The sequence below is a fragment of the Ostrinia nubilalis genome, chromosome 7, assembly GCF_963855985.1.
Source record: "Ostrinia nubilalis chromosome 7, ilOstNubi1.1, whole genome shotgun sequence".
Taxonomy (NCBI): Eukaryota; Metazoa; Arthropoda; class Insecta; order Lepidoptera; family Crambidae; genus Ostrinia; species Ostrinia nubilalis.
The window spans coordinates 17,751,921-17,824,009 of NC_087094.1; the positions used below are offsets into that span (position 1 = coordinate 17,751,921).

General features: G+C 45.4%; 1 protein-coding gene and 1 long non-coding RNA gene across 2 annotated transcripts; both read left to right on the forward strand.

Annotated features, from left to right (window-relative positions):
• The first annotated feature begins 5,426 nt into the window (after window positions 1–5,426).
• LOC135073676 (uncharacterized) lies at window positions 5,427–22,106 on the forward strand. Its single transcript, XR_010257692.1, has 3 exons — window positions 5,427–5,777; window positions 18,941–19,039; window positions 22,027–22,106. It is a non-coding gene; the product is annotated as an uncharacterized LOC135073676 (long non-coding RNA).
• A 34-nt stretch (window positions 22,107–22,140) lies between these two features.
• Window positions 22,141–54,759, forward strand: LOC135073518 (fat-like cadherin-related tumor suppressor homolog; the record flags this gene model as incomplete). The annotated part of the gene is made up of 36 exons (XM_063967703.1): window positions 22,141–25,077; window positions 25,158–25,437; window positions 25,516–25,622; window positions 26,211–26,421; window positions 26,612–26,826; window positions 27,059–27,196; window positions 27,308–27,469; window positions 27,562–27,769; window positions 27,941–28,080; window positions 28,163–28,398; window positions 28,508–28,939; window positions 29,509–29,731; window positions 30,410–30,742; window positions 31,815–32,339; window positions 32,622–32,885; window positions 33,494–33,872; window positions 34,089–34,112; window positions 34,738–34,974; window positions 35,559–35,762; window positions 37,476–37,614; window positions 38,881–39,160; window positions 40,330–40,786; window positions 40,931–41,290; window positions 41,684–41,842; window positions 42,083–42,194; window positions 43,086–43,269; window positions 46,608–46,866; window positions 47,217–47,386; window positions 47,660–47,881; window positions 48,019–50,481; window positions 50,775–51,071; window positions 51,398–51,722; window positions 52,074–52,559; window positions 52,730–53,038; window positions 53,129–53,266; window positions 53,392–54,759. Coding segments are annotated over 36 exons (13,746 nt in total), but the record flags the coding sequence as incomplete, so codon positions are not given.
• Between the last annotated feature and the right edge of the window lie 17,330 nt (window positions 54,760–72,089).

The window sequence follows — 72,089 nt, forward strand, 5'->3', positions numbered from 1 at the left end:
AAGCCCCTACTGGCGATACTCGTAGGGAAGGACCACGCAACATGGGATGCACATCTTGCTGCCATCAGGTTCGCGATGAACTCCGCTGTAACGGCGAGTACTGGACATTCACCAGCTTACCTCACCTTCGGGAGAGAGCTGCGAGCCCCGTCTGACGCGGTGGCTGATATGAAGGCCATCGCGGAGAGCGACAACTTCGTGGCGAGCATCACACCCTACCTGCGGAAGCTGTCCACCGCGCTGCTGGAGGCCCGCGACGTGCACGAGCGCGCGCAGGCCACCCAGAAGGCGTGCGCAGACGAAGGTAGGCGCGCACCCCCGGATTATAAGGTGAGTGACCTTGTTTTGTTAAAGACCCAAGGGCCCAACGACGCCGCACCTGGCCAGACCGCCAAGTTCATACCCCGCAGGGATGGACCCTATCGCATTCGCGAGGTTGTTAGTCCTACGACTTACCTGCTGGAGGGGATTAGGAACAGCAAACTTATAGGTCGCTATCACGCATCCAACCTAAGCCCATTCATCGGTGACGTAGAGGCCCCTGTTAGGGAGAAGCGTAGGCGCGGACGCCCACGCAGGTATAGTCCTAGTCCGAACGCGAGGACGCTGTGTTCGAACTAGAGGGGGAGTATGTAACGACCCTCCAAACACTATTGTATTATCTGTGCTCTGACGCTCGGATTCGCATTTGGCGGGCTTGAGTTTCGCGGGTTCGCGCGCTCACCCGGCGCGCTCTTTTCAACGGCCGCCGCGCTTTGTGGTCCGCAGAACTCGACCTTATGGCTTATTGACCAGTCGCGCCCATCGCCTCGACGCGTGCGAACGAGCTATCGTTTTAATGGTTATTAATGTAAATCCGCCATTACATTATTAATTATTCATATTCTAAGTAAAGAGATGGAACATGAATCACTTGCCTAACTAAGAACTACGCTGATTCGTCGAAATCCACTGAGTTTCTAAGCTTGAGATATATTCCGCACCCGATCTCCGCTTATAATAATTCAGGGAAAGTGACACCGCCTAGCTGCTAAACCTGAAATAAGCGGAATATTGGAATTCTATTCACACATACATCACTCGTAAGCGCTGAACATTGACGCTAATGTTCGACAGCGTGTAAGCGCGGAGACGGCGCGGAGCACACACGATGCGTGGGGTTACCTACGCCATATCGAATGACAAATGATCGAAAATCAAAATATCGAATACGTTTCATCGAACGATCAAAATATCGAACGATCAAAATATCGAATGCTCAAAATATTGAACGTTCAGAATATCGAACCATCAAAATATCGAACGATCAAAATATCGAACGATCAAAATATCGAAAGTCGATATAGACGTTTTTATTAAATTTCATCACGCATCATTTCTGAACTTTCCTTTTTGGGACAGGCTAGGCTTATAATAGGTCCCCACGGACATTATTCTCAAAATTTATAAACTTGAAGAAATGATGCATGATGAAATTTAATAAAAACGTCTATATCGACTTTCGATATTTTGACCGTTCGATATTTTGATGGTTCGATATTCTGAACGTTCGATATTTTGAGCATTCGATATTTTGATGGTTCGATATTTTGATCGTTCGATGAAACGTATTCGATATTTTGATTTTCGATCATTTGTCATTCGATATGGCGTAGGTAACCCCGATGCGAGGGTATGCGTGCGCGAGTCCATTACCGCTCCCGGACAAGTCCCAGCTGTAAGCCGATCTGTTTGATCACTCGCCCGCCCCGCCCGCCGACGCCGCCACTTGACTCCCGGCAATCTTTTTATCTCGAATACGTGAGAGAAAAATATTACTTCATCCCGACTTTGAAATGTAAGACTAACATTAAACCGAAATGTCATGACCGAGCCCGGCCAAAATACGATTTTATGAAAAAAAAAAAGCCAACCGAATTGAGAACCTCCTCCTTTTTTAAATCGGTTAGAATTCTTACATCCCATACAATCAGTTTAGTAGACTATGCATCTTCAATTAGACAAACGCGAATAAGGCAACGTTCACATCCGTTTACGCACCGGAATTCTGAAAGCATTGAACTTTACATAATGCTTAGCTCCATTTGACTCGTACTCAATCAGGTCGAATGACTCGACAAAGTGCTACCTAATATTTAGCCTAAAATATCGCTACAACTTGGCCATTTAGATTCGTGACATTCAGTCGACAAGGCTGTCACTGCGAAATTAGGTTTAGTAACGGCAGTAAAAAATGGTGCTCCAAATTTTGTAACTACCCCCCGAGTGACACGCACGGTGCTCGTCGGCTATAAATCTCGTTCTATTTACCCCGTAAGCGATCGCGGAAAATCTACTTTTTCGTGATTTCTATTTGTAAGAAAAGAGGGGGCGGTGAAATAAAACGTGTCCGTTTGTGCCGAGAGGCCGCGTCCTAGTCAGTCAGCGTCAGCGCCTTCAGGGACAGTCAGCACTCACGGCTTTATGGGCTTACGGCTACTCAGATTGAGCTGAACTCTCGCACCGGTCGACACTATATTTATGCTAATTTTCGTGTTAATATTTTCGTACCTATGCGTGTAATGATTACCTACCCACCGATTGCATGAACGGCCAGGAATAGTACCTGACTGAAATGTAGAGCTCCCAACCTCAGGTGCACTCAAGAAATACATAATTATCTTTAAGCACTTCCTCCCATAACCCCACACGCGCAGAGCTCTCCAGTCGACCAAGTCTGTAAGCGCACTGGTATCTAGCCGAGACTAAATTATCTGATAACGACACCTTGGCGCCCGACTTACACTAATTTAACGCTAACCATGTTTGCGTTTCACTCGAAATCGATATCTAATCGACGCCGGCGCAGCCCCGATCGTCGTTTGATTACCTGGATGCGCACGCCTGTTTGCTTTCCTTAACTTACAATTTATTACGAGTAGTGTTTACATAACGATAATAATAAGGTGTGATCAATAATTTTATTCCTAATGTCTCCGCTCTTCACACATTGCCGCTTTCCTTAGATTAATAAAGCCTAAATGGATAGTCTTTAAACAAACGCTTCGTCAAAAGTGAGGCAAAAATCTTCTTTTTCGAGAGTGAGAGATTTGTATGCTCATTTAATTTTATCGTAATGAAATGTTATTATTTATTTAATAAGACATTTGAAAAACAATTAAGTTTCAAGTTTCAAAAAAGTTGCCTTACTTTTCGTGCGCTTACTATCTATCTAGGCTTTATTAATCTATGCATTTGACCAAAACATTCGTAACAATAATTTGTAATAGAGCAAGAGCCATTTCTTCGTTTCGTTAGTTAATAAAAGCCGAAAATTTGTCAGCGCATCTGCGCCCAAGTATCCCAACACAGAAGAACGGATTATCATGAAGTTTGGGTCATCGTGGCTTTGGCAGCTATCTCAAAATGCTTGTCTAGCAACTTACTAGCAAGTCATACAAAATGTACAAAATCAAAACTGACCTTGACCTGAACGAACAATATAAAAATAGAAATCGTATCGTGTGACATAGATAGATATTCGTATTTCCTCTTAGAATGCTATCTGTAAATGACAATGTAGAGATATTGCTGTGATACAGTATCACTGTAGATTTATCGTATGTTTTAGTATGTGTAAAAAAAGTGTTTGTCAACACTAAAATGCATGAGTCATAATTGAATAGCTGGTGTACCGTTTTGATCAGTACGAGTAGGTACAAAGAGAATAAGTTCGTAGTAGTGGCGTTTGTAAGAGAGCCGTCGGCCATCTGTCTAATTGCCGCGCTCGTGGGCTACAGCCGCGCCCGCACCGCGACACGCCGCTCTCGGACCATTCCAATTCGCTGCCGTCGCCGAGCAGCAGCCGCGGGCACGGCCGCTCCAGCGACTCCCCGCCGGCGCTCTATGGGAAACAATACTGATCGAGTGCCTTTCGTTTAAGCTGCACTAATGGGGCGGAGCATGCGAGCCAATAAACATCAAACTTTAGGAGCTGAAGTTCAATGTGCGGCCACGCCGACAAACGTAGAGCCATAATGCTCTACGCGTTTTCTATTTATTAACAGTCGCTTGGAAATTAAACCGTGGAACAAACTTTCTTATTTGATCGTAGTCGTTTCACAGTCCTATAACAAACTCTACTGTAAGCCGTAGAATCTAGTCTGTTCTTAGGCTCGGTTTGCACCATATTACTTTAACTTTAACAAACGTCAAAAACCTGTCAAACTCCATATAAAAAGCACCGGTTATCGTTATAGTTACGGTCAAAGTTATCACGTTAGGTGAACTAACTCGGCCTTAGTGTGTGAATAATTTGTGTACATGAACGGATAGATATAATGGTATCGCCTATTTCCAAGATTTAATACAATATCGGTCATCAACGATCTCCTCATACAAATTCCAGTTTAAACGCATGTTTAATTCGATTCCTTTTAGGCCAGCAGTTGTTATCGTCGCTCTGATCGCAATTAAGAGTGACGCGAGTGAGCTAGTAATTATAATTAATCCGCTGACGCGAGAGCCGCAGACCAGACCTTTGTCTAGTCATCGACGCCTCACTTCGCTCTCTTCACAATAAAGACCATTTTGTGCCGCACCTCTAAATATTTGTCAAATCCAGAAGCCGAGTTCGTTCAATTAGACAAAGCCACTGATCCACGACAAAACGTTTTTTTCGAGCGAGCGGTTTCAAAATAGTTTTAACCCTATCGTTGTTCACAAATCCCTTTTTATTGTTCCTTTGTGGGTGATAGATGGAATTGCTACTCGAACCTCACTCAATATAAGGAGGGAACTGAGAATAAATACGTGAGATGATTTCTATTAGCTGAATTGATTTGCGCAACCTACCCTAAGTAAATTGAAGCAAACTTCAAACAACTTTCGCTAAGTCACGGCGGTGGAGTAACCTAACTAAATACGCCATGAGCTGCTGGCCGGTGTCGTCACCCGGCCCACGCCGGGCGCTGGTCAGCTAACAGAACTACACCTACGCTGAAGGGCATTGAGCTTTTTTGAGCTTAAATTGAGGTCCAATCGAGTGGGCATTGCGGCGACCATTCACCGCTCGCCCACCTCTCGCATCACAGGCATGTGCATTGCAAGTTGTCAATGTGTATTGTTGTTACGACATCCAGGTACTTTAACCATAGCTTGTGTTAAGAACCTGTAAGTAACTAAGTAGGTATATGTGTCATGGCGATTTCTTAATGCTACAGATTACCACTGCACAATCATGTATGACACGCAGACAGGTCGTAAAGTTGTGGTAATGCGAATGCAAATAATTTGCCTTTCACAAAAGTGCACGAAGCCAGCCAGCCAGCCTACTCACGATATGAGAGCAGGCAGAAAGCAAGTTTATAGGGCAAGCTGCGGAGAGCGCCCCCCGCGCCCTGCGGCTCGCGACCGGTCCGCCGCGGCCGCACGCCAGTCAGCCGGCGGCCGCGGGGCGCAGCGTTCGTGCCACTCGTCCGCGCAACTCTCTCCGCACACCGCAACTTACGTTCGCCAGACGGGCACGCGTGGATCACCAGTGACGATTGGATTTCCAACTTGTGAATAAATAATAGTTCCACATTATGATAAGTGACATGTGCAATTAGTTAAGTGCAAACAAATATTCAGTGCATTGTTGTTGAAGCCGGTTCACCTCGTGAGCGAGGCCGGTTCCGAGTGCCGGTCGCAGTGCCTGTGCCCCTCCGACTTGTGCTTTCTAAACGAATCCCAAGCGAGCGTTAACTGTTCGCTTGCTACGTGATCCTTAACACTTATTTGGATTTTAAAACGAACAGGTGAGTTACAATGATTGATTGACTGCATGTTTAAGGTGGAGGAATATGAGTTGAATATCTCTAAAATAGCTTTCTGTAATGATCTAGATACTATTTCGAAATAAACCAGCAAATTATTATTTTTACATAGTAGATAGTTAACATTGTATGCTTTTAATATTTCTATTTTGTACTAATATGATGGATTAAATCTTATATTTCATATCTAATTTAGGAAATACTCGTATGATCCAGAAAATCAAGAACATGAGAAAGAAATCAAGTAGAAGATAATGACACTGGATATTGATCCCTGAAACTCAAGCACCTCGTGATTTTAACATGAGTAACTAGTGTAACAAGCCTCTCTTTACTATTCTCCGACAAAAAATAAATAACCCCGAGAAAAAAAATCGGAGCAATATTATGAGCGTTCAAGTTTTTTATTATAAACTTCGAGTATAGATGAAGTTCCTACACAAGAACAAACAGCCCGCATTATTAGACTCTGATCACTATTCCAACTTAGCTCCCCAAAACCCAGTGTTCTTAAGTTAGGAACATTTGTATTAAAAAGAACTGTATAAGCCCCTTAAAACACCCTTATCACCTAGCTAGGTTATGAAAAATAGTTTTCGTCCTATTCTCAGACCTATACCTACTTATTTATATTGAATATACACACAAAATTCATAATAATCGCTCAAGCCGTTTCGGAGGAGTTTTGTTACAAACACTGTAATACGAGAATTTCATATTTCTTAGAATATTTTCAAAAATTACGTAAATTAAAGTCATTCTATGTTATCCTACTACATAAGTAAACCAAGGCTGTAGTGTACCTACTTTATTAGAAACTTTTCACTATACAAAAGTTCTAAAATAATAGTTTCCAACTTGCCAAGATTTTCAACATAATACCTACCTAGTAGGATTACAATACATACAATATAACTCTATGTGTTGTAGACCCATTAGTTCTAATGTATTGAAATACCTATTATCAATCTTGTTTCATGTCTATTCCTACTCGTGATTTATTGAAATTATTTAAGTTGTGAAAAAGCACCTCTCAAAAAGTACCTACCTACTTACAATAACAGTTAGATGATGAGATCAATAGCGCTCATCGCAACTGCCGCAACAATGCCCTCGTTAATGACTTCCAAGAGCTTAGAAATGCAAGTGAAATCAGTATAATATCTGCGTATGTAAACATCCACGAGCAATTGAGGAATGTACATATCAATGTTCTTTGATGATTCGGAGTGCACTTGTAATGTTACTGATTTACGGTAAAACAATACAGGGGTGGGCGTGCGAGCGCGAACTAGGTTAGGTGGAGCAATCACGCGGGTACACCGCCTGCTCGCTGCTTTATCGCCTATCATCAAGCCTTTGCAATCACCATAACCTCTAGTCGTCGATATTTCCTCAAAATTAGTTCAAGGGATTGTATCCGAAATTGTTAAACCTTACTGTAATCATACAGGTTATTATCTATCTGTGGATAATGGTGCTGGTTACATTGTTACTCAATTTTTAAGTTATTAAGATTTAGTACATTAACCCTCAATGTAAACTGTTTGTTGTCCCGAAAAAGGAGAAAAAAATATATAATTACAGATAATCATACAGGTTATTATAATTATAGTAACAGTACTGAATATAACCAATATAACTGTAAATGAAATTTAAATAACACTTTTCAAATCATTTGAGTAAAATGAATTTTCAGTAGGTATCTACTTTAACTTTTTGGTGAGTTTCACGGAAAAATAAGGTCACAATGGAACTTATTAAGAGATAATATTGTACGTTAGACGTTTGAGAATAGCTAAAGAACAACATTTCGTGATCTAAATCCAAAATGTTAGTAAAAAAATAATGCCAAATACACAGATAACTCCACGCTCTGCGACGATGCAAATGTTTAGCCTCGAATAGAAACCCCAAACTTTGGTAAAACTAAGTACAATGCAGGTACAATGGCTTGCCCATACAATTACTTACTAAAGCTAAATACATAATTGGTAATCAGAAATCGCAAAGTTATTGTATTTTTGCTCAAGAAAAATATTTTTAACAAAATAATTAACTTAAAGATGAAGTAATATCGGAAATCCTTCTAAGAATATTTAAAGAAAGTTACATGTAACTAGCAGGTAGGGGATTCAGAGAAAAGATAAAGCTTCGTGTTTCGAGAACGTGTTCCCGCAACCTATCCTATCCTGCAATAAATTAATCCTACGAACATTACGCCATCTGTTGTTTATTACAACGCTGCCCCTTGCTCGAAACTATGCTCAGATCTAACAAGTTTGAGCATAATGGAGTCCTGCTGAGTTTCAATACTGTAAAATCACAATCATGTTAGTGGCTTTACCATTGTTATTCTGTACAATATGTAATGGCCGCTATGGCTAAATTTTATAAATCTGTATTCATTTTACCTTTTTAATTTCTGAAAGAATTTAGGTTGTGATCATAATTTATCTTCCGACTTGACTGATATTAAATTACTTTGCAGTCATACTAATACGCGTATAATTATTATAACGACAGAGATCTACGTTTAGCTCCTCAATAAAATAACATTAGTTTTGGGCCAATCTCTTAAAAGTTTAGGGACAGGAATGTACGAAGTGGAGCGTGTACCCGGCGGCAGCTGCCTTCACATTGTTGGAGAACCTTCACTACAGCAAAGGGCAGCTGTCGAGGTGGGCTCGCTTGGAATCCATCTGCAACAAAGTTTTCGGGCTTTGATGCTGATAGTCTGGAATTTGTCTTATAAACTCAATTCGATTTCAAAGGAATCTGAAACTTAGTAATTTCTCTTCTTACTAATTTAGAAAATGAATGTTGCACAATTAGCAACGCAAACTCCGCATTTTAATCAGTTGTCCACGGAATTACAAGTTTTGTTGAACAAGTAGCCAATCTAGTGCACACTCGTTCGCGTTTTTTTTTAATGGAAAAAGGATCTGTGGGCTGAGTGTAAGTATAAATCAAACGCGCTCACTAAAAAATGTAGGAACATTTTAGTTCTTGAACGTTTCCGCTAGGGGCGCTGTAGAATCCATCATACATTTAATGTCATTGTTTGACGCGCGTTTGATGTAAATTCACACTAGGCCCTCTGTTAAAAGATCGACGTGTCGGCATCGGAGCTTCCAATGGATACAACTATAATAATTATAGTATTTGTTAAACCAGTTCTTTCTATTATAATAAGAATGTAAACATATTATACATAAAATATTACGCTTAATGATACTGTATCGTTAGAAAAATCTACATTCTGTAAAAGAAAAGTGTTTAGTTTTTTTACGTTTCATGATGAGCTTGATAAACTACCTACACTGGACCGCGAAGAAAAAGGTCGGTTAGAAAATCTTCTACAGGGTGACAGAGAAACTCGATCTATTCCTTGAAAGGGCTATAGTAGAAGTCAAGGGAGAACCCCATATAACCCATTAGTTGCCCCCCAAATTGGACTAGAAGATTCTGCAGCCATAGCCAAAATTTTATTGTCGAATCGAAAATTTAATGTCAAATTGAAGTCAAACACAGTTTTTATTATTATTAGTATTATATTTACTTATTGCAAACAATGTTCTGTGAGTACAATAAGAAGTTATAAGTGTTGTTTACAGCAAATTGTCAATTTTCAAATGTATTTACCTATTGTTAATAAGTTCTAAGCTTACAATTGTCAGTAGTTTACAATCGACAAGATAGAAGAAAAAGTAATGTGATATTCACGTAATAAATGAGCAGTGACATGATGAACCCTAAACAATGTTCTGACAGTAAACTGTTAAAACAGCGCAGGTAAACAGCCCTGATTGCTGAAGCCTGCCGCCACCTGCCGCCACAGCTGCGCCGGCACTCCTAAGGCTTCGCATAATTAGACCGATCCTCTACACTGCTACACATCTGGCGCGCCGGTGATCATGCTCCATCACTCGATGTGTGTTGCCCTTGTTTTTGGAGACCACAAGTGAATGAATGAGCGGCACATTAATTGGTGACCTTTTCTAAAACAACGCGGTAGTAACCTTATTTATTTGTTTTCTCTATTTACGCCATTTACACGTTGGCTGAAATCTGGGTCTTAGATCAGCCCGCAAATGGCATCTTTTAAAACTCATAAAAAATCTAATAGTTACAAGGAGTATAGCGATATTTTATATGAAACCGAAGTGGGAGTGACTGATAATATATGATATGTAGGTAGTCTTTCTCAACATAAGCTGAGCCACTTCCAATAAAATTGCTTTACCTGTATCGTTTTTATTTTGTAATTTTTATTATTGTTGTTGTAAGTGCCTACACATTTAGATGTCCAGCCATTTATGATGATGATGACAATAAAAAGTTCTGTCGAATGTTTTATCATGATTAAAATTTAAAATGAATCTGATCCCATAGTAAAGGATAATTCTAAAGTGGTTCCCAAGCTCTACAAGTGCAGTGATGTATTAGCAGCCACACCCCTCCCCCTGCGCGCCGCGGTGCGGTAATAATAAACAAATGCCGCCCGCGCCCGTTGCCCGCCAGTCAGCTACCGACCATTTCAACATAAGTAATTATGAACTACCGCGTTGTGGTCACTGTGTTGCGCCTTCGATGAAAGTATTATTGTAGTAAATAATGGCGACTACAATCACTATTAAAACTAAAATAAAAAGGACAGCGACGTAACAATCTGTGCTTACAGACAGAACCACCGAAAATAGCATTCATCATAATACTATTATATTCATTTAATCTCCGCATTTTATTGATTAGGTACACTATTACTAGATGTATGACAGTTACACGACTGAGCGAAAGCAATTTAGTCACTCGTTCCAAAAGGATCCCAATATGGAAACTTCACCAAACATGACTGTTAGACGAGTCAGTCGGCTTAACGAGCGAGCGCGAACACAAGGCTGTGTGGCGGGCCCGTCTGGTGAATGTAAACAAACACGCGCCTGTGTGCGTACACGCAGCTGCCGGCCGCCGCCGCGCCCCCCGCGCCCCGCCTGTGCCCTGCGCCGGGTTATTTGCCCGTTGCCATCATCCGACCCTATGGAATGTTTACTACATTACATACCTGCCGTCTGTTGCCTCTACTGCTTTAGCTAAAGACATTTTTACATCATCCCATAGTGCATTATGCATTATTACTACGTTGTTATTATAATAATTTTAATATGTATTTACAAAATTGAATACAATGCCCTTTCCAGTCATGGCGGCATGATGACCTGAATCAAGTAGAGTATCTTTATTGCCTCTAACGATATATGGCGTCGAGTGCTCCAAAAGGTTAGGCCGATGACCTGACACCGGCTCAAGTGCTGACATCATTCCTTGTTGCATGTTTGATCTACAATCTAGGCGCCTCGTGACAGGCTCGTGATTAATGAAGAGACTAACCGCTAAAATGACGTGTTGTTATCAATTTACTATCCCTTTGAGTATCGCTCGTGGATCGATTCGCTCTATCAGCGACGACACCTATTATGAAGCGCCTAATGCCTTTTCAATGGCTGTTAACACCTGGCATTGTCAAACGTGAGAAAAGTAGTGAATGTGGTAACAAAGCGATAGGGTCACAGGCGATATCTCACGGCGTGCTTATCGCGACGCGTGTCCCAAGAACAAAGCAGAGGTGTGCGCTGGCGCAGCCTCGCCGTGAGTCACGAGCGCTGACGTCACTGCTGCGCCCGCTCGCGGCGCCTGCGCGCTCGCCCGGAACCGAACGTGTCGCGACTCGCTCAGTGCTGACATCATTAGCATAGATCCACTTATTCTTACGTTATCTTATATCATAATTCATCAATTGACTTCCCTGTTCATGAAAGTCACCTAGATTCAGAAGAACATCTATATCCATGGCAGTAAAACCATTCTTTTTCACAAAAAGTTTCAAAAAAGTAGGAAAAATTGAAATTTCGGATAGATCAGTTTATTTTGTAACTTATTATTGACACCGTTTAATAGAGCTCATGAAGCACTTTCAGGATCATTAACCAGTTTTTATCTATGTAATTCCATCCTGTATATTCGTTGGAAAAATCGCCTTATCATTCCCATATCCCAAACTATTCCCATATATACATAGATACTTAGTAAAAATTTACAGAAACACAGGTAAATACAAACAAAAATATCTTTATGCACACAAAATTAAATGTGTTCGTATTGTGCGAGGATCAAACCGCGACCTCAGGCATAGTAGTCCGGTAAGTGAAGCCTATCTCCACCAAAAGGTCGTCTATGTTGTAATAACGATCTACGAGTAAGTAAGTAAGTAGGTAGTATTCATAATAATATTATTATCTGGCGCTACCTATTCCCTATTTATCATTGTGTTTATCATACTATGCAAATCTGTGTCGGTTCCCTGACGCGAAGTGGTGCCGTGTCGGTCGTTGTTAATGTGTCCAGCACGGTGGCATGCGTGATCCAGCCCCATTGACAAAGGCATCACCTTTGACTGCTGATTTGTAAAATTTTAATAAATGACATTATTTGGTTCATATTTACTTCTACTAAATACCTACTATACTATACGTCAAAAAATCTGTTACTTCTCGTCTATACTCGTATGTAGATACTAGATATATTTTACAAATTACCAGCGAAGTTTTGAGAAGCATAACGAGAGCTTTGTGTACCTACACACAATAATTATGGCTTTTATCTCGAGGGGATAAGGGCGTTTGCCCACGTGGTCTTGCGGAGTCGTCGACCGCGCGCCCTGCTTTGATAAGTTGCTGATAACGCATATCGCAAGACGTCTTAGCCAGTCGATTCCTTAGACCTGCTCAATTTTAGGTCCATTATTTTATCAGCATATCGAAAGTATTATAATAATAATACATAGCACGTCTATGTCTCATAGCAGCATAACTGCAGCTGTCGTTTACCTAGTCCGTGTCAATTTAGAATTTTTTTATGTACTTATTAAGATAATTATAGTAACAGGGACTGGACTGATTATTTAAAATCACAATACTAATTATTTTTCTTTGAAAACAAATATAGCTTTACTCAAATTTCTAGGTACACATACAAAGTTTGTGTACAAAATAAAATAATAACTAAAACTAATCAACAGGGAACATGCACAAAGATGGCAAATTTGAAGTTATGAACAATATTAAATAAATAAATAAAAACGATACACGAGCGATAGCGAAGCGCAGGAAAAGTCTAGTATTATAATAATGTGTGCTTCGTCATCTTTTAGGCCATAAATAAAAGTTCCCAAAAAGCGGTACCCTCTATGTACTTTTCAGAACATGCTTCTATGAGATACATCATTCTAAGGTTTCTTTTGAAGAGGGCACTTAAAGGTGAATAAAAGGTATAGTCAAAGTCAAAGTCAAAATTTCTTTATTTGTTTAGACTAATAAATAGTTCTTACAAATCGTCATAAAATATGCTCTTAAGGAGCCTCTACATGTCTCATAATCTTTTTACCCTACCAGCGCTTCGAGACCAACATTTGGCAAGTGCTGAGAAGAAGCGCCGCAACAAACTCAGTCACCACTGTCTATAACAAAGCTACTCTTTGTACTGAACTGTTGAATGCTCTACCTGTGTTCCTGAAGGCAAACACAAAAGGAATTATAAGTGAATGTACGATTGTTTATTTTAACCACCATCTTTGAAGGGTTTTAGCCGTTATTTTATCTTGACTACCCCTAACGTAATAATAATTATACATAATTTGATTTTAATCCCTAAAATAAAAATGGCCTAATTGGGAAATAATTTCCTGACAATCAATTTATTTAACAGTCAGTCCATATCGTAATATATTTCCAAAATTGCCGAAATGACCTTGAATTCAATTTGCAATTATTACCTACTTTGTTTGACATTCATTTACCCTACGTTTGTTTACTCTACTATCTACTGCTATCTATCTATCTAAATCTACACTAATATTATAAAAAGAAAGGTTTAATCGTTTATTTGTATTGAATAGGCTCTGAAACTACTGAACCGATTTGAAAAAATATTTCACCATTAGAATCCTACGTTGTCCCTGATAAACATAGGCTATAGAATATTTTCAAAAAGGGCGGTACGAAATTTGCTTGAGCAAGTAACTTATGCTCGTTATAATATATTATAAATAAAGCCATTAATCGTCACTCGTTTATGAGTCTGTTTCCAAACGACTCCAACAGAGAGCTGGTTGGCGTTTGCAATAGACTCGGCGCGCGTTCCTTTCGGGAATGTTGCTGCCGCAATAAGTAATTGTGTGTCTTGAGTTACGTCGCCGTGCCTGCCCACGTACCTGCCGGATAAGCGCGCAATTAGGGCTGTCCCGATGAATGGGCGGCCTCGCCGGCGAGCACTAACTGCCGGGACGTCGGTTTCTGCCGATTACTGACAAAATTACTGGTTTACGGCAAACACAAGACCCTTCGCTTGATATTGAACCGACTGTGTTCCGAACATCAACATCGTTTACTGATTAATATAAAAAAAAGAAAGTTTTCTTTTATGGTAACTGAATGGTTTCCTACTGCAGGTAAATATAAAACTAGTTTTTTTATGCTGCCATTAACCTAGTCAACGGCGTATTGAGGAGCCTTGCCAATGCTTTTAAAAGAAAATTGTTAGAAGAACATTAAAAGGTTGTTACTATTTGGTCGTATAGTTTAGTGAACAAATATACACTGTAAAAGGTTTACTAGGTTTTCAAAAACATTGCCAACTATCGCAATTGCGCCCGCAGCCATTTTTGTTTGCGCCAAGTTTTTTTTATCTTCCCCGACATAACGGCCGTCCACTAACGATTCAGGTGCAATCCGCACTCCATCGCTGTCAGGCTTACGTGAATGCCAACATATTCATATTATGATATCATTCTGAAAAACTTTACAATATTTGAAATACTTATAAAGTAATAAATTTAAGTTGTTTTTCTTTTTTAGGTATAGAAAATTATTCGCATTTAGGGTGGATTCAACCAAACAAGAGTAAATATTAATCTAAGAATAAAACGTCAGTTTTGACATATTTCCCATACTGCAACTCTGTCAATGTGCCAGTTATACCAGGAGTTATTCTCGGATAAAAGTTTGGTCGATTTTCGAACAGTTAAATAGAACGGTTGGTTGTTTTTTCCAAGCAAGCAGGTACCTTGTTTATCCTGAACGAACCTAAATTTTCCTCGTTTGAAAAGCTTTCTTTAGATTAACTAGTAATGAAGGTTCAGGGCCGCTCCTGCCTGACGGCTTGACCGCGGGCACGGCGCCCACGCGCTGACGTCACGCGGATGCTGTGACGAGACGCTGCTAATTAATATTTAGTGGCGCTTGCTCCCGAGCGAGTGCCCCGCTTTTACTATTCACAAGGGTCGACGAGACTCGCTGTCGTTGAAACGGACTGAAAGGCGGCCGATGTATTTACACAGATGTAGTAGCCGTCCAAATCATTTCGCCAATTAGGATTTTAGACACTGATCACGCTAAATAACTATATTATTTACTTTTAAACTGTTTTATGTTGTGGCTCCCATTTGTGTACCTATATTTTTATGATCCTTTGAGAGATTTTGTTTCTCCAAGATGCTTAACAATATTATCAATAAAATTACAACTAGATTTTTCAAAACTTGTTTTTTAAACTGTTCTTGACAATTATGTGATCTATGTATGTAGAGATTGAATATCGAATATTACCAAGCTATGAATTTAATGTAATTATTCATGAAATCATGGCATAGCATAGCATACTCCAATATTAATGTAGATTATTCATGATCGTGTTAGGACATTACAATTATCGTGTTTATGAGTTAAATTGTCTTTAAAAATATTATTATTACCGTTTAGTATCTAAACTTTAGATTATTAAAATTACAGAAATTGGCACAACTTGATTATAAAATTATGAAACCGCCAACGCCATCTATGATACCGCTGGCGCACTAAACGTATGGAACATCCTTATGCTTAACACCTTTCGTTAAGTTTATAGGACCGATCTGATTTTTGTGGTTAAAATGAACATTATTCATGGACCTAATAATTATAATAATATTTTAAAAAGTATACCTTTTTTAATAGACGTCAAAAAAGGAGGAGGTTCTCAAATCGAATGAAGTTTTTTGTATGTTTTATACGTTTGAATTTGGTTTGAATTACGGTATGGACTATTGATATGGGGCAATAGCCCTCATATCAATGGAGCATTTATTGCTCAAAAAAATGCCTTAGAGCAATGTATGGTGTTCCCCCGCGTACGTCCTGCCGTCCTCTATTTAGTCAGACGCAAATAGGTAGGTACTAACTCTGACTTTACATATTTGACACATGTGTATTTGTTATGCAGAATTAGCACTTATTTAAACGGGCATGTGATTACTATCCAAGAAATAGTAGAGACGCAAACAGGTTGGTACTTCAGTGTGCTTACCATGAGTTATGTTAGGTGTGCTCGCTAGCGACTGCGTAAAAAAATGACATTTAATTGTATGACATATTGTGCAGCGCCCCTAGCGGCTACTTTCAGGAAACAAAATCCTCATAGAGATTTTTGACGTACTCGCTAGCGAGCACACCTAACGTAAACTCATGGTAGGTACATCACAGGTCACCCCAAAAACAGTGCATTACAAAAATAGCTGTTTAATCATGTGTATTAAAATCTACAATAAAATACCCAAATAATTTAGGACATTAAGCATTTGTAATTTTAAGAAACATTTGAGTAAATGGTTGCTATCACTGACACTTTACGATTTAAAAGAGTTCTTTGACTTGCTGTAGTTTTGTTCTTCTTTAGAATCGTCGCTAATATTGTGGTGTTTCTAATTTAACTTTTGCATGCTAATAATTTTAGCTAAACATGTATAGTTCTCACTGTCTGTACCTAACATCTTTATATACCATGTTTAATTGCAAATAAATGATTATGATTGATACGTCCGTTTTTATGGATCGATTAAATGGATTCATGTTCCCAGGTCCCATTTATACAGGGTGTTTGGCACATCGTGTGCCAAAATGATTTGGCGGATAGAATGGGTCATTTCCTATATTTTCAGCCCCCATAACACGTTCCATGCCAGACGGCTACTTTTAAATTAATTTTTTTAGTAATTTCACCAAAATACCCAAATCGCATCATTTAATTTCGATTAAAAAAAAACACGATGCGCCAAACACCCTGTATTATGAAAATTGGTCATCCGAGTAATCGACAATTACAGATTTCGTTCAGCGGTGTTGATAGTCATTAAAATACTTGTAGGTACTCAAGTAAACCGATATGGTCACACCCTACTCAACGTTTTCCTTAAAAAATATTGTAAAAAATGAGTTGTTTTTTAAAAATGACACAGGGACGATTGGTTCGTCAAATTTTAGTACAACGTTTTTCACAATTTCTGATGTAATTACCTTCTACCTGTAAGTTTGGGTTTATAAGGATCACTTAGTTGGGACTATTCGAGAAAAAACAAGATTTTCATTTTCTTTTAAGCCAGTAAGATTTCAAGCACGATGCTTGTTTCAAAATTTTTCCCAGAAGCATAATTTATTATAAACATAATATTCTTTCATACTTTTTCAGTGCCATCTGAACATAGTGCATTCTGACTGATCCATATAACCGTTCTAAATATAACACGTAACTTTGAAACGAATCGAAAATTTGTTTAGCAGCTTTCACTGATTCTTTACAATTACATATTTAAAATGCTAGTTATAAACACATGGTAGTATATTATTGGATACGCGTTATGTCTTATTCTTCAGGTGTTCAGATTGAGTAATCCAGTTAATTAGTTCTAACTTTCTTTGTTTAGGTTTCACAAATTTTATACCTTACCATGAAGTTTTCACAATTATTTCCTAAATCCTGTTATAATTTGGTTGTGGTTGGATGAGTTTTGAAAAGATCACTCAGTCCACACGTAGGTACCTACATGCTTTTTGGTCCATAAGTATTATAAGTATAAACAAGTTATCGCTAAGGCTGAATTGCACCATTTAACTGTAACTATAAAAATAACTCGTGTTTTTGCATGTAATTTGAGATGATGGTGGAACCCAGCCTTAGTGTTACGATTACAGAAATTAAAAGAATATGTACTGGACGTCAATTTTGTTGCCGTCCAATATATCACACTTTCCCCTATAAGGTCTTATTACTACCATCTATAAAAGATCCATTATAATATTTTGCCATTTAAAGCGTAGAAATGTCATATTCGATTGTAAAATTAACTAAATTAATAAATTTACAAAATTAAACATTTTCATTTATGTTCCTTATGGATTACGGAACTGTATTTTTTTAGAGAGAAAAACAAAATTACGTTCTGTAACAGAACGAAATTCACGCACTGAAGTCGTGTACAAAATCTAGTAATTATATTATTGTATTAATGTTTCCAAATCTTTCGATACTACATACTACGAAGCTACGTGGTAATCGCCTACTACAACAACGCGCTTCGCTACGAGCTACGAACTTCGGAGCTTTGCTACGAAATAAACTGCGGATGCTGCTCGTATTCATTTCATGTTAACTTTCATTACTGTTGATGTAAAAATACCTATAAAAAGGTACGGAAAATAGACGGGTTCAGTGTACTTTGGGGCTATTAGCAGGCTAGCTTAGGAGGGTGTCGAAGACAGTTAGGAAAAAGTGGCCGGGGGTGGCCGGCGAGACGCAGGGCGGGGCGGGGGCGTTAGGGCTCGTTTCACGCACAATTAAAAAGGCCAGTGAGGCGGGTTAATGGCGGCCTTTATCTGCAGCGGAACAAAGGCCGCGCGCTGCCGCCTCCGCGCCTCCGCGGCCCGGCCGCACGGTCCACCTTACGGGATCCTAGCCGCAGGGACACTCTACTTTTTGTACTAAACAAATGCCTTCCACTTTTGGAGAACATTTAAAATTCTACTCATTATTTCGTTAATTATATTCGTTATCGTCTGTAATAACAGAAATTTATTGGCAAGCTTCATGTGATACTAAATTACAATACGTAGGATTTCAGAAAATTGACATATTTAACAAATTTTGTTCCCTATTTAGTGATACATCCATTTATTTCATTTTTCATTAGAGACAAAATAGAATAAAACGTATATAGATTGTATTATAAATTTTAGTTGTTATTGCCTGAACTTAAACAAAATATTGTCTGGTTGTTGCAGACGGCGGGCGGCGGCCGGCGCGCGATGAGGTAGCGCCGCGGCGCGCGCGCAGCCCACACTCACCGCTCCCGCGACGCGCGCCTACACACACTATATGAGGTGCTTGCTTTCTCCGTTTTATTAAAAATAGATCCCATAGCACAGTGGAATATGGTTTGGCTTGGTTTCTGAAATTAAATTATTTTATTAGTGTTATTTATGAAGGTTGCCTCTCTACGAGGAAACTAAAAGATACGGGACTATTCCCACCTCTTGTTCCCACCACTGCAACTCCTGTGTAGCCAGGATCTACAGCTTGACCGCCACAAAAACCCAACCAATGAAGGTCAAGTTTTTCCCGGGGGAAAGTTAAACTGTCATTGGACCCGTAACGAAATTAATCAGAAGAACATAGGAGGAGTTCGAAATTAAGGTTCGACTTCCCTCCATTGCAAAGCGGATGACAGGTGACAAACAAAGGTTTAAAACCTTTAAGAAAAGAATTTGCACCACGGACAATAAATTACATTAAGGGGGCCTATCTTATGAGCAATTAGCAACTACCTGCCAATAATATTTTTCACAAAATCGCTTAAAAGAACGGAAATTTTTCCTTGTCGCGACAAGATCGGTGTAATAAATTGCGGAAACAGATGTATGTTGTATTGAATTAAGCATTATATCACGTTCATGTTTCCAAAGATCACACTCCCACAAGATATGATGGGCAGACTGCTCATGACTGATCATCAGTGGAACACTCGCAAAAAGGAGACGGAACTAGTTTGAATTCGTGAAGTTTATGTTTAAAGTTGCCATGTCCCGTGAGGAACTGCGACGAGCAATGGTCGATTTCTAACCATCGCCTAGTTAGACGTTCGCGTGCATTCGGGAAGAATTTATATAAGTGACGTCCTTTGACTGACGTATCCCATCTTTTTTGCCATTCATTAAGTAATTCTTCTTCAACGACTTCTCGGGAATCAAATAATCGACTTATTTTAGAACGATCTAGAACTAAAAGATAATGAAATAACATTATTATTCTGTGGCGTAATTGTATCTATTAAGTTAGCGATAGGTACTACATATAGCCATTTAACAAACCACAAGCCTAGTCAAACACCTTTCGTAGGAATTAAGTTTAATCATTATTCAAACGAAAGAAAAGTGTCAACGCTCGATAAGCTTCCTATCATCAATCAACAGCCGCAGGTGTACGCGCATGCTCGTGGCGTGTAGAAGTTCGTACACATAATATTTCAGGAGCTAAGTCAACACTCCATATCCGTCCAGTGTTAGCTTAGGGACTCGGCTTAAACCAAATAAAGGAACCTTAAAATTGAGCTGAGATTTAAATCTCGATTGATGATGTATTACAAGCGCATAGCATAAACTCCAATATTATTACATATCTCCAACATAAAATTATATTATTACGTTTTTGTCTCAAGTGAATAAACAGCTGAAGAATAATAAACATTATGACACAAATTCAAATACAGGGTGGCCAAAACAGTGAAGTCTAAAAGAAAAATTTAGATTCCTTACATCAAGGTGTATCTAAATCACTCCCATGTATGTTCTACGATTTTTCTATGTTTAGGAGATAGAGTTAATTTTGTGATATTTTAAAATTGTATGACCCAGTAGGCTTTAAATTTTTTATCTTTTTTTTTGGGTTGACTTTTCTCAGATTTCTTTTTTTTTTTGACAGATTTGTTATTAATCGCAAATGTTTGAAAGAAATTATCACCTTCCTATCGTTTTTTGCTAGAAATTTAAAAATAAGTATGTACCTATTATGCTTTTAGCAGAAAACTATCAAATTTTCAACTTAAAAGTTTAAATAAAAAAATTGGCCAAGTGCGTGTCGTGTCACGCGCAGTGTAGGGTTCCGTAGTTGTCTGTCGTTACCACAATATATTTCAGAAGCAAACAATTACTTCATCTAAAGTCACTTTTCATATTTTCTTCCAAGGTATTTTTACTGGTTAAGAACTTTTATAATACATGAGTCAAATTACTATTACTCTTAAACTAACTGATGTATCTTAACCGTTATAGTTTTCCTTGAAAGTTCATGAAAAGCAATATTAATACAAATTTTTCTAATTTTTCTAAACCGCTTAAGTTAGACGCTTGAAATTAGGCATGCAGGTACCTTAGTAAACTTAAAGCTTAGTTACTATACGATATTGCATAATTCCCACAGGAACGGGAGTTAGCGGGAAAAAACATTTGTATGAAAAAATCTAAACCGCGTAAGATAGATGAAGAGGGTAAAACGGGATCCACGCGTACGAAGTCGCGGGCGGCCGCTAGTTCATAATAATACAAAAAAACATGTACTTAATGGGCAGCTATTTTCTGTAATCGCTCCACTAAAGTGGTAAGTCGGAGATTCCATTACATGTTTTTGTCATTTTTTTGATTCCATTATATCCTCTAAGTTTACATGACGTAGAACAGATTCAGAGACAGAACATGTTTTTATTCTCAACGAGGAAGCTCTTGCCCTTCATCACACCTGGTGGAAACTGATGATTAGGCTGAAGGTGGAAGGGAACTTCAACTACAGGGAACTATGGCTTCCTAACTCCAAATGTGTAACATGGAAAGCATTGGGGGAGGCCTATGTTCAGCAGTGGACGTCCTATGGCTGAGATGATAATGATGATGATGTTGAAGTTGAAAATTTGATAGTTTTCGGCTAAAAGCATAAATTTTCGTTTTGCTTGAGTAAGTTAAAAGATTTTGATTGACTTTTCCTACCAAAGATCTCGCACCTCGTTCTCGAAGCAGTTTTTTTATTTAATATTATCCACTTCAGGCCTTATGATGTACTTATCAAAAATAACATGATTATAATTTAATACATTTTCAAAGATTACATTATGCATCAGTGCGGTTTTTTTACTGATTGTACTTGTAGCGCCCCCAACCCAGAGTTAGCGTAAGGTTCCTTAATAGAGTAGGTGGTAAAAGATTGAAGATGTAAATATTAATTCCTAACTTAATAAATATTACTGACGATTTAGTAGCTAACTACTCATTTTTTAGGTATATATTATCCGTATAGTAATGGTTTTCTTATCAATTTTCAGAACTCCAAAAACGCGATGCTTGGTGCGCGAGCGTGGCTGGTGCTGGCGGCGGTGGCGTGGTGCGCGCGCGCCGGGCCCGGGCCGCCCGCGCCCGCCGCGCCGCCGCGCTTCCCGCGCGCGCTCTACAACCTGAGCGTGCCCGAGAACAGCCCGCCGCGCACGCACGCGCTGCCGCCGCCCGGCGCCGAGCCGCTGGGCCTGGCGCTGCCGCAGCCCGACGCGCGCTGCCGCTTCCGCATCCGCCACGGCGACAAGGACAAGTTCTTCAAGGCCGAGGAGCGCGTCGTCGGCGACTTCTGCTTCCTCACCGTGCGCACGCGCGCCGGCCACGCCGACGTGCTCAACCGGGAGCGCCGCGACAGCTACCGGCTGGAGGTGCGCGCGACGATCCAAGCCTCCGACCGCCAGTACGAAGCGGATACGGTCGTCGCCGTCGACGTCGCCGACGAAAACGATCTGAGTCCCCTCTTTTACCCGACCGAATATGAGGTTGTCGTCCCGGAGGACGCTCCGGTGCACTCCAGCATCGCGCGCGTCACCGCCGAGGACGCGGACCTCGGCCTCAACGGTGAGATCTACTACAGCCTGGCCGAGTCCACCGACAGGTTTGCCGTTCACACCACCTCCGGCGTTGTCACCATCACGCGGGCTTTGGTGGCCTCAGAAAGTTTAAGGCATGAAGTCATCGTACTGGCTCGAGATCGCGCTTCACTTCTACTAAAAGGGGAAGATGCGCCTGCAGCGAAAGCTACGGTCGTAGTGCGCGTTGAAAGGGTGAATTTACACGCACCAGAATTGAGAGTTCGTAAACTGCCAGAACTCGTGGAGAACTCGACAGCTGAAATATACGCAATAATAGAAGTTAGCGATAGGGACACGGGTGAACATGGCCGAATAGCTAATTTAGAGATTGTCGACGGTGATCCGGACGGCCACTTCAGAGTTCGACCTTCAGTGCAACCGGGAGAATACGATGTCGTCGTACACGCACTCCTGGATCGTGAGAGCGCCCCGCACGGCTACAATCTGACACTTCGTGCGACAGACGCAGGCCATCCTCCTCGTTCCTCTTATTTAACGTTACCAGTGACACTTGTAGACGCCAACGATAATGCACCAGTATTTAGTCGAGAAGTATACGAAGCGAGCATACCTGAAACCGCGCCCCCGAATACGCCAGTTATTAGGCTCAAAGTAAGCGACCGAGATGAAGGTCGCAATGCTCGCGTTTACATAGAAATAGTTGGAGGTAATGAAGGTGGCGAGTTTGTAGTAAATCCAGATACAGGTGTTTTGTATACGGCAATAGCGTTAGACGCTGAAGAAAAATCGCTTTATACTCTTACGGTTTCAGCAATAGACCAAGGGAATGCCGGAACACGAAAACAGTCATCCGCAAAAGTAAAAATAGCAGTCCTCGATTCCAATGATAACAACCCTGTATTCGAACAAGACAACATGGAGGTCACAGTACTCGAAAACGGTGCCAGTGGAACCGTAGTAGCGAGATTCGTCGCGAGAGATGCCGACTCTGGCGAAAATGCTTACATATCTTATAGCATTGCAAATTTACAACCCGTGCCTTTTGATGTCGATCACTTTTCAGGTGCAGTACGTACAACCCGAGTACTTGATTATGAGAGCATGCGCCGAGAATATACTTTACATATACGTGCAAGCGATTGGGGACTACCGTATCGACGTCAAGCTGAGATGCATCTTACAGTTCGGGTTAAAGACGTTAATGACAACCGCCCGCAGTTTGAACGGATCGACTGTGTCGGATATGTGCCGCGGAGGCTTACCATCGGCTATGAAATTGTTACACTTTCAGCTATAGACTTTGATGCGGGCGATGTGGTCTCGTATCGCATTGTGAGCGGAAATGAAGATAACTGTTTTTCTCTTGATTCAAGTACGGGAGTTTTGAGTTTATCCTGTGATCTAAATGATGTTCGATCTGAAACAAAAGTGTTAAATGTGACAGCTACTGATGGCACTCATTTTGCGGATGCAACTTCACTTACTTTACACCTCGTAGGAGGCGGAACTGGTGGAGATGCCAGTCCTTTGGAATGCCGAGACACCGGTGTTGCCCGACGCTTAACAGAACTTTTAGCAGCAGCTGAACGAAGCAATGCTCCTATTGATTTTGCAGACGAATTTCCACTTGCACCCTCACGTTACGGGGAAAACTTACATTCACCTGACTTTATTGACTTTCCTGTGGAAGTGAAAGTAAACGAATCTGTCGCGCTTGGAACGTCTCTGGTACGTTTACGAGCACGGGACCGCGACCTTGGTTACAATGGGCTCCTAGTTTACGGAATATCTGGAGGAGACGCTGATTCAGCTTTTAGAATAGACCCAGATACTGGTGACCTGCAGGTAATTGGTTACTTGGACCGGGAGCGAGAAAGCGAATATTATCTCAATGTCACTGTTTATGATCTGGGCTCACCGCAACGATCGGCATCACGGTTACTGCCAGTCACCGTATTAGATGTGAATGACAATCCACCTCGATTTGAAAAGACACTTGCTAGCTTTCGAGTAACAGAGAACGCTCTCAACGGTACCGCAATATTTCGTGCAAACGCAACAGACCGCGATTCAGGAGACTTTGCTCGTATCACTTACAGTTTAAGTGGTACTGGAGAAGACGAAGGAGAGTTTTGTGTGGAACGTGATACAGGTGTGGTACTGGTATGTGCACCGCTGGACCGCGAACGTCGAGCTCTTTACGAGCTGACTGTTCGCGCGACCGATGGAGGCGGGTTGCACGCCGAGGCGCTGGTCCGGGTCGCAGTAGATGATGTTAACGACAATCCTCCGCACTTCGGCCTGTCCGCCTACGGAGCACGGGTCCGAGAAGATGTGCCTACGGGTACCCTCGTCGCAGTACTCGAAGCTTTCGATCCAGATCTCGGAGCCGGCGGTATCGTCACCTACTCCTTGCCAGATCAAGCAGCGGACGATGTCATATTTACTATTGATCGTACTTCGGGAACATTACGAACCGCAAAACGTTTGGATTACGAAGAAAGACAGGTAATTTAATATTTTTATTCAGTTTTTAAAGTTAGGAAATGACGATGGCAGATAATAAAAATTTATGCTTTCAACGTCAGGTATACGGAGTGACAGTGCGTGCAACGGACGGAGGGCGTCCAGCGCTATGGGCCGAAGCCACAGTGATAGTGGAAGTGTTAGACGTGGACGAAAACGCTCACGCTCCTCAGTTCGCCGACCGCACGGTGCTGCTGGCGAGCGTGCGGGAGGACGCCGAGCGCGGCTCGCGCGTGCTGGCCGCCGCCGCCGCCGACGCTGACCCGCCGGGCCGCGACTCTCGGCTGGCGTATTACATCGTCGCCGGCTCCGGCATGGCGCACTTCTCCATCGACGACGAAGGTAATTACTCAAAATACAGAAAATCAATATTGACATCATCGAATAGAATGTGAATCAAATGATTTCCCTGTTGAGCAGGTGTTATCCGCACGTTGACTCCTCTGGACCGCGAGACGGTGCCGCACTACTGGCTGACGGTGTGCGCGCAGGACCACGGCCTCGTACCCCGGCACTCTTGCGTGCAGGTTAGTTATAAATTATTTATTTTTAATTCAGTCTTGCGGTAGGTAACTTTAGTCACAGTATACAGGGTGGAATTTTGTAATGCCACCTGGAGGGAAACTACTCTTAATACTGTCGATAGAAAATTTTACTGAAAGAAAACATTCCTTTATTTTTGAAAATAAAGAGAACTGCATTCAAAGATTTTCGAAAATTTTTCGAATATTCTTTACCATACCATACAATTTCCTGTACCCACATAATTACATTTAAGATTTTATGGTTTTCCTTTCATTTGATTTATCAAGTTTTTTAGAGAGATTTCATCCTTTTATACTTAACCCTAACGATCGATGCAATAAAAATACGGGGTGTAATTTTAACAGATTTTAGTTGGTTCGAATCCCGGGTGTGGCAAGCAAACTTTTGGAAATCTTTAAATCTACAATATTAAGAGTACTTTCCCTCCAGGTGGCATTACGAAATTCCACCCTGTATATTTTTTATCTACTGTGCTTATGTGTACCTTCTCTAATAATAATCAAGCAGTAATGAGTGCAATCAAGAGTTTCCAAAGTTATCTCTTTATTTTCCGCCATTCCGTGACCCAGGTGTACGTGGAAGTGTCGGACGTGAACGACATGGCGCCGTGGCCGACGCGCGCCGCCTACGCCGCCGAGATCCCGGAGCATTCGCCGGCCGGCACGCGCGTGGCGCGCGTCACCGCCATCGACGCCGACGCCGCGCCAGCGCCCGCGCGCATCTCCTACTCCATCGTCGCCGGCAACCCGGACGGACTGTTTTCGATCGACGAACAAACTGGTAAAGCTCCAGTTTATTACATTTTTAGCGACAGCTATAAAAAGACAATAACGTAAGGAAACTTCAATCAATATCGTTCACCTGTAAATGACTAAATAGAGAAATAATTATACTTAATTTGAGTTTTCATTATTTGTATTGGTCGCTGTAGATTTTCCGAATAAATTAAAATAACGTTATACCTCCGCAGGCGAAATCGTAACGACGGGGCGCACGCTGGACCGCGAGGCGGCGGCGTCGCACGCGCTGGAGGTGCAGTGCTCGGACGGCGCGCTGGCCACCACGGCGCGCGTGGCCGTGCGCCTGGCCGACGTCAACGACCACGCGCCCGTGTTCGCGCAGCACTTCTACGACGTGCGCGTGCCGCTGCTGCCCGACGCCGCGCCCGACGACACGCTGCCGCAGGTACGCCCCGTCGCGGGCTCGTGACGAACGGCGAACCGGCTCGTGACTGGCTTCGACGTCGCTGACGCGCGATCCAGTCGCCGGCCGAGGCATTTTTCCGAGTTTCCATAAAGCGCCACGTGTTCGATCCCGTCGGCCGTTGCATGCCTCGCTTACGACCGGTTGCGCTTCTGAATTGATATCGTTCGCGTCGCTTGTGTGAGGAGTGGTAGTTTAGAGTGTGCGTGTTCAGGGCGACGCGGCGGGCGAGCAGAGCAGCACGGAGTGGGAGGGCGAGGGCGAGGCCGACGACGACGACGAGGGCTCGGGCGCGCGCGCCGCCTGGGACGCGTGCGACGAGCCCGCGCCCGGCGCCACCTACGTCGCTACGGTGAGTCGCCGCGTGACGCTCGAGTGCATTTGAAAAACACAACGCCTCTTTTTAACTCGCCCGGCTGATTTGACTTTCCATCGTACTGCATCACTTTAAATGATCACGCAGGTGGTGGCGATGGACGCCGACGCGGGCGCCAACGGCACAGTGCGGTACACGGCGCGCGCCCGCGGCGCCGCGCGCGGCCTGCTGCGCGTGCACGCCACCTCGGGCCGCCTGCTCGCCGCTCCTCGCCTCCCGCTCGCGCCGGAAACCTCGTACGACATCACCGTACGTTCGATCCACTCGGACCCAGTCGGTTCAGTCGCTGAGAATATTTTGTGAGCGTTCCTAATACTAATAAAACGTGTCACGTCGTGCAGGTGCGGGCTTGCGACGGCGCGCCGCGGCCGCGCTGCGGCGTGACGCGCGTGAGCGTGCGCGGCGTGGCGGTGGCGCGCGGCGGCGGCCCGCCCGCGCTGCCCGCGCCGCCGCCGCTGCAGGTGGCCGAGCTCGACCCGCCCGGCTTCCTCCTCACCGTCCTGCAGGCCACGGACCCCGATCAAGACCGATTGTATTACGACATCGTGGGTGAGTTACGAAACATCCACAGAAACGACTCCAAGAAGTTTTTTTTGTTTTTTTTTATCCACAACGAGGAAGCTCTTGGCCTGCATCTCACCTGATGGTAAGTGACGATCAGGCCGAAGGTGGAAGCGAGCTTCACCCGTTCTAAAATAACTCAAAACGATGTTATCGTAGGGGGGGACGAGCACCAAGAGTTCTACATCGGGCGCGAGGACGGCAGCCTGGTGCTGGCGCGGCGCCTGCTGTGGGAGCGCCAGCCGCACTACGCGCTCAACGTCTCCGTCACCGACGGCCAGCACATCGTCTACGCCACCGTGAGTTCGCTGCAAATCTGCGTCATGTTTGAATCTTTTTAAATTCACTCGTATTAATTAACGGCGAACTAAAATTCACCAGGTGAACGTGACCGTGATCAACGACGCGAACGAGGGCGGCGTGACGTTCTCGCTGGAGGAGTACGTGGTGGAGACGTCGGAGGCGCGGCGCCCGGGCGAGGCGCTGGTGGCGCTGCACGCGGCCGGCGCCGGCCGCCTGCTGTACGGGCTGCACGCGGCGAAGGCCACGCATTCGCTGCCGCTGTTCAGGCTCCACGAGCTCACGGGCGTTCTCGAGCTGGCTCAACCTCTCGATCGGTGAGTCGAGCTCTCTCCGTTTTCGTACTCGTGATTTGAATTTCGAGCGCTATTTTAATAAAGTTCTGTCATTCTTTACGTCAAATCATTCTTTACTTCACGTTCGCAGCGAGAGCGCAGAGGTACACGAGCTGACGGTCTGGGCGCGCGACCAAGCGCCGCGGGCGTCTCGGGCGTTCGCGCGCGTCACCGTGCGCGTGCACGACGCCGACGAGCACGCCCCCGAGTGGGGCCGCCGGCTGGCGGAGGCGAGGCTGCCTCGGAACGCGCCGGCCGGCGCCCTGGTCGCTGCCCTGCGCGCCGCCGACCGCGACGCGGGGGACGCCGCGCGCATCGCCTACTCGCTGGCCGGCGGCGACGCCGACGGCGCCTTCGAAGTGGACCCGGCGCTGGGCGACGTGCGCCTGGCGCGCGAGCTGCCCGCGCGGGGCCCGCGCGAGTACACGCTGCACGTGCGCGCGGCCAACCCTCCGCCTGCCGCGCGGTCTTCGACGCTGCCGCTGCACGTGATCGTCGTGGAACCCGACGACGCGCCGCCCCGGTACGAGTGCCTGTTCGATGTTTAACTTATAAATCGTCATACACATTACACATCATACAAACACACATAATACTCATTACACACTCACATTCATACTTACATCCTTCACACACACACACACATATACACATACACACACACACACACACATAAGCATACACATACATACATAAAATATACACACTTCCACACAAAATATTTACCTACCTACATTATATTTGTCTAGGGAAGAGCGGTATCACCTAACATAGGCGTACACCTTATGCCTAAAGGGTGATTCCATTGTCAAAGATTTTGTAAAAGGTTTATATTGAAATAAAAAAAAATTATTATTATTATGTTTGCGTATAAAATATTATTATTATTAAAGCGTATTTAGAGCTCACGGGTCAATAGTGACCCGGTCCTTTATAATACAGATCCAACACGTAGAGGCCGTTTTAAGAGCAAAATAATCGACAAAATTATTATTATTATTAACTTGGCGATAAAAACTACCGTTCAAAAACCAAACCGTTCGAGCCTCGCTCGCGATCGATAGCGGAATACTGACGGCCCCCTCTCGGCAGGTTCGTGACGAGCGACATCGTGTGCGAGGTGTACGAGAACGAGCCGGCGGGCGCTGCGCTGGCGGCGGCGGAGGCGCGCAGCTCGAGCGCCGTGTGGTACGCGCTGGAGGGCGGCGCGGGGCTGTTCCGCGTCAACCCCGCCGCCGGCCTGCTGGCCACCGCCGCGCCGCTCGACTACGAGGCCGCCAGCTTCTACAACCTCACCGTGGTCGCCGTCAACATGGTGCGTTGGGGCGGCACTGACGGGGCACTTTTAGCACTTTTAAGACTACCCATCCGATGCCACCGCAACTGACCGACTGAGAGGACTGACCGCTTGTGAAACCAATAACACCGGTCAACAAAAAAAATATTATAAATAATTATGGGGGCTTATTCGCAAGAACAAGGGGCACGCTTTCATCAAAATATAGTGGGGTTTGAGAAACGACGTTACCAAGGCCAGTATACTGAAAGCATGATAGGGTTAGATTTTTATGAAAAAAATCTTCTATGGAACATGACAGGAAATTAGAACTTTTCATTTCTAATAAATATTTGGACTCTATTTTAATTTTTTTCTTGAGAAAATGAATCTTAAATGGATGTTTGTTATGTTTTAATAATTAGAAGGAATGAAAGAAAGAAAGAAAAAAATATATTTGGCAACAAATTAAATCATCTCTATGTTCATGTCTCATACATTCATTGATATGAATTTTTCTACTTTTTACACATAAAGCAAATTCAGAACAATTTTTTGTTGTTATTCTTGTTTCTAGGTTATAAAGCAATAAAAATAAGCTATGCATAACCCGTGCGCAAAAATACTGTAGACAGTTGTAATTTATTGTAGTTTATGGGACTCGATCCGTTCCAGACCTCAACTGGGCTCTAATATGCTCAATGTATTCCTTATTAGGGAGGAGGCACAGCCCGAGCGCACGTCGCCGTGCACGTGCTGGACCGCAACGAGTTCGCGCCGACGCTCCGCAAGCGGGAGTACCGCGGCCGCGTGTCGGAGGCGGCGGCGGCGGGCGCGCTGGTGGCGGACGGCGACCCGGCGGCCGGGCTCGGCGCGCCGCTGGTGCTGGCGGCCGACGACGCCGACTCGCCCGCCAACCGGCAGCGCGCCTACGAGGTGCTGGAGCCCGCGGCGGCGGCGCTGTTCCGCGTGGACCCGACCACGGGCGCGCTGCACATCGCCGCTCCGCTCGACTACGAACGCGCTCCGCGTCACGAGTTCACTGTCAGGGTGAGCCGGTTGTCTTATTTTTTGGTTTGATATTTTATTTATTTATTAGGTACACCAACAAAGTCACATACATAATACCTACAGTTCATACATTTTAACATGGTTTCACACATGATGCGTATATGACCTCTTATTACAAGTATACACAGCATTTCTTTTTGCAATGTTAGGGTAATTATACACTAGTAAAAACAAAAAAAGAATGTTCACTAATTTTGTTTTTTAGCTTTCTGTATTCTCTGTTAAAAATAAAAAATACACGTGAAAGAATTATTTCGATACGTTAATTAGTTTCCAAGATATTGAATTTTAAAAGTGCTGGCGGCGGCCGGCCCGCCATTTTATGCGCGTGACGTCATATTACAACGACTAGCTCATATTTGTATGGGTGGAATCTTGAAAACTGAATTAAGACCCACTTCCAGGCAACCGATTAAGCTGAAATTTCGCAAACACATGTGATTTGGATGACCATGCAATATTATGATGACATGGAGCTGATCTGATGATGGAGCTGGAAGGTGGCCATAGGAACTCTATAATAAAACGACTCAAATGCATCGAGTTTGGGCTCGTTCGTTTTGTATTGATGAGTATTTTAATTCTATATAGTAATCGGGGTCTAATGATGGAGCTGGAAGGTAATTCGCAATAAAACGACACAATCGCCTCAAGTTTGGGTTTGGTTCAATTTTAATTTCTGTGATGGGTCTGGGTGTTAATATGTAAGTATAATAAGTTTGTATTTACAAAAAAATATATATTTAAGTATGTTTATATCCGTTTTCTAGTGAGCGGACGCTGTGAATGTACGTCACACGGGGTCACGTGACCGTCGGCGGGATTAAATATTTAAGCGAACTTTGAATGCCTATAAAATCATAACTACTGGGTATTTTTGAATGAAATAAAAACTAATGTATTTGTAAATGTAAAAGCTTAACTGTAACATAGGTTTCAAGTGATTTTGCATACCTAGTAACATTCTCAATTGAATACAGTTATTAAATGTGATTATTTATTATTTTTAAATGTGATTTTTCTCTTTTGAACGTTATCGTCATCTCGTCAGGTTTTAGACGCTGGCTCGCCGCGCTTGCCGTCGGACAGCGTCGCTCGCGTCACCGTAGACGTGATCGATGTGAACGACTGCCCGCCCGCGTTCGAGCACGCGTCCTACGAGGCGACTGTGCTTTTACCGACATCGAAAGGAGTGGTCGTCACGAAAGTTTCCGCGACCGATCCGGATCCGCCGCAAGACGGCAGCATCAAATTTGACGTCATCGAAGGCGACGAAGGCGGAGCGTTCGCTTTATCGAGCGACGGGACTCTGTCCATAGCGAAACCGGACAGCCTCGCCGATTCATATCGACTGAGAGTTCGGGCGTCCGACGGCCTATACTCGAGTACTGCTCGAGTGGAAATCAAGGTGCGAGAAATAGAAAACTCGGGCCTCGCCTTCCAGAAATCGGACTACTACGGTTCGGTCGTGGAGAATTCAACAAAACCGACTCTGATCGCCGTACTGAACGTTCTCGGCGCCGCTCTCAACGAACACATTGAATTTTTCATACTCAATCCTGTGGACGGATTCGAAGTGAGTTATTTTAATTTTACCATGAAATAATTAACTTTCTTTCTATTTTATTTTTATATTAATACTTCACTTTTTCTCATTGACATGCTATATTTTTGTTTTGAATTGTATCCATCTCTGTTATTTGTGAAAACAGTCCTAGGCATATTTGATATAAACTGCCTCATCTATTTTATTTATTACATATGTGAAAAATAAATAAATAATAAAACTTTCGAAACAACCATCCGCCGCGCCGTCTACTGGGTCACGATGTGGTAACGCAACGGAACGCACCCGCAGGTGGGGCGCACGTCGGGCGCGGTGCGCAGCACGGGGCTGGCGCTGGACCGCGAGCGGCGCGCCGCGCACGAGCTGCTGCTGGAGGCGCGCGGGCGGCAGCGCGTGGCGCGCGCGCGCCTGCACGTGGCCGTGTCCGACGTCAACGACAACTGCCCCGTGTTCGTGGAGCGGCCCTACGTGGCGGCCGTGCGCGCCGGCGCCGAGCCCGGCACGCCCGTGCTGCGCGTGCGCGCCCTAGACCTCGACGCCAACGACAACGGCGAGGTGACGATCTAAAATTTTCTTTATTTATTTTATTTATTTATTTATTTAATTAAAATGCAAGTGAGCTTACAGATTTATATCCAAAGCGCTCACATTGCCAATTTGAAATTACATTTAATGTTAGTAAGTAGGTACTTATATCTATTTATGGTTAGTAGACAAATACAATCTTAATTTTTTTACAAAACACTAAGGAGTTGGCAAAGATGTCGACGTCTTGAACGGTTTGCGTAAACATGTTTAAAAGACAGAGTGCCCTGGGAGTCGGTGTGTTGTTAGCATGCAGTGTGCGCAGGCCATCGGGGGCACAGAACAGGCGGTGCTGACGACGACCCGTACGTGTGTAATTATTTGGAACAAATAAACTAATACTACGAAGCACGACAGGATTTTCTATTTTGCTACGTAGCAATAAGTAGTAGTTTTTACACGATGACATACGTATTGATAAAAAAAATGACACCGTGTATCCGATACCTTGATGTGACTGTGTGTCACTGGTATCACTCATATTAGACTCATCTCGTGCTGATTGCGTTTTATACAAGACATTTGTGCCCCCATAAATTAAAGTGTTGATTGAATTAAATATTATAACGATTTTGCAGGTCCGATACGAGATGAAACGCGGTCACGGGGAACTGTTCCGCGTGGACCGGAGAACGGGGCAGATCACGCTCAAGCAGACGGTGGACGCGCACAACCAGCTGTACACGCTGGTGATCGCGGCCTTCGACGGCGGCGCGCCGGCGTGCGGCGCCGACGCGGCGGTGGCGGTGCGCGTGTGGGGCGGCGGCGCGGCGCCGGCGTGGGAGCGCGCGCACTACGAGCTGGCGGCGCGCGAGGACGTGCCGCCGGGCGAGCCGCTGGCGCCGCCGCTGCGCGCGCTGTCGCCGCTCAACCGCCAGCTCATCTACACGCTGGTCGACGACCCCGCCGCCCCCGGCCCGCCCGCCTCGGACCTCTTTGAAGTCCTTTTCGATGCAGGTGGGGAATGTCTCGGTGTAATCGTTGCTCTCGTTGAATGACCGATGGGGACGGTTGAATTGACGGTTCGGCTTTTGAATGCTAGATACCTATTCGGAAATTCTCTTAACTTTCCGAATATTGGACATTTGATGTTCAAATTTGGGCGGTGAATTATCCAGTAGCGTAGTGGTGTACCGATTAGCGCCTCACTAACGTATCGGTTTTGTCCCGCAGCACCCGACAGAGGCAATAGTCCATGTGAGTATCCGGGCGTGCGTCCCTCCCCGCGGCCTCGCGCCTTCGAGCGCTCGTCTCTCGACCGCTATCGTTGTGTTGCTTGTGCATGGGTCACCGAGAGCTGCATGCTTTCTACTCCCGACAGCCTACTTCAAACGTCATTTCACTCTCGATCATCTCCAACATTGACGATAGCATCTCGGTGGATTTTATTCCTTTAATCAGGAGAGTCATTTTTACAGACGTTCACGTCATTCTCACTGTACATAAGAAGCACATTTATTCCTATCATCGCAAGAAGCATCGCCTGTATTTTAAGTTTATGCAAATTGTATTTCTGTCATTTTAAAATCATTTTAAATTTTCAATGCTTTGTTTTGCTGTACCCGCTTGTAAATATCTCAAAGTAGACTCGCTCACACGAAGTTTAATGAGTATCAAAATTATCACGTAAAATATCTGTACAGAATTTAAATTTCAAATTACATTGTTTTGTGTATGGTATTTTTTGTTGCCATATTAGTACTTATGTATTAGAAAGTTTCGTTGAATAGAAACGCTTACCGTGCAGTTAGTACCTAATCAGTATCAGCCTTCGTGCGAGCGTCGTCTCGAGACGCGTGGCCATAACCGGTGCGGTGCGCAGGCGTGCTGGTGGCGCGCGCGGCGCTGGACTACGAGCGCGCGCGCTCGCACGCGCTGGTGCTGCGCGCCACGGACGGCGTGACGGGCGCCTTCGCCGACGTGGCCGTGACGCTGCGCGTGCTCGACGTCAACGACTGCGCGCCCGAGCTGGCGCGCGACGTGTACCGCGCCGCCGTGTCCGAGGCCGCGCCCGTCGGACACCTGGTCGTGGCCGTGCGCGCCACCGACAACGACACGGGTGAGATTCGCTTTCGTTAACTATTTCATAAATTTCTTCAAATAATGCCCCCATAACAGGTGGTTTTTATTACTGTTGTGATAGGGATAGAGACATGCGATTTTTGGTTTTACAAAGATAATACGATAGAGAATAATACAAAGTAATAAAAACCACCTGTTATGGGAGCATTTTTTGGAGAAATTCATCAAATAACCAAAAAAACACGAATTTAAAAGCAGATTTTTTTCAAAAAGTATCTTTTTTTATTATTTGTTGGCATTTTCTAGGTATTTTATGTATTTAATTAGTATTGCCTGTTATTTAGAATTATTACTGTTTTTATTTTATTAAGATATACCCCTTAGTTAAAAAGTTATTACGTTTTTTCTACAATAAGTAATTGAAAGAAAAAAAATCTATAAAAAATTTAAAAAAATCTCAAAAATTTTTTGACCTCTTTTTTGTCGATAAAAATAGGTCTAGTTTCACCTATTTTCATATGTGCACTTTAACGTGACTCACACTGTATACGTTATAGCGGAGTGCGTTATTATGGAGTTTGTTTCTTTGAGAGTCGAGTACAGTTTATTTTCCTCCTGTAGGAGTGAACGGCGAAATCCGATATTCCTTGAGCGGGTACGACGACGGCGAGGCCGTGCCGGAGTTCAGCGTGGACCCCGCGACGGGCGACGTGCGCGTGGCGGCGCCGCTGGACTGCGAGGCGCGCGCCGCCTACCACCTGCTCGTCACGGCCGCCGACGCCGCCCGCCCGCCGCTGCTCACCACCGCTCATCTCTTCATAACTGGTGAGACTCGATACATTTTATAATACACTAAAACAACACTAAAACCCGTTTTCGCAACATTTTTCATTGTTGCTCTGCTCCTATTGATCGTAGCGCGATGTCGTATAGCCTATAGCCTTCCTCGATAAATGGGCTATCGAACACTGAAATAATTTTTCAAATCGGACCAGTAGTTCCGGAGATTAGCGCGTTCAAGTAAACAAACAAACAAACTCATCAGCTTTATAATATTAGTAGTCCAGTCAATGAATGCTTTAACGACGGTGTAGATAGAAATCCGAGGAACACAATTTCTGACCTCGGGACTTTATTAAGACTAGTTAGGAGGTGAACATAGCAAAAGTCCCAGCCCTTAGCCCTTGAGCCGGCGGGGAGAGGGGGGTTTAAAGGTACTACTTTTCGGTTTTTCGCTTAATCCTCGGAAACTATGCGTCCTAGTGACGTGACTACTATGAACCAAAAAAAGCTTATTCAATTTGCTACAGGTGAGGCAGTCAAGTTTTTCTATATCTTTTATAGTTTTCACGGCATCTGCTCTAGAAGGTCTGTAATATTGGAAATTTTATTTTTGTCTTACATGTTCCCATCAGGAGAAAATCAACTAAATCAACATTAAGCCAACATTTTAGACATGCGGGAGCATGTTAAGCCTAGTTCCAGGGAGGGGACTGCACCGTGCGTATATTTAGACGACCCAATTGGAGCCACTTTTGACTCCTCATCACTCAAAAACTACTGTGCATTAACACTTCAAATTTGGCTCATGTGTTGAGACTTGCAAGATAAACATCAGCTTCAAATTTCATAAATATACCTCAAACAGTTATTTAGGTATTGACGTTCAAAAATCGACACTTAGAACACTAAAATCTATCTATCACCTGTGAAAAGTTAAAATTTACTGGTTTTTTATTTGTTCCTTTGTATTTACACATCTACCTATTTGGATGCCAAATTTGAACCTTCAAGGTCATCTGGAAGTTGTTAGAATTTGGTCTATAGGTCAGATATGTAGATTTTTGGACGTCAATACCTAAATAACCGTTTGAGGTATATGTATGAAATTTGAAGCTGATATTTATCTTGCAAGTCTCAACACATGAGCCAAATTTGAAGTGTTAATGCACAGTAGTTTTTGAGTGATGAGGAGTCAAAAGTGGCTCCAATTGGGTCGTCTAAATATACTCACGGTGCAGTCCCCTCCCTGGAACTAGGCTTAACATGCTCCCGCATGTCTAAAATGTTGGCTTAATGTTGATTTAGTCCATTTTCTCCTGATGGGAACATGTAAGACAAAAACAAAATTTCCAATATTACAGACCTTCTAGAGCAGATGCCGTGAAAACTATAAAAGGTATAGAAAAACTTGATCGTCTCACCTGTAGCAAATTGGATAAGCTTTTTTTGGTTCATAGTACCTAGTCATGTCTCTAGGACGCATAGTTACCGAGGATTAAGCGAAAAACCGAAAAGTGGTACCTTTAAACCCCCCTCACCCCGCCGGCTCAAGGGCTAAGGGCGGGGACTTTTGCTATGTTCACCTCCTAACTAGTCTAAATAAAGTCTCGAAGTCAGAAATTGTGTTCCACGGATTTCCATCTATAATGCTTTATTGACTGGACTATAGTATAGATTTGATACAAAATAAAAGCTAAAATTGTAAGTTTTACAAAAGAAGCAGTAAATTGATCTAATTTATTATTTTGTTCACAGTGGACGACGTGAACGACAGTCCACCTCGGATGGAGCGCGGAGTGGTCTCGGTGGTCGTTTCGGCGGAAGCGGCGCGAGGAACGGCGGTCGGCCGCGTCGCCGCCTGGGACCCCGATTCTAGTGACGCACCACGACTGAGGTAATGTAAAAACGCTTCTCTATCCGGAAGGTAGATTCTAATTTGACACCGATTAAGTAGATAATGTGCATGAATTATTATACAGGTTGTCCCAAAAAGGAGTGTCAAGCCGAAGCCCAGAGGTGGAGCATCACTAGGGCTATCCAAATCACTCCCATGTATCCACGTATGTTCCGCGATTTTTGATAGTTGTCGAGCTATAAATTATTGTTTTAAAGAAGAACGGTCATCTGTGACCCAGGCCCGACAGAAACGAGACATACCTCATTTTTTTTGTCATGTCTTAATTAGTTAAATTATATATTTTTTATATTCGAAATCTATGTATAACACCAAAATATTACCCTTTGTTTTTGTTCAGTCGTTATACAAAAACTAATACAAAATGCCTATTTATCACCAAAATTGGTAAATGTAGGTATGTACCTAAATGTCTATTACAGCTGCTATGGAATGTATCTAGGTGACCTGGAGATACAGCCGGATTATACAGGGTGGAAACGAGAAGTTACAAAATCCAAAACTTCAATGTTATCAGCTTCCATAATCTGTAACCTATTATTGGTACCATTTGAAAGAGCTCGTGAAGCACTTTCAGAATCAGTAACTAGTTTTTGGATATCTTGTATAGTTTAGAAATAATCGAGTGAGATCACTTATCGTTCCATATGTATAACCACCCTGTATAATCCGGCTGTATCTCCAGGTCACCTAGATACATTCCATAGCAGCTGCAATAGACATTTAGGTACATACATTTTCCAATTTTGGTGATATATAGGCATTTTGTATTAGTTTTTGTATAACGCCTGAACAAAAACAAAGGGTAATATTTTGGTGTTATACATAGATTTCGAATATAAAAAATATATAATTTAACTAATTAAGACATGACAAAAAAACTGAGGTATGTCTCGTTTCTGTCGGGTCTGGGTTTTTTTTTGTATGGGGCGTGACCGTTCTTCTTTCTTGGTCACTGTGACGCGAATAGTCAAGTCAGTTACATTCCTGATTATTTATTAGGTATTATTAGATGAATACTAGGCCTAGCTGATTCAGAAGTACTTACATCCTCAACACGAATATAAACTAAAATTATGTTGGATATACTAAATAACTAAAATGTTGTAAAAAAAATCTTTACTAGAAAACTATCTAAAGTCACGGTGATTTGGGTAGCATCACTAGGATGCTCTAACTCTGGGCTTCGGCTTGAGACTACTTTTTGGGACACCCTGTATATCGACGATATCTTCCTCGACACAGATACGCGTTAGCCGGGGCAGGCGTGCCGCACCACGCGTTTGCCGTGCACCCGCGCACCGGCGTGCTGACGCTGGCCAACACGCGCGCGTGGGCCGCGGCCGGCGCCGGCGGGGCCAGCCCGCGCTCGCTCAACGTGTCGGCGTCCGACGGCGCGCACGCCGCCTTCGCGCGCGTCAAGCTCGCGCTCGCGCCCGCCAACCGGGAGGCTCCGCACTTCCCGCATCTCGTCCACGAAGCTCGCGCGCTCGAGAACCAGTCGCCTCCGCTGCTGCTCACCACTGTAATGAAACATTCTTCTTTTTCTTCTTTTCAGCCAAATGACGTCCACTGCTGGACAAAGGCCTCCCCCAAGGTTTTCCACAATGAACGGTCCTGCGCTGCCCGCATCCAGGCTCTTCCCGCGACCTTTACCAGATCGTCGGTCCATCTAGTAGTAGGCCTGCCCACGCTACGTCTTCCAGCCCGTGCTCGCCACTCGAGAATTTTCCTGCCCCAACGGCCATCGTCTCTACGAGCTATGTGCCCCGCCCACTGCCACTTGATTTTAGCAATTCTGCGAGCTATGTCGGTTAAGTCAAAGTCAAAGTCAAAGTCAAAATTTCTTTATTTGTTTGGACTAATAAATAGTTCTTACAAATCGTCATTTTGCTCTTAAGGAGCCTCTACATGTCTCATAATCTTTTTACCCTACCAGCGCTTCGAGACCAACATTTGGCAAGTGCTGAGAAGAAGCGCCGCAACAAACTCAGTCACCACTGTCTGCCGGTTAATATAAATAAATAGAAATAGTAGTAGTAGGTACATTCGATTCAGGAGCAGTTCACTGAATTTACCATGCATTCTTGTATGGTGTATCTTATGAGAATGGGTATACAAGATTGCGTGGTATATTAAACAAGGTAGTGACGTGCTAATATCTAGACTTACATATTAAGATACTAGTAGAAATGACTCGCATACATAAATTTGAATAACTTGGATTGACCAGTCCCCGAAAGCAGCGCCTGTTCACAGACATGACGAGTGAACCAGCCATCGCTTCACTCGACCATATTAGAGGGAATGTAACGACCCGCCTCACTACGCCACCACCCCAGAGACATTTTAGTGTGTAGTTACTTTGGTTCTCCTCATTTCTGATTCGATCACGCAGGGAAACTCCGAGCATAGCCCGCTCCATCGCCCTTTGGGTGACCTTGAGCCTTCTTATGAGGCCCATAGTAAGCGACCACGTCTCAGATCCGTATACTATCACTGGCAACACGCATTGGTCAAATACTTTCGACTTGAGACACTGCGGTATTTCGGACGTGAGTATATGGCGAAGCTTCCCGAACGCTGCCCATCCGAGTTGGATTCGACGATTGGCCGAATGAAACATTATCGAACGTTAATTTGTCACGATCGACCTCGTTCGCAGTTTTCATTCACGCGATCGATCGATTTCAGGTGAAAGCCTACGACGACGATCCCGGCGAGTACGGCGCGGTCACCTACTCGATACCCTCCGCTCGGCTCCGCGAGACGTTCGCCGTGGACGCCGCGAGCGGCGCGCTGACGGCCCGCGTCCCGCTGGACCGCGAGCGGCGCGCCGAGTGGGAGGTGCCGGTGACCGCCAGCGACGGCGGCGGGCTGCTGCGCCACACGACGGTGCGCGTGCGCGTGGCCGACCTCAACGACAACGCGCCCGTGTTCCCGCACCGCGAGTACCGCGCGGCCGTCGCGCACGACAAGCCGCCGGGAGCGCCGTTCCTCACGCTCACGGCGTCGGACGCGGACGCGGGCGATAACGCGCGTCTCTCGTACTCGGTGTACGAGGGCGACGTGCGCACCGACGCCAGCGGCCTCTTCGCCGTCGATCCTCACACCGGAGCACTGTCCTTCGCGAGAGACGCTTCTGGCTTTGGTGAGTGCACGGTTTTGAGTTATATTTTTTTACCTTAAATTGCATCTCACTTAACATGTGCGATTGCGGTCAAGTAACTGCATTGTTCTGCATTAAAAAACTCATGGTTCTGTTGAATTAAATATTATAATATGTTTATTCTAGCGTCACGGTCGGTGCAAGTGTGGGTGAGGGCTCGCGACGGCGGAGGTCTGGCCGGCGAGGCCCCAGTGTCAGTCTACGTGTTGGGTCCGGGCGAAACGGCTCCGCGAATACACGCCCCGCCTCCCGATCTCTTTCTGCCGGAAGATGCCGCCCCGGGAACCCTCATCGCGGAGTTACGAGTTCCCGAGTCGCCCGACGCTCCGGAGAGCACTGACTCCAACGAGGCGGCGGATTCACCCTCCCCGAGGTTCAGACTGGCTCCGGGGCTGTGGCCGCGGGACCTGTTCGCCGTGGACTCGTCCGGGCGACTCGTTCTCGCCGGACAACTCGATCGGGAGACTGCCGCGGAACACATCATCGGTGAGTCACCGAGGGTCAAGTAATATAAGAGACTAGCGGCCGCCCGCGACTTCCTACGCGTGGATTCCCTTTTACTCCCTTAGGGGTTGAATTTTGCAAAATCCCGTCTTAGTGAACACCTACGTTCTAAAAGGAACCCTCATGCAAAATGTAGTTTCTGAGATTTCATGATGAGCGAGTGAGTAGGTAAGCTGAAAATATTGAATTTTCAGATAGACCAAGTTTATTAATGTAATCTGATAGAGCTCATGAAGCACTTTCAGGATCAGTAACCAGTTTTTCGATATCTTTATAAGTTTTGTAAGAATCAAGTGAGATCACCTATCGTTTCCACCCTGTATACATAATAATATTAGGTACGAAAGCGCGTTAACTTTAGGAATGTTTCGCCAGGCATCATCCTGGAGGGCTCGGGCAGCCCGGCGCCGGCTCGCATGGCGCAGACGCGGCTGCACGTGCTGGACGTCAACGAGCACGCGCCCGCCTTCCACGCGCAGCCCTACGTCGTGCACGTGGCCGAGAACACGCCGCCGCACTCCAGCCTCGTGCAGCGTGAGTTGGCTATGTAGCTTCGTCGAAAGGCTGGAGCCTGAAGCACGCAACTAAGCTTTCATTTATTTCATTTAATAATTTCTATTTAATAGGACAACCGAAAAGACTCACACCGAAACCATCTTGGCAATGTTTTGAACGTTGTTTTGTAATGTGGACCTAAAAATTGGTAGCCTCGACTAATAGTCCCATTTATGTAACCTTATGTATTTTATTTATCCGCAAAATTTCCTTTTTCAGTGATGGCAGACGATCCAGACTCGGGCTCCAACGGCGAAGTACGATTTTCACTGGCCGGTGAGGGCGAGGAAGGGACCACATCCACCAGCCTGTTCGCCGTGGACCCGTACAGGTAGACGTTATTTCTGCTCGCCGCGTCCGTATCAAACGTTCTAGAGAAGTTACAAAAGGACACCGCATCGCTTCCAGCCCACTGAATCAGACACAATATTTATGCTATCTTTACAGGGAAAGCCTAATGCAATGTGATTTATTTAAAAGCGGTCCGATTTATTGGTCTACTCTGGTTGGCTCTAATATGGTCGAGTGAAGCGATGGCTGGTTCACTCGTCATGTCTGTGAACAGGCGCTGCTTTCGGGGACTGGTCAATCCAAGTTATTATGCAAGTTATTATGTATGCGAGTCATTTCTACTAGTATCTTAATATGTAAGTCTGGATATTAGCACGTCACTACCTTGTTTAATATACCACGCAATCTTGTATACCCATTCTTATGATACACCATACAAGAATGCATGGTAAATTCAGTGAACAGTACCTCTATTACGAAAAACTTTCGAGTTCGTTTCGTTTGCGTATTCAAAGTGCCATCGAAGAATTTTGTATGAAAAATTAAACAGCGCCCCCTAGGGCTATAATATAGGGGGCGCTGTTTAATTTTTCATACAAAATTTTTCGATGGCACTTTGAATACGCAAACGAAACGAACTCGAAAGTTTTTCGTAATAGAGGTACTGCTCCTGAATCGAATGTACCTACTACTACTATTTCTATTTATTTATATTAACCGGCAGACAGTGGTGACTGAGTTTGTTGCGGCGCTTCTTCTCAGCACTTGCCAAATGTTGGTCTCGAAGCGCTGGTAGGGTAAAAAGATTATGAGACATGTAGAGGCTCCTTAAGAGCAAAATGACGATTTGTAAGAACTATTTATTAGTCTAAACAAATAAAGAAATTTTGACTTTGACTTTGACTCTATTGTTAAATTCTGGTCGGCACAGCGGCTGGGTGACGACGACGGGCGCGCTGGACCGCGAGGCGCGCGCCGAGCACCGCCTGGCGCTGCTGGCCGCCGACAGCGCCGCGCCGCCCGCGCGCCGCACCGCGCGCGGCACGCTCGTCGTGCGCCTCGTCGACTACAACGACTGCCCGCCCGCCTTCCTGCACGACGACTACGACGCCGAGGTGAGCTCGCTGCTGCCGCACTCTGGGGCGCTTCAAAGTTAACTTTAACAAATTAAACATACATACGTGAGATACAGGCCAAGAGCTTCTCGTTGTAGATAAAAAAAGAAAAAAAAAATATCCAGTCGCTCTCACTCCAGACGTTATGTGCCTAAACGAGGTTTGACAGCATCACCGAACACGTGTTACATAAATTTTATTGTTCGAACATTAATCGAGCATTATAGGTTATGAAACAATTTTTTCTTATTTAATTTTGTTCAGAACACCGACGGCTTCAAGTACGGAACAAAGGGACACTCAATTATTATTCCTACTTAGGAATTTAAGGAAAGCGAGTAACACTGATACACAGTGAGTGATGACCTCAGATCATAGAAGGGGAATAGATATGAACTCGCGCGTAACTACAACGAGAACCAGTGTCCCCACATTTCCCCCACCACAGCTCCCACACACACATTCAACTGTGTAAAAACAAAGCGATTGACAGTTGTGCCATGTTGGGGGACCGTATGAATGAGACACGGGTTGTAGTTAGTCTCTGATATTAATCTGTTTATTAATGTGAACTGCGCGACTATTTATACGATATAGATCAAAGGTAAATGACGTCACAGCATCAGCACTATACGTGATAAATGTGCTGACACTGTGAACGTGATCAAGATAAGATATGAAGAGATTTAGTATTGTGCGTACCGGCACAGTACTCCCCCCCTTTAAATAAGAAAAAATAAAATAATGCGCTAACTACAATAACATACATAAATTATCTACGTTAATACATGGTTCAATGTTCAATCTCTACATACAAGAAATAAAAATAATGTGCTAATTACATAATACAAATTACAATAACTATCTACGTTATACAAATCATGTGGTGAAAAATTGTGAAATGTTCATAAAGATAAAATTATAACAAAACATAACCACTGGCTTCTTCCTTATCTGGCGTTTTCACAGTCGTGGGTTGCCCTCGCGCAAGCTCGGCGTTACGCGATGGGTGCGCTGTAGTCACAGCGTTCATGCCTTGTGTCCTTGCACATTTCATAAGCGTTATCGGCTTCTGAAAACCAAAGGATAGGCGAATTATCATTCTTGAAATATTCAAAGTATTCAACTTCGATACGCGGCTGCGTAATTTTCTTAATTCCTTAACTGTGTTTCACTTCATCGATTGCTTTGATTTCTGCTCTGTTGGGCGATTCCTTGGCTCGTTATCGGATAACCTAAGAAATATTCGCTCTGGAGGGACTCACATTTTTCTAAATGATTGAATTCCCAAGTTAAGAGTCAGCGTTTTCTCACCGTAAGTGTTTATCTTTGAACCATTCGTGGTATATGTATAACATATTGCTCATTTAGCATTGTTGTTTATCACTTTTACATTGCTCCCGTAACGATTAAAAACCTCATACCACTTTTTCAGTCGGTAACAATGAGGCGGTTAGACGGGTAGATAGCACAAAGGCCGTGCTGGCTGTGCGATTTTTAGTTTCCTTGTTTCGTTTGTTTCCAATCACATGATTTTTCACATTTTTCTGCATACGTTGATACATATTATAATAACAAAATCTTCTTACTTGACTAGGCGACCTTGGCCTGTAACTGCTGCGTCGCAAATTTTCACGGTCATAGCACAATCATTATTTCAATTGCACATGTTAAAGCTGTGTTAGCACATTTTCCATTGTTTGGTCTTGAATTTTGCTGATGTTGTAGTTGACTGTTGAACTGCTGAGACTTCATTATTTTTGTATTCTCTAATATTTTATTAGCGATTTGATTCTTTTGAAGTTCCAAGACTGATTCCAGCTGCACAGACGAGGTTGGTCCTTCCAGAATTCGGGAATACGGACGTGACAGGGGTACTGGCAGCGACTTCTCGTAGTGTTGCGTTGCACGACTTGCACGGAGTTGACATGATGACGATGATTGATGTTGAAGTGACGTCACGGATTTGCTCTGCTCAATCGGGGTAGCCAATTTGATTCCATGTCAGATGAAAGCTGGCGGATTTTGTGCCATCTTCGTCGGGATGGTCATCTTCGTCCGGTTCATCGTCGGGGTCACCAATTTGTGGCAACTTCGTCGGGATCATCTTCATCGGGATCGTCAGGTTCGTCGGGGTCACCAATTTGTGTCAACTTCGTCGGGATCGTCTTCTTCGTCGGGTTCGTCGTCGGGGTCACCAATTTGTGCCATGTTGGGAGACCGTATAAATGAGACACGGGTTGTAGTTAGTCTCTGATATTAATCTGTTTATTAATGTGAACTGCGCGACTATTTATACGATATAGATCAAAGGTAAATGACAACACAGCATCAGCACTATACGTGATAAATGTGCTGACACTGTGAACGTGATCAAGATAGGATATGAAGAGATTTAGTATTGTGCATACCGGCACAACAGTCTACGACAACAGGCGCAAAAATGCAATGATTGGCCATAAGGCACTTCACGCACACTTTGAAAACGCTAGTGAGAGAGGAAAGATAAAATGGAGTCGATCAGTTATCGATACTTTAAATGGTTGGGGGCAAGGCTCGAAACTGGTTTAAAAAAATGCTTATGTAAGAAAACCTTTTTATTATTATACGTTATTATTAACTACTATCACGCATTAACTTTTTAATTTTGGCGAACTTCGTACCGCATATGTTTATCAAAAATAATGCCTATTTTAGGCTTTCAACTAGCTCTTATAGTAATTACATAGTTGACAGTTACTAATTACATCTACTGTTATTATTGTTTTCAACCGACTTCAAAAAAGGAGGAGGTTCTCAATTCGACCCGTATGTTTTTTTTTTCTATGTTTGTTACGCGATAACTCCGCCAATTATGAACCGATTTGAACAAATCTTTTTTCGGCGTATAGGTAATACCTCAAGGGTGGTCCCATTTAAATTTAATAATAGAAAAAAACAACCCCCAAGGGTGGAAAATTGGGGATGAACTTTTTTATACGCAATATCTCCGCCGATTATAAATCAATTTGAACGATTATTTTTTGTTGAGTAGGTATTATCAAAAGGGTGGTTTCATGCGAATTTGAAGAAAATATTTCACCCCAAGGGTGGAAAATTGGGGATGAACTTTTTTATACGCAATATTTTTAATTTTTTTTTGTGTTCACGCATTGAAGTCGGTTTTATTTTTTTTAAAAGTTATTGTAAAATTGTACGACTTAATCGCGACTAACCTGGCTTCGCGGTCGATGTTCGTTTCTGGGCATATCGCGGAGACACGCGCCACGCCCCCGTTTCACATCTATTCCCTTCTATGATCTGAGGTGATGACTAATCAGTTCCTACCGCGCGGGCAGGTCCCGGAGGACGCGGCGCCGGGCACGGTGGTGGCGCGGCTGGGCGTGCGCGACGCGGACGCGGCGGGCGGCGCGCTGGCCTTCTTCGTGGCGGACGGCGACCCGCGCGCGCGCTTCCAGCTGCGCGCCTCGGGCGAGCTGTTCGTGGCGCGCGCGCTGGACCGCGAGGCCGCCGCGCTCTACCGCCTCACCGTCGCCGCCACCGACGGCAAGTTCACGGCCTACACGCGCGTGCGCGTCGTCGTGCTCGACGTCAACGGTGAGTTTGCCACGAACGTTGTCGCAGTGACAAATCCGTGCCTGCAAATTCAATAATACATATGTTTAAATGATTATTTTGAGAAGGCGCTCGTGTTATGGTCTATTCAAACCTGAGCGATATTCGCTGCCGCTGTGAGTAGAGGTACATAGGTAGACGGTAGCGAATACCGCTTAGGTCTGAACAGTATTATTACCGCATACCCACTGGGTTTTCTCTGCCGCAGATGGTAGCGAATACCGCTTAGGTCTGAATAGGCCTTAACTCGTATATCTTGGTGATATGGCCGAAAAAATTTGACGTTCCCGGGCACTCTTCAATGACTCTTATTAACTCCTCATAATCGACAGACAACCCGCCGTACTGCCTCCGACACCGGTACTACGCCGAGCTGCCGGAGGACGCCGCCAACGGCACGCGCGTCATGCAGCTGGCGACGGGCGACGCCGACGAGCCGGCCGACCCGCAGCTGCGGCACTTCCTCACCGGGGACTTCGCGCACCACTTCGCCATCGACAAGGTACCGACGACTTATCCTGTTTAGCCCGAAGGTTTACTGGCAGATAATGCCCGATGACATTGCGCCTTATGTACCGACTGTATGGCATTAATAAACAAAACTTCCCGAACGGCGTCGACCTCGATCACATCGATCGTCGATCTCAACTCAACCCGATGTGACTGAAACTTTTTTTTATTTACTGATTTCTTGTGTGATCGTTTATCATTTTAATAACTTTTTGTTTCCCAAATATGAATAAATAAATAACGTACGTCCGTTATCGGGGCGCAGGAGAGCGGCGTGGTGACGGTGGCGGCGGCGCTGGACCGCGAGACGCGCGCCGCGTACCGGCTGCGGGTGCACGCGCAGGACCGCGCGCGGCCCGCCTGGGGCTGCTCGTCCGAGCTGCTGCTGCGCCTGCGCGACGCCAACGACAACGCGCCGCGCTTCTCCGCCGCCACCTACACCGTCACGCTGCCCGAGGACGCCGACGTCGGCACGCTCGTGGCCAAGGTAGGCGGCGCCTCACACCTCGCCCATGAGTGATTGTACCCTGTTCTACAAAAAAAACTGACTGGACATTCACTACGATCGCTTCCGAGCTTCGATCGAATGCCGCAGTCGCTGTTTATTGTCGTTTCCGTTTGCAGGTTCACGCTACGGACGCGGATCTCGGAGAAAATCGTCTGGTGCGCTACTCGTTCGTTGACGAGTCGACGGAGGCGTTCGAGCTCGCGGCCGACAGCGGCATCATCACGCTGCGCGCTCCTCTGGACCGCGAGACGCAGGCCGAGCACCGGCTCGTGGTGCGCGCGCGCGACCGCGGCGACCCGCCGCTCTCCGCCACCGCCACCGTCCGCCTCACGGTCGCGGACGTCAACGACAACCCGCCCGAGTTCGAGTTCCATCAGTACCGAGCTGTCGTCCCCGAGATCGACGCTCCCGGCACCGAGGTGCTCCGCGTCCGCGCCACGTCCCGGGACGCCGGCGTCAACGCCGACGTCTACTACTCGCTCATCGGCGGCGACGGCCGCGATGACTTCGCCGTCGATCGCTCGAGCGGTGTTCTGTCCATCGCCCGACCTCTCGATTATGAACGAAGGAGAGAATACGCGCTGACCGTGCAAGCGATCGACGGTGGCTCACCGCCCCTCAGTGACCGCGCATCGATTAACGTAACCGTATCGGACAACAATGACAACGCTCCGTCATTTTCGCAAGAATCTTACGGAGCTCGAGTTCGCGAGGACGCCGAGGTCGGTGCGCGAGTTTTGCAAGTGATAGCGGATGACGCGGACTCGGGAGCCAACGGCCGCGTGGCGTACTCCATCGCCCGCGGTGACCGCGATGGACAGTTCACCGTTGACGCTGACACCGGCTACATTTCCGTAGCGTCTCCGCTCGATCGAGAAACCATTCCGGCTTACGTTCTCGAAGTGAGAGCACGCGACAGAGGTGTGCCGTCTCTAGAAACCACGACGTTGGTAAATATTGAAGTGGTCGACGCCAATGACAACCCGCCTCTTTTTGCTCAGACAAACTACACGGCCGTCGTTCAAGAAGATCGACCACTGGGACACACCATCATCAAATTTGAAGTGCAGGATGCTGATGCACCTCCGAACGGCGCTCCATACACATTTGACTTTCAATCTGGCAACGAGATGGGTGCTTTCCGACTGGAGCAAGATGGTTACTTGCGCTCGGCGACTCGATTCAATCACCGTATCAAGGACCGCTATGCACTGCAAGTTAGAGTATTCGATAACGGTACTCCACCGCTGTTTTCTGATGCCTGGGTGTACATAAGGGTGATTGAAGAGTCCCAGTATCCACCAGTTATAACTCCGCTCGAAATAATCGTAAACTCCTACCTCGACGAATTCCCTGGAGGAACCATAGGACGAGTCTTCGCATCGGACCGCGACGCTTATGATACCTTAACGTACGCGATAGCCCCCGTGGACGGGGCCCCTTATCCTCCCACGGATCTTTTCGAAATCGATCCCAAGAACGGAACGTTGCGTGCGGCGCCGCGACTCGACGTCGGTGATTATCGACTCAACATCACAGTCGACGACGGCAAGTTCATCAGTTTCGCGATAGTGCGCGTCGCCGTCGTGCTGATCTCCGACGAGATGCTCGCGCAGGCGGTCGTCGTGCGCTTCCGCGAGGTCACCGACCGGGACTTCGTTCTCAGCCACCGCAAGGGCTTCCTGCGGGCCGTCGCCGAAGCGACCGACTGCGATCCCGCCGACGTGGTCGTGGTCAGCGTCCAGCCGTCGGGCGAGACGAGCGAGGACGAGCCCCGGCGAGAGAGGCGGCAGGTGGCCCAGGACCTGGACGTCGCCTTCGCGGTGCGCACGGCCGCCGACGGAGGCGGCTTCCTGCCCGCCGACGCGCTGCGGCGCCGCCTGCACGCGCACCTGGAGCGGCTCGAGGAGCGCACGCGGCTGGTGGTGGAGGAGCTCGTGCGCGTCGCGTGCGGCGGCTGCGCGCACGGCGCCTGCGTGGAGCGCGTGGCGCTGCGGCCCGGCGGCCTGCGCGCCGTGGCCACCGACGTGTTCGCGCTGGTGGCGCTGCCGCACCGGCTGCGCGGCGAGTGCGCGTGCGCGCCCGGCTTCGGCGGCGAGCGCTGCGACCGGCCGGCCGGCGAGCGCGACGCGGGCGAGGGCGCGCCGGGCGTGGCGCACGTGGCCGGCGACGGCTACCTGGTGTACCGGCTGGAGCGCGGCGTGGTGGCCGGCGAGCGGCTGCTGGACGACGAGCTCACGCTGTCGCTCCGCTTCCGCACGCGGCGCGAGCGCGGCACGCTGCTGCAGGCGGCCGGGCGCGTGGACTACGCCGTGCTGGAGGTGGCGGAGGGGCACCTGCAGTTCCGCATGGAGCTGGGCTCGGGCCCGGCGCTGGTGCGCGCGTCGGTGCCGGTGGCGGACGGCGCGTGGCACGAGGCGCGGCTGGAGCGGCGCGGCGCGGCCATGCGGCTGACGGTGGACCGGCGCAGCGCGCACGCGCAGGCGCCGCCGCCCGCCGCCGTGCTGGACGCGCGCGCCGACCGCCTGCTCATCGGCGCCTCGCTCATGAGACACGCCCACGCCCTGGCGCCCGAACAGGTCAGCTCGATCGTTCATCTGCTCTGTTGAAATTGTTACTTATTAAGACAGCCCATTAATGTTAGTTCCAAAGTGCTGGCAGGGCAAACTATTTGTGATGACGTGTCTAAGCGCCTTGGATAACTCTAGCGAGGAAGAATTTATAAAATGGAGACCGGACACGCTTCATACATTTTTGAACCAAATACAAAGTAGACGTCATTCTTCTAGGTCTAATTCAAACATGCTTAATATATCATCTTATCTATTCTTAATTGTTATTTTATAGTAATGATGAATGACTTTGTCGACAGGTGACGTACGGCTTCCACGGCTGCATCGCGGAGGTGCGGCTGGGCGGCGCGCTGCTGCCGCTGGAGGAGGGCGGCACGGCGGCGGACGGGCGCGCGCAGCTGCTGCGGCGCGTGCGCGTGCGCGTGGCCGCCGCCTGCCCGCCGCTCGCGCCGCCCGGGCCCTGCGCCTCCTACCCCTGCCTCAACGGCGGCACGTGCCGCGAGGCGCCCAGCCTGCTCGAGGCCGAGCCCGCCGGCAACGACCTCGAGGGCTACGCCTGCACCTGCCACGCCCGCTTCCTGGGACCCAGATGCGAGGTGCGCTTTGCAGTTTAAAAATTATGCTTTGTTTGTGATGATTTTTTCTAATTTTATTTAATACTAGCTTTCCGCCCGCGGCTTCGCCCGCGTTGCATTTTGTCTGTCACAGAAAAACAATATCGCGCGCGTATTTGCTCACCGTTTAGACCTACCCTGGACTACGACAAACATTTTAAAACCAAAATCAGCTCAATCGGCCCAGCCGTTCTCGAGTTTTAATCAGACTAACGAACAGCAATTCATTTTTATTTATATAGATAGATTTAAAGTATAACATTTTTCTGAAATTCAATAAAGACACAAGCGTCGTCATTTATTTGCAGGTGGACGCGGACCCGTGCGCGTCGCAGCCGTGCCTGCACGGCGGGTTCTGCGCGGCGGCGCCGGCGGGCGGCTTCCGCTGCGCGTGCGCGGGCGGGCTGGCGGGCGCGCGCTGCGAGCGCGGGCGCTGGTGCGCGCCGGGCGTGTGCGCGCACGGCGGCGCGTGCGAGGAGGGCGACTGGGGCCCGTCGTGTCGCTGCCGCGGCTACTACGGCCCGCGCTGCCAGTACGACGTGGACGAGTGCGCCGGCGAGCCCTGCCTCAACGGCGCCACCTGCCTCAACGAGCCCGGCTCCTTCCGCTGCCTCTGCCCGCCCGACAAGACCGGTGCGTTCGCTGGCCGTCGCTTGCCTTTTGAACGAAGACCAAATTCGAGCCGCACTTCTGTGTGAAGCGACCGATGTCAGGATCGCTAGTTTAGTTTTCTTCGTTCACATAAATTTTTTTATTAGTATACCGTCAAAGTCACATACGGTTTGATACATTTTAACATGGTTATAATAACACACGATGCTTATTTGAGGTCATATTATGACCTCAATTTAAGCACCAAACAATATAAAGGATTCAGTATCGTTCATTTCGTTCGGTGCCTGAGTCTTTCCGACATTATTAAGACTCGACACTATTTCTATCCTTCACGATATCGCTCTTTCAACGTACGATTTCAACCCGCAGGCATGAACTGCGGGAACCCGCTGTACTCGGACGCGGTGGTGGCCGGCGGCGCGGGCGGCGGCGGCGGCGCGCTGCGGGCGGCGTGGCGCTGGGCCTGCGAGGCGCGCTGGCCGCTCGCCGCCGCCGCCGCCGCGCTGCTGGCGCTGCTGCTGGCCGCCGTCGCGCTGCCGCTCGCGCTGCGCCGCCGCGCCCGCGCCGCCCGTCCCGCCGCGCCGCCGCCGCGCTGCGACAAGCTGCCGCCCGCGCGCGCCTCCAAGCTGTCCAACCTCGAGGCCGTGGCCACGCGCCGCGAGCGCCCCGCCTCGTGCGCCGAGCCGCCGCTCAACAACGCCGACACGCTGCGCAGCTACGGCTCCGCCGGCGACGAGCTCGAGGGCATCCCGCCCGACTACCGCCGCAACCTCAACATCGAGCCCGCGCACGACCGCAAGCCCTGGTCGGAGCAGATGCACCTGCACACCTTCGTCGACAATAAGATTTACAACGGTGAGTCGATTCGATCGCCTCTCCGCGGGAACAATCAATATGCACGCGTAACACATAGGTGTACCTACATACGCTGTGCTCCAAAAACGTATCCCTCCAGTCGGGTAAAAATTAGATCGTATCATCTCTCGCAGCCGATATTAATTATCTTAATGATCGTGTCGTTCCAGATCTCAAAGGCAGCAAAAGCCGGTCACGAACCCGGTCGCCGGGCGCGCTGCGGCGCGGGCCGGGCGCGGGCGAGCCGCACCTGGTGGGCGGCTACCACTGGGACTGCTCCGACTGGTGCGGCGGCGGCGGCGCGCTGCCCGGCATCAGCGAGGTGCCCGGCTCCGAGCGCCCCGACTCGTCCTCGCCGCCCTCGCCGCCCTCGCCCCGCCGCCCGCGCGCGCGCCGCGCCGCCGCAGACTCCGCCACCGACGACCTCGACCTCGATCTCGACGCCGACCGCGACACCGACGCGTCGCGCTTCCCCGACGGTGAGTGCGCCGACCCGCTCCGGGCGCCCGCCCCGAGGAGCCCGCCGCGGTCCGGACCGAGGAGCTCAATCTTAAAATTGTGGTTCGCAGCGTCCTCGTACCTGCTCCACCCGGATGAATATCTGCCGCACCCGGACGACTGCCGCTCGCAGCCGCCCTCGGACTCGGAGCCGCTGCGCGCGCGCGTGCTGCGCGAGCCGGACGCCGCCAGCCTGATCACTATGCTCGGTGAGTGCCCGCACTGACCGAACCGTCTCATTCGCAGCGGTGGTAGGGCGAGCTATGTATATTTGGGACGTGTATAAGTGCCCCGGAAAGGGCCCATGTGCTGAATAAAATATTTGAATTCGCAGAGGAGCGCGACTCGCTGCTCGGCGGCGCGGGCGCGGGCTCGTGCAGCGACCTGTCCACGAACCTGTGCGAGATCGAGGAGTCGGAGGCGGAGGAGGAGGCGGCGCCGCGCGCGCGACACACCGACGTGTGACGCCGGCGCGCGGCCGCCGCGCCGCCCCCACCCCCGCCCCGCGGCCTCTAGCGGACCCCGAGCGAGACCGAGCGACGGTCTCTCCATGATGATTATGGAAAATAGTGTAGTTCCTCGTGGGAGGTGTAAATATGTACATTGTAGTCGTTAAGATTCGAGCGAGCGAGCGATCGGCCGTGTGCGATGGAGCGAGGCCGATTCGATTCAACCGACTGACGGACGCCCTTTCCGCAAAATGCGTACGCGTGAAAATATATTGGTGGTCGATGTTTGATTGACTGTGATCCTGGTGAGTGCTTGCGTTCTGTTGCGAATCACCGTTATGCGTCTGAACTTGCCATCGTTATTTTTATAATAGTCATGATCGAATTAACAAATTATGCTTCTCTAAAACTTAAATTCTAGTATTCGCGAATACTTACATGAGCTTAATTATAAAGGAATGGCGAAGCACCTTGAAAATATATTAAAATTAGAACTAAACTCAAAAAAATATCTTTCTTATATTATGTTTTTCATTTATCGATAAATCTCTTGCCGTTCATTTTATTCGTATCTCCTTTTTAGTAAATTAAACATCTTGCATCTAATCGATCATTTTGTGTAGATGTTTATTTATTTCGTAGTATTAATTTTACGTATTTCGCGGGACCATACCGTAACTATAGCATTTATGTAATGTCACTACGTAGTATTACTACTTACTTTAGTTTATTGCGTATGTAACGAGCACAGACAGTGATTGTGTGAATGTTAGAGTGCGTCCGAGCGCGCCGCCGGCTCGCGGCGGACGCAGTGTAAATAGTGCGGTGTACATACGGAGGCGCGCGGCGGCGACCGCCGATAACGTTGTTATAAATTATAATGGTGCTCTGACTATAGGTTCATATCATAACTTTAAACTGTGCATTTATATAAAATCGTAGGATAAACGTTCTCCTTATAGGTTAGCGAATTACATTAAGCGATCTATTTTTATATGTATAAACATCGGTTAGAGATATCGCGGCGCCCGCGGGCCCGCCCCTTGTGATAGCACGTATCTTCCCGCGCGCTTGTTTGCTAATGCTCCGACTCCGACTTGAGTTCGTATCGATTCACAGAACCTCTATTATATTATATACTAATTAGCAAACGGTCGCGTCGATTCATTTTTTTACAAACTGATTTATTATTTATTGAATTTATTGTTGTGTAAATTTTGACACGACTAATAAAAAAATGGAATTATTAAGAATTTTATTTACTTTATTATCATACCCTACCCTACGTTATCTGGCTAGTAATTTATGTAACTACGAGTATTTCTGAAGTGCAGTAAATGTTACCGGCATCTCTGGCATCTGTATAATCCGGTATTCTATGCAATACCTAGGCAATTAATTACTTTGCCTAGGTATTGTGTACAGTGCGACATAAAAGGTACTAATACCCTCATTTCCTAGCAACACTGATTTATTTGTACGTGTGTCAAGTGAACACTGTTTTAATTGAATTAAATTGTTTTATACAATTTAATAATTTAATTCAATTTAAACTTTTGCGTGCTTGCTTTTGCGTGGATTTCACTCGCGTGAAATTTCTCTCATAATCATTATAAATTATTAGGTATATTAATTAAATTAGTTATTCTGGTGTATAAACAATTAAACTGAAAAGTTTCATCAAAATCAGTTTAGCAGTTTTGACAATACAGAAAACAAACATGTTAATATTCATACAAACTTTCACATTTATAAATTAGTAGGTTATGGTTACTTTTTATAGTTACCTACTGTATAAAAATTATATTTAATATATTAGTGTTTAGGTTTAAATAAATAATTTTGAAAATTTAATTAATAGTATAATTAAAAGTAACAATACTTAAAAAGCTACTTGAAAACCTAAATTTTAAAACAATATTTTATTTACAAGAAAATAATAATAATATACATTTAGTTATTGTTTGGAATATCCAATTTATCATATTATTATGACACAATTTAAAAAGTTAAACTCATAATGTTTTGAAGTACAACCGGCCCCGTGACAAACGAGAAGCGCCCGTGCGCGCGCACCTGCGGGCGCGGGGCGCGGGGGGAGCTGCCCGCCCAGGTAAACATCTCACTCACCCAAAAATGCTCGCGCGTGCTGCGCACGCGCTCGCGCTTGGGTTAGGTTCTTTTCAGAACCTAACCCATTTTCAGGATGGTGTCAGCAACCTAACCTGTAATTTTCAGGAATTTCAGACGTGGGTTTTCAGGGACCTCACGTGGGTCAAGTTGGGTTTAATAAAGTTAGGTTCTTTTCAGAACCTAACCCATTTTCAGGATGGTGTCAGCAACCTAACCTGTAATTTTCAGGAATTTCAGACGTGGGTTTTCAGGGACCTCACGTGGGTCAAGTTGGGTTTAATAAAGTTAGGTTCTTTTCAGAACCTAACCCATTTTCAGGATGGTGTCAGCAACCTAACCTGTAATTTTCAGGAATTTCAGACGTGGGTTTTCAGGGACCTCACGTGGGTCAAGTTGGGTTTAATAAAGTTAGGTTCTTTTCAGAACCTAACCCATTTTCAGGATGGTGTCAGCAACCTAACCTGTAATTTTCAGGAATTTCAGACGTGGGTTTTCAGGGACCTCACGTGGGTCAAGTTGGGTTTAATAAAGTTAGGTTCTTTTCAGAACCTAACCCATTTTCAGGATGGTGTCAGCAACCTAACCTGTAATTTTCAGGAATTTCAGACGTGGGTTTTCAGGGACCTCACGTGGGTCAAGTTGGGTTTAATAAAGTTAGGTTCTTTTCAGAACCTAACCCATTTTCAGGATGGTGTCAGCAACCTAACCTGTAATTTTCAGGAATTTCAGACGTGGGTTTTCAGGGACCTCACGTGGGTCAAGTTGGGTTTAATAAAGTTAGGTTCTTTTCAGAACCTAACCCATTTTCAGGATGGTGTCAGCAACCTAACCTGTAATTTTCAGGAATTTCAGACGTGGGTTTTCAGGGACCTCACGTGGGTCAAGTTGGGTTTAATAAAGTTAGGTTCTTTTCAGAACCTAACCCATTTTCAGGATGGTGTCAGCAACCTAACCTGTAATTTTCAGGAATTTCAGACGTGGGTTTTCAGGGACCTCACGTGGGTCAAGTTGGGTTTAATAAAGTTAGGTTCTTTTCAGAACCTAACCCATTTTCAGGATGGTGTCAGCAACCTAACCTGTAATTTTCAGGAATTTCAGACGTGGGTTTTCAGGGACCTCACGTGGGTCAAGTTGGGTTTAATAAAGTTAGGTTCTTTTCAGAACCTAACCCATTTTCAGGATGGTGTCAGCAACCTAACCTGTAATTTTCAGGAATTTCAGACGTGGGTTTTCAGGGACCTCACGTGGGTCAAGTTGGGTTTAATAAAGTTAGGTTCTTTTCAGAACCTAACCCATTTTCAGGATGGTGTCAGCAACCTAACCTGTAATTTTCAGGAATTTCAGACGTGGGTTTTCAGGGACCTCACGTGGGTCAAGTTGGGTTTAATAAAGTTAGGTTCTTTTCAGAACCTAACCCATTTTCAGGATGGTGTCAGCAACCTAACCTGTAATTTTCAGGAATTTCAGACGTGGGTTTTCAGGGACCTCACGTGGGTCAAGTTGGGTTTAATAAAGTTAGGTTCTTTTCAGAACCTAACCCATTTTCAGGATGGTGTCAGCAACCTAACCTGTAATTTTCAGGAATTTCAGACGTGGGTTTTCAGGGACCTCACGTGGGTCAAGTTGGGTTTAATAAAGTTAGGTTCTTTTCAGAACCTAACCCATTTTCAGGATGGTGTCAGCAACCTAACCTGTAATTTTCAGGAATTTCAGACGTGGGTTTTCAGGGACCTCACGTGGGTCAAGTTGGGTTTAATAAAGTTAGGTTCTTTTCAGAACCTAACCCATTTTCAGGATGGTGTCAGCAACCTAACCTGTAATTTTCAGGAATTTCAGACGTGGGTTTTCAGGGACCTCACGTGGGTCAAGTTGGGTTTAATAAAGTTAGGTTCTTTTCAGAACCTAACCCATTTTCAGGATGGTGTCAGCAACCTAACCTGTAATTTTCAGGAATTTCAGACGTGGGTTTTCAGGGACCTCACGTGGGTCAAGTTGGGTTTAATAAAGTTAGGTTCTTTTCAGAACCTAACCCATTTTCAGGATGGTGTCAGCAACCTAACCTGTAATTTTCAGGAATTTCAGACGTGGGTTTTCAGGGACCTCACGTGGGTCAAGTTGGGTTTAATAAAGTTAGGTTCTTTTCAGAACCTAACCCATTTTCAGGATGGTGTCAGCAACCTAACCTGTAATTTTCAGGAATTTCAGACGTGGGTTTTCAGGGACCTCACGTGGGTCAAGTTGGGTTTAATAAAGTTAGGTTCTTTTCAGAACCTAACCCATTTTCAGGATGGTGTCAGCAACCTAACCTGTAATTTTCAGGAATTTCAGACGTGGGTTTTCAGGGACCTCACGTGGGTCAAGTTGGGTTTAATAAAGTTAGGTTCTTTTCAGAACCTAACCCATTTTCAGGATGGTGTCAGCAACCTAACCTGTAATTTTCAGGAATTTCAGACGTGGGTTTTCAGGGACCTCACGTGGGTCAAGTTGGGTTTAATAAAGTTAGGTTCTTTTCAGAACCTAACCCATTTTCAGGATGGTGTCAGCAACCTAACCTGTAATTTTCAGGAATTTCAGACGTGGGTTTTCAGGGACCTCACGTGGGTCAAGTTGGGTTTAATAAAGTTAGGTTCTTTTCAGAACCTAACCCATTTTCAGGATGGTGTCAGCAACCTAACCTGTAATTTTCAGGAATTTCAGACGTGGGTTTTCAGGGACCTCACGTGGGTCAAGTTGGGTTTAATAAAGTTAGGTTCTTTTCAGAACCTAACCCATTTTCAGGATGGTGTCAGCAACCTAACCTGTAATTTTCAGGAATTTCAGACGTGGGTTTTCAGGGACCTCACGTGGGTCAAGTTGGGTTTAATAAAGTTAGGTTCTTTTCAGAACCTAACCCATTTTCAGGATGGTGTCAGCAACCTAACCTGTAATTTTCAGGAATTTCAGACGTGGGTTTTCAGGGACCTCACGTGGGTCAAGTTGGGTTTAATAAAGTTAGGTTCTTTTCAGAACCTAACCCATTTTCAGGATGGTGTCAGCAACCTAACCTGTAATTTTCAGGAATTTCAGACGTGGGTTTTCAGGGACCTCACGTGGGTCAAGTTGGGTTTAATAAAGTTAGGTTCTTTTCAGAACCTAACCCATTTTCAGGATGGTGTCAGCAACCTAACCTGTAATTTTCAGGAATTTCAGACGTGGGTTTTCAGGGACCTCACGTGGGTCAAGTTGGGTTTAATAAAGTTAGGTTCTTTTCAGAACCTAACCCATTTTCAGGATGGTGTCAGCAACCTAACCTGTAATTTTCAGGAATTTCAGACGTGGGTTTTCAGGGACCTCACGTGGGTCAAGTTGGGTTTAATAAAGTTAGGTTCTTTTCAGAACCTAACCCATTTTCAGGATGGTGTCAGCAACCTAACCTGTAATTTTCAGGAATTTCAGACGTGGGTTTTCAGGGACCTCACGTGGGTCAAGTTGGGTTTAATAAAGTTAGGTTCTTTTCAGAACCTAACCCATTTTCAGGATGGTGTCAGCAACCTAACCTGTAATTTTCAGGAATTTCAGACGTGGGTTTTCAGGGACCTCACGTGGGTCAAGTTGGGTTTAATAAAGTTAGGTTCTTTTCAGAACCTAACCCATTTTCAGGATGGTGTCAGCAACCTAACCTGTAATTTTCAGGAATTTCAGACGTGGGTTTTCAGGGACCTCACGTGGGTCAAGTTGGGTTTAATAAAGTTAGGTTCTTTTCAGAACCTAACCCATTTTCAGGATGGTGTCAGCAACCTAACCTGTAATTTTCAGGAATTTCAGACGTGGGTTTTCAGGGACCTCACGTGGGTCAAGTTGGGTTTAATAAAGTTAGGTTCTTTTCAGAACCTAACCCATTTTCAGGATGGTGTCAGCAACCTAACCTGTAATTTTCAGGAATTTCAGACGTGGGTTTTCAGGGACCTCACGTGGGTCAAGTTGGGTTTAATAAAGTTAGGTTCTTTTCAGAACCTAACCCATTTTCAGGATGGTGTCAGCAACCTAACCTGTAATTTTCAGGAATTTCAGACGTGGGTTTTCAGGGACCTCACGTGGGTCAAGTTGGGTTTAATAAAGTTAGGTTCTTTTCAGAACCTAACCCATTTTCAGGATGGTGTCAGCAACCTAACCTGTAATTTTCAGGAATTTCAGACGTGGGTTTTCAGGGACCTCACGTGGGTCAAGTTGGGTTTAATAAAGTTAGGTTCTTTTCAGAACCTAACCCATTTTCAGGATGGTGTCAGCAACCTAACCTGTAATTTTCAGGAATTTCAGACGTGGGTTTTCAGGGACCTCACGTGGGTCAAGTTGGGTTTAATAAAGTTAGGTTCTTTTCAGAACCTAACCCATTTTCAGGATGGTGTCAGCAACCTAACCTGTAATTTTCAGGAATTTCAGACGTGGGTTTTCAGGGACCTCACGTGGGTCAAGTTGGGTTTAATAAAGTTAGGTTCTTTTCAGAACCTAACCCATTTTCAGGATGGTGTCAGCAACCTAACCTGTAATTTTCAGGAATTTCAGACGTGGGTTTTCAGGGACCTCACGTGGGTCAAGTTGGGTTTAATAAAGTTAGGTTCTTTTCAGAACCTAACCCATTTTCAGGATGGTGTCAGCAACCTAACCTGTAATTTTCAGGAATTTCAGACGTGGGTTTTCAGGGACCTCACGTGGGTCAAGTTGGGTTTAATAAAGTTAGGTTCTTTTCAGAACCTAACCCATTTTCAGGATGGTGTCAGCAACCTAACCTGTAATTTTCAGGAATTTCAGACGTGGGTTTTCAGGGACCTCACGTGGGTCAAGTTGGGTTTAATAAAGTTAGGTTCTTTTCAGAACCTAACCCATTTTCAGGATGGTGTCAGCAACCTAACCTGTAATTTTCAGGAATTTCAGACGTGGGTTTTCAGGGACCTCACGTGGGTCAAGTTGGGTTTAATAAAGTTAGGTTCTTTTCAGAACCTAACCCATTTTCAGGATGGTGTCAGCAACCTAACCTGTAATTTTCAGGAATTTCAGACGTGGGTTTTCAGGGACCTCACGTGGGTCAAGTTGGGTTTAATAAAGTTAGGTTCTTTTCAGAACCTAACCCATTTTCAGGATGGTGTCAGCAACCTAACCTGTAATTTTCAGGAATTTCAGACGTGGGTTTTCAGGGACCTCACGTGGGTCAAGTTGGGTTTAATAAAGTTAGGTTCTTTTCAGAACCTAACCCATTTTCAGGATGGTGTCAGCAACCTAACCTGTAATTTTCAGGAATTTCAGACGTGGGTTTTCAGGGACCTCACGTGGGTCAAGTTGGGTTTAATAAAGTTAGGTTCTTTTCAGAACCTAACCCATTTTCAGGATGGTGTCAGCAACCTAACCTGTAATTTTCAGGAATTTCAGACGTGGGTTTTCAGGGACCTCACGTGGGTCAAGTTGGGTTTAATAAAGTTAGGTTCTTTTCAGAACCTAACCCATTTTCAGGATGGTGTCAGCAACCTAACCTGTAATTTTCAGGAATTTCAGACGTGGGTTTTCAGGGACCTCACGTGGGTCAAGTTGGGTTTAATAAAGTTAGGTTCTTTTCAGAACCTAACCCATTTTCAGGATGGTGTCAGCAACCTAACCTGTAATTTTCAGGAATTTCAGACGTGGGTTTTCAGGGACCTCACGTGGGTCAAGTTGGGTTTAATAAAGTTAGGTTCTTTTCAGAACCTAACCCATTTTCAGGATGGTGTCAGCAACCTAACCTGTAATTTTCAGGAATTTCAGACGTGGGTTTTCAGGGACCTCACGTGGGTCAAGTTGGGTTTAATAAAGTTAGGTTCTTTTCAGAACCTAACCCATTTTCAGGATGGTGTCAGCAACCTAACCTGTAATTTTCAGGAATTTCAGACGTGGGTTTTCAGGGACCTCACGTGGGTCAAGTTGGGTTTAATAAAGTTAGGTTCTTTTCAGAACCTAACCCATTTTCAGGATGGTGTCAGCAACCTAACCTGTAATTTTCAGGAATTTCAGACGTGGGTTTTCAGGGACCTCACGTGGGTCAAGTTGGGTTTAATAAAGTTAGGTTCTTTTCAGAACCTAACCCATTTTCAGGATGGTGTCAGCAACCTAACCTGTAATTTTCAGGAATTTCAGACGTGGGTTTTCAGGGACCTCACGTGGGTCAAGTTGGGTTTAATAAAGTTAGGTTCTTTTCAGAACCTAACCCATTTTCAGGTTGGTGTCAGCAACCTAACCTGTAATTTTCAGGAATTTCAGACGTGGGTTTTCAGGGACCTCACGTGGGTCAAGTTGGGTTTAATAAAGTTAGGTTCTTTTCAGAACCTAACCCATTTTCAGGATGGTGTCAGCAACCTAACCTGTAATTTTCAGGAATTTCAGACGTGGGTTTTCAGGGACCTCACGTGGGTCAAGTTGGGTTTAATAAAGTTAGGTTCTTTTCAGAACCTAACCCATTTTCAGGATGGTGTCAGCAACCTAACCTGTAATTTTCAGGAATTTCAGACGTGGGTTTTCAGGGACCTCACGTGGGTCAAGTTGGGTTTAATAAAGTTAGGTTCTTTTCAGAACCTAACCCATTTTCAGGATGGTGTCAGCAACCTAACCTGTAATTTTCAGGAATTTCAGACGTGGGTTTTCAGGGACCTCACGTGGGTCAAGTTGGGTTTAATAAAGTTAGGTTCTTTTCAGAACCTAACCCATTTTCAGGATGGTGTCAGCAACCTAACCTGTAATTTTCAGGAATTTCAGACGTGGGTTTTCAGGGACCTCACGTGGGTCAAGTTGGGTTTAATAAAGTTAGGTTCTTTTCAGAACCTAACCCATTTTCAGGATGGTGTCAGCAACCTAACCTGTAATTTTCAGGAATTTCAGACGTGGGTTTTCAGGGACCTCACGTGGGTCAAGTTGGGTTTAATAAAGTTAGGTTCTTTTCAGAACCTAACCCATTTTCAGGATGGTGTCAGCAACCTAACCTGTAATTTTCAGGAATTTCAGACGTGGGTTTTCAGGGACCTCACGTGGGTCAAGTTGGGTTTAATAAAGTTAGGTTCTTTTCAGAACCTAACCCATTTTCAGGATGGTGTCAGCAACCTAACCTGTAATTTTCAGGAATTTCAGACGTGGGTTTTCAGGGACCTCACGTGGGTCAAGTTGGGTTTAATAAAGTTAGGTTCTTTTCAGAACCTAACCCATTTTCAGGATGGTGTCAGCAACCTAACCTGTAATTTTCAGGAATTTCAGACGTGGGTTTTCAGGGACCTCACGTGGGTCAAGTTGGGTTTAATAAAGTTAGGTTCTTTTCAGAACCTAACCCATTTTCAGGATGGTGTCAGCAACCTAACCTGTAATTTTCAGGAATTTCAGACGTGGGTTTTCAGGGACCTCACGTGGGTCAAGTTGGGTTTAATAAAGTTAGGTTCTTTTCAGAACCTAACCCATTTTCAGGATGGTGTCAGCAACCTAACCTGTAATTTTCAGGAATTTCAGACGTGGGTTTTCAGGGACCTCACGTGGGTCAAGTTGGGTTTAATAAAGTTAGGTTCTTTTCAGAACCTAACCCATTTTCAGGATGGTGTCAGCAACCTAACCTGTAATTTTCAGGAATTTCAGACGTGGGTTTTCAGGGACCTCACGTGGGTCAAGTTGGGTTTAATAAAGTTAGGTTCTTTTCAGAACCTAACCCATTTTCAGGATGGTGTCAGCAACCTAACCTGTAATTTTCAGGAATTTCAGACGTGGGTTTTCAGGGACCTCACGTGGGTCAAGTTGGGTTTAATAAAGTTAGGTTCTTTTCAGAACCTAACCCATTTTCAGGATGGTGTCAGCAACCTAACCTGTAATTTTCAGGAATTTCAGACGTGGGTTTTCAGGGACCTCACGTGGGTCAAGTTGGGTTTAATAAAGTTAGGTTCTTTTCAGAACCTAACCCATTTTCAGGATGGTGTCAGCAACCTAACCTGTAATTTTCAGGAATTTCAGACGTGGGTTTTCAGGGACCTCACGTGGGTCAAGTTGGGTTTAATAAAGTTAGGTTCTTTTCAGAACCTAACCCATTTTCAGGATGGTGTCAGCAACCTAACCTGTAATTTTCAGGAATTTCAGACGTGGGTTTTCAGGGACCTCACGTGGGTCAAGTTGGGTTTAATAAAGTTAGGTTCTTTTCAGAACCTAACCCATTTTCAGGATGGTGTCAGCAACCTAACCTGTAATTTTCAGGAATTTCAGACGTGGGTTTTCAGGGACCTCACGTGGGTCAAGTTGGGTTTAATAAAGTTAGGTTCTTTTCAGAACCTAACCCATTTTCAGGATGGTGTCAGCAACCTAACCTGTAATTTTCAGGAATTTCAGACGTGGGTTTTCAGGGACCTCACGTGGGTCAAGTTGGGTTTAATAAAGTTAGGTTCTTTTCAGAACCTAACCCATTTTCAGGATGGTGTCAGCAACCTAACCTGTAATTTTCAGGAATTTCAGACGTGGGTTTTCAGGGACCTCACGTGGGTCAAGTTGGGTTTAATAAAGTTAGGTTCTTTTCAGAACCTAACCCATTTTCAGGATGGTGTCAGCAACCTAACCTGTAATTTTCAGGAATTTCAGACGTGGGTTTTCAGGGACCTCACGTGGGTCAAGTTGGGTTTAATAAAGTTAGGTTCTTTTCAGAACCTAACCCATTTTCAGGATGGTGTCAGCAACCTAACCTGTAATTTTCAGGAATTTCAGACGTGGGTTTTCAGGGACCTCACGTGGGTCAAGTTGGGTTTAATAAAGTTAGGTTCTTTTCAGAACCTAACCCATTTTCAGGATGGTGTCAGCAACCTAACCTGTAATTTTCAGGAATTTCAGACGTGGGTTTTCAGGGACCTCACGTGGGTCAAGTTGGGTTTAATAAAGTTAGGTTCTTTTCAGAACCTAACCCATTTTCAGGATGGTGTCAGCAACCTAACCTGTAATTTTCAGGAATTTCAGACGTGGGTTTTCAGGGACCTCACGTGGGTCAAGTTGGGTTTAATAAAGTTAGGTTCTTTTCAGAACCTAACCCATTTTCAGGATGGTGTCAGCAACCTAACCTGTAATTTTCAGGAATTTCAGACGTGGGTTTTCAGGGACCTCACGTGGGTCAAGTTGGGTTTAATAAAGTTAGGTTCTTTTCAGAACCTAACCCATTTTCAGGATGGTGTCAGCAACCTAACCTGTAATTTTCAGGAATTTCAGACGTGGGTTTTCAGGGACCTCACGTGGGTCAAGTTGGGTTTAATAAAGTTAGGTTCTTTTCAGAACCTAACCCATTTTCAGGATGGTGTCAGCAACCTAACCTGTAATTTTCAGGAATTTCAGACGTGGGTTTTCAGGGACCTCACGTGGGTCAAGTTGGGTTTAATAAAGTTAGGTTCTTTTCAGAACCTAACCCATTTTCAGGATGGTGTCAGCAACCTAACCTGTAATTTTCAGGAATTTCAGACGTGGGTTTTCAGGGACCTCACGTGGGTCAAGTTGGGTTTAATAAAGTTAGGTTAGGTTAGGTTTTTTTTTTTTTTTTTTTTTTTTTTTTTTTTTTTTTTTTTTTTTTTTTTCAGCTTTCCCCTGATATTTATTTTTCAGGGATCTTGTTTTTACTGGGGATTTTTATATTTTTGTTCTTTTCTTTTTCTTTTCTATTTTCTTTTCAAAAAATACATCTTATCTTTATTTTCTAATACATTTTTTCTTATATCTATTACATATTTTTTATCTATTTATCTTATCTAGTACAATCTTATACTATATATCTTACCTTATACATTTATAAACTATCTTTCTATCTATCTATCGGGTGCTTACAGTACATTCCAAACTTATATCTATTGCTTCCTTTTTTCTTATCTATTTTAACTACTAACATTTTACGGTTTACTACAGTTTCCTTTTTCTACTTTAAGCTTATCCTATTTTTATTTATACATATTTATCTTTTATTACTTACTATTTATATTCTCAATATAAAAGAAGTAATACTTAATTTACTTATTTTTATTATTTACTTTTTTGCATATTTGTATACTATATTCTAGGAATTTGCTCCTTTTACTTTTATCTAACATAATCTCATGTAGTTTATCTATTTTTAGTCGTACATCTATTGCCTGCTCTAGGTCGAATCTCAGTCTTTCGAAAATCGGGCATTCCACCAACAAATGAGGGACTGTCTCCTCAACCAGATCATCACACGCACACGATGGGCTCTCCCGACACTTGAATCGGTTCAAGTATTGGGCGAACCCACCGTGCCCCGTGAGGATCTGCGTGAGTTTGCCGTAGGGCTGCACGCTCCTGACCATCCTATACGCCTGCGCTGCGCTTGGGAGGAACAACTTTGTGGTTTTTGCAGTCTGCTCCGTTTGGTACCGCTTTTCCCATTCGCCAATCGTATCTTGGCGTAAAATACGCTTAACGAATGAGATAGGGCACTCATCATAGTCCGGTTTCTTCTTTAGTCTAAGCGCTGCCTCTTTCGCGAGCTCGTCCGCCCGCTCGTTTCCCTCCATCCCCGCGTGGGCCTTGATCCAGAAGAGTTTGATAGTTCTGCCGTTTTCAGCTGCCTCTTGGATGTTCTTTCTGGTCTGAATCACGAGAGGATGGAGAGAAACACCACGGGTGATAACCTCCAGCGCAGATCTGGAGTCGCTATAGATGCTAAAGATTCCACCGGTCCTATGTGCCTTTATCATTGCAGTAGCCTTTGTGATTGCAAGCAGTTCGGCCTGAAAGACAGTGCAGAACTCCTCCAGTTTAAGTTTCTTGACCGTGATCTCCGCACCATCATTCCATAATGATAAGGCTGCGCCGACCTTCCCCTCTATCTTGCTTCCGTCTGTAAAGACTTGGGGTCCGTCATTGACTCTCTGGATGAGATCTGCACTATCTTCCACCATCCCAAACTCTAGGTGTGCTATTTTGGCTGGATGAGGTGCCCTTGCGTAAGGTATCGGCACTTCTACTGCTCGGTCTTCTACTACTCTCCGGGAATATCCTTTCTTTATCTCATAAAGAGAGGCTGCCTCTCTGATCCTAAGATCAAGTGGAAGCAGCCCGGAGAGTACCAGAGCCGAGTTGAGCGAGGTCGTCCTGTACGCCTTAACCATTTTTTGAGCAAAACCACGTTGCACCTCGTTTAGGTGTTTCCTGATTCCCAATTTGCTGGCAGCTGGTGACCATGCACTCGACGCGTACATGATGATCGGCTCTATAACGGCGACGTAAATCGTTCTGATTATCTCCGGAGAGAGTCCCCACTCCACTTTTGCAGCTCTGGCCAGTTGCTTGTAGATGTTCAGGGCCTTCCGACAGACGTTCGTCACATGCGTGTTGAATGTGAGTTTGTCGTCTATCGTTAGGCCCAGAACTTTAATCTCCCTAGATAGAGCAATGTCCCTCCCGCCCATGCGCAGGAGCGGAGTGTCGTACTTGAGTTTGTTAGTGACCACCATCGCGTTGGTCTTGTGTGGCGCAAACTTTAACTTATTCGCGACACCCCACTCCCACACATAGGCCAGAGCGGCATTCGCCCGTCTCTGAACCTCCTGAGCTGTCTCTCCGGTGAAAATCAGGACCACATCATCGGCAAACGCCTGGCAGTGGTCACCTCTGTCCTCCAATCCTTTTAAAAGAGGGTCCAAAAGGATGTTCCAGAAGGTCGGTCCTCCGATCGACCCCTGAACGCATCCCTTGGTCGTCTCGGCTGCGTATTCAGCTCCCGCGTACCTAACCCTCACCCGGCGATCACTGAGGTAGCTGTCGATGACTCTCCGGACATTTTTCGGACAGTTTGACTCCGCTAATCGGCAGCGGATGGCCGGCCACCATGCGCTATCGAAGGCTCCCTCTATGTCTAGTGACACCATCACTACAATTTTCTTTTGTTGCAGGCCGACCTTGATGTGTGCCATCATGTCATAGAGGGAGTCCTCGGTGCTGCGCTGCGGTGTGAAGCCATACTGCCTTTTGCTCAAACTGTCCGCTGTGTGCCATCGTATCCTCCGAATGAGCATCTTTTCCCAAATCTTCCCTAATACCGGCAAAAGCCCAATCGGCCGATACGATTTGGGAGTTGTGTAGCTATCCTTGCCGGGTTTGGGTAGGATCACCACCACTGCCTCCTTCCATATAGCGGGGAAGTGCGAGAGTTCCAGACACTTGTTTAGGATCCCCAGAAAGAGTTCCGGTCCTTGGTTTACCGCTGCTCTGCAAATATCCGCAGTAAATCCATCCACCCCAGGCGCCTTTTTGGGGTTGAAACTGTTGGCTACGAAAAGAAGCTCCTCCATGGTAAATGGCGGATCGGATGGCCCATCATCTTCTCCGCCATTCGCCACTTCGGCTTTCTCCCTAACCCGCCTGTGAGCCTCGTTATCCTCGTCGGCTTTGTCCTTGGGGTAGAAGGTCTCCAGCAGAGCCTTCGCAGATTCGCCACCTTCCAGAACCCTACCATTCTGGATCAACGGTATATCCTCCTGCCTATTTGTCGTCCGGCCTATCACTCGATAAATGCCGTCCCACATGCTCTCTCTGTCTTGTTTGCCGCAGAAGCTCTTCCAGCTCTCGGTTTTCGTATTCTTCACAAGCTGCGTGTACTCGTTTTTTGCCTGAAGGTATTCCTGAAGAACAACTTCCCGGCGCACCTGTGCTGCTTCCGCTATTCTCCTTCTGAGTCTCTTGACCTCTGCTTTCTTCTCCGACAACTGTTCCGTCCACCAAGGCAATCCTTTTCTATTCCCCTCTTTAATCTTAGGTATATGCTTTTCACAAGCCTCCTCTATTCCTTTGGTATACTGTGCTATTTTCTTGTCTAGTTCTTCCCTTGTTATTACTCTTTCCACTTCTTCCCTATTTACTCTATCCCTTTCCCAGATTTGGGTGAGTTCCTTCCGGAACTCCACCCAGTCTGCCTTTCTTGTATTAAATTTCCTAGTTGTTCTTTTTATATCTATACCTTTTGATTTTTCTAGCTTAACTTCGAAAAGAATTGCCTTGTGGTCGGATACAGTCATGTCGGCGTTCAGCCTCCAATTGTCGACTCGATCTAGCAGGTCCTCCGTGCAAGTTGTTATGTCCACGCAGCTTGTGTACCTTCGCCCTCCTCTGCAGCAATCAAATGTGGGTTCGGTCCCTCGGTTCAGGATGTGCAGGCCCATCTCGACCAGTGCCGCACCAAGCGTCTCTCCCCTCCTGTTTGTCTCTGCACTCCCCCACCAAATGCTCCAGGAATTCACGTCTCCCCCCAGCACCGTGCTCCTGCCCCCCGACCTCTCCAAGATTTTCTTGAAGTGCTCGACGTCCGCTTCGATGTCGCCATCGCCCTGCAGATACACCGAAACCACCAAGAACTCCCACGCCGCGGTCCTGAGCTTTGCAACTGCAATGTTCTCGGTGGTGAGCGTAGGGCACAAGGTCAGATCGATACTGTCGTCGAACAGCACGATTGCTGCCTTTACCGTCCCGCCTCCGCTCACCACACTCTGCACCACTCTAGTCCCACGGTAGGTCTTGAGTATCTTGGCGGCTCCGGTGTAAGGCTCCTGGACTAGCGCAAAGGCAAGTTTCTCCTTCGCAGCTTCCATCATCAGCTCGTCCGTTGCTTGGGAGCACCTCTGGAGATTTGCCTGGACAACACGGTACCGGGTTTTGACGTTTTGCCGGAGTTCCGCCTGGGTGCCCTTAACAATACGCGACTTTAGCCCTCGCTATCGCGTCCCACTTCCGACGCACTGAGCATTCAGGGCTAAAGGCGTTGTGCTCCAGGTTCTCCGAGAATTTGGCCGCCGTGCAGTTGCAACACCGAGGGCTGTCCCCTGCCATCCAGTCTGCGCAATCTTGCTTCATGTGGGGGCCACCGCAATGGCTGCACTTGGGAACGCTCTCCCTGCAGAACTTGCGACCGTGGCCATACCCCAAGCACATTGAGCACTGGACCAGGGGCGACTGGTCCTCAACCCTCACTCGCTGCATGTCGATGTGCAGATAGCCTCTGTTTACCAAATTGTTGTACAGGCGCGGCGACACCCTCAACACCACGTGATCGCAATGTTGGTTCCTCGCCTTGCGCCTGTACTTGATGTCGAATTTGGCATCCTCTCCGTCGAGTCCCTTAAGAACCTCCCCATTTTGGTTCTTGAAGGCCGCCATTATGTCCTCGTCACTGTTCATCTTAAGGACGTCCTTCAGAACCACCATGGGGTCATGGTTCTTAATTTCCTCGACGGTGAGATGGTCCTCTGCACCCTTCAGGCGCTCCTTTACACGCCGCCGAGCTTCCTCCGTCTTGCACCCGATCACCACTCTCCGATCCTTCACCTTCCGGACTCGTTCCACGGTCAGGTTAGGTTAGGTTAGGTTAGGTTAGGTTAGGTTAGGTTAGGTTAGGTTAGGTTAGGTTAGGTTAGGTTAGGTTAGGTTAGGTTAGGTTAGGTTAGGTTAGGTTAGGTTAGGTTAGGTTAGGTTAGGTTAGGTTAGGTTAGGTTAGGTTAGGTTAGGTTAGGTTAGGTTAGGTTAGGTTAGGTTAGGTTAGGTTAGGTTAGGTTAGGTTAGGTTAGGTTAGGTTAGGTTAGGTTAGGTTAGGTTAGGTTAGGTTAGGTTAGGTTAGGTTAGGTTAGGTTAGGTTAGGTTAGGTTAGGTTAGGTTAGGTTAGGTTAGGTTAGGTTAGGTTAGGTTAGGTTAGGTTAGGTTAGGTTAGGTTAGGTTAGGTTAGGTTAGGTTAGGTTAGGTTAGGTTAGGTTAGGTTAGGTTAGGTTAGGTTAGGTTAGGTTAGGTTAGGTTAGGTTAGGTTAGGTTAGGTTAGGTTAGGTTAGGTTAGGTTAGGTTAGGTTAGGTTAGGTTAGGTTAGGTTAGGTTAGGTTAGGTTAGGTTAGGTTAGGTTAGGTTAGGTTAGGTTAGGTTAGGTTAGGTTAGGTTAGGTTAGGTTAGGTTAGGTTAGGTTAGGTTAGGTTAGGTTAGGTTAGGTTAGGTTAGGTTAGGTTAGGTTAGGTTAGGTTAGGTTAGGTTAGGTTAGGTTAGGTTAGGTTAGGTTAGGTTAGGTTAGGTTAGGTTAGGTTAGGTTAGGTTAGGTTAGGTTAGGTTAGGTTAGGTTAGGTTAGGTTAGGTTAGGTTAGGTTAGGTTAGGTTAGGTTAGGTTAGGTTAGGTTAGGTTAGGTTAGGTTAGGTTAGGTTAGGTTAGGTTAGGTTAGGTTAGGTTAGGTTAGGTTAGGTTAGGTTAGGTTAGGTTAGGTTAGGTTAGGTTAGGTTAGGTTAGGTTAGGTTAGGTTAGGTTAGGTTAGGTTAGGTTAGGTTAGGTTAGGTTAGGTTTTTTTTTTTTTTTTTTTTTTTTTTTTCTGCTCTGTCCCCTGATTTTCTTTTTCAAGGATATTTTGTATCAAGGGGATATCTTATTTTCTTTTTCTTTTATTTATCTTTTCCTTATAGGTAAATGAATTTAGTCCATACTTTTAATGTTTAAATAACTCTACATGTTCTTACATCTACTTACTATTCTATTTCCTTATCTTATACAGTTGCAGTTTTTATTTCTTCTACTACATTTGTTTATGCTATCTTATCTAATACAATTCTTATGCTATTATCTTATCTAATACAATTTCTTATATGTCTATTTTCTATTTCTTACTCTAAACAGTTTCCTTTTTTACTAACTATGTTTATATCTTTATTATTTCTATCTTAATATACCATTTCTTTTATTATATATTAACAAATATATGTAAAGTAATGTGTTTATTTATCCTTATTTCTATTGTTTACTGAGGTGCATATTGTTACACAATAGTTAGCAAATTTTATCCCTATCTTTTTGTTAGCTATTAACTCATGTAATCTATCTGTCTCTATCTTTTCGTCAGTGTCTTGTTCGAAGTTGTGTCTTTGATTGCTATAAATTGGGCACTCAGCCAGTAGGTGGGGGACTGTCTCCTCCACACTATCGTCGCAAGCGCACGATGGGCTCTCCCGACACCTGAAGCGGTTCAGGTATTGGGAGAATCCGCCGTGCCCTGTGAGAATCTGAGTGAGTTTGCCTACCGGCTTGAGTTTCCTCACACTGCGATAAGCGTCAGACGCATTTGGGAAAAACAGCTTTGTTGTTCCTGCGGTACTACCTTCTGCATAGCGTGCGCTCCACCTGTCAATGGATGCGGCTCTAATCGCTCCTTTGGCAAAGGAAACTGGACATCTATCATAATGTGGCTTCCTTTTTATTGTAAGTGCCGCCTCCTTAGCCAATTCATCGGCTCGCTCATTACCCGGGAGCCCCGCATGGGCTTTGATCCAGAACAAATTCACAGATTTGCTCTGTTCCGAGGCCCGTTGCAGGTTCTCCCTGGTTTTCCGCGCAAGAGGGTGGAGTGAGCCATGGTTTGCAAGTGTCTCGAGCGCTGCTCTAGAGTCACTATACACTCCATAGCTCGTCTCCCTCCTCTTGAGG